Raw genomic sequence first — 72,089 nt, 5'->3', positions numbered from 1 at the left:
GAGTTGTCCGTGCAGATTATAGCGCTTGGGCTGAAGGAGCTCCTCCGGAGTCTGTACACACCCCCAGTGAGCGCAGGTACCTACTGAGTGCGAGTGCGGAGTGTTGAGTGACTAGGAGGCATGAGTGATTGTGAGGAATGCCCGAGTGGCAAGAGGGATTGTGAAGTATGCCCGAGTGGCAAGAGTGGTTGTGAGGTATGCCCGAGTGGCACGAGTGTCTGTAAGATTTTCCCGAGGGGCTGTATATGAGTGATGTTTTGCCCGAGGGGCTGTTTATGATTTCATCATTTTGCTCACCTTTGCATTTTTCCTCTATCTGACTGTTGAAAAATATATTTAAATGATTTTTACTGGAACTGGGTTAAACGAGATGTTTTGATTCAAATTCTGATTTTAAAAGCATGTGGTATTTTACTGAGATTTCCCGATATGAATGTTATATGCTTTATTGCTCGTCACTACTACTCAGTCTTTATTTATTGTTATTACTTACCGAGTTGGCGTACTCACATTACTCTCTGCACCTTGTGTGCAGATTCAGGTGTAGCTGGACACGGTAGAGGTTATTGAGTGTTCTGGTTGCAGATTTTCTTGGAGATAGCAAGGTTTGTTTGACGATCGCAACCCCTGCTCTTCTCCCTCTTATCTTTCTCTAGTTGTATTTAGCTATTTTCCAGGCTGATTTAGCCTTGATATTGTTAGTTAGATTGTAGTAGATGCTCATGACTAGTGACACCCCTATGTCGGGCTTTTCTTTCCTCACTTTTGTTTTCTTTGATTTGAACTCCTGAAATGAAGGTTTTTATGTTAAATAACATTGAAATTATCTATGAAATAAAAATATCGGTTTGTTTTGGAAATGAGTCGGCTTGCCTAGCTCCACGATAGGCGCCATCACGACATGGGTTAGTTTGGGTCGTGACAGATCGCAGTTTTGGAGGGCCGTGCAGCGAGAGTTGGGTACTCAGGTTGAGTTGAGCACAACTTTTCACCCTCATACGGACGGGCAGTCCGAGCACACTATTCAGATATTGGAGGACATGTTACGTGCTTGTGTCATTGACTTTGGGGATTCATGGGACCAGTTTCTGCCACTCGCGGAGTTTGCATATAACAACAGTTATCAGTCGAGTATTCAGATGGCTCCGTACGAGGCTTTATATGGGAGGAGGTGTAGATCTCCGGTTGGATGGTTTGAGCCGGGTGAGGCTAGGCTCTTAGGTACAGACTTGGTCTAGGACGCATTAGATAAAGTGAAATTGATTGAGGAGCGGCTTCTCACGGTGCAGTCTAGGCAGAAGAGCTACGCGGATAGGAAGGCTCGTGATGTGTCTTTTATGGTTGGGGAGAAGGTTTTGCCGAAGGTATCACCCATGAAGGGTGTTATGAGATTTGGGAAGAGGGGCAAGTTGAGTCCCCGGTTCATTGGGCCTTTTGAGGTGCTTCAGATAATAGATGAGGTGGCTTATAAGCTTGCCTTGCCACCCAGCTTGTCGAGTGTGCATCCATTGTTTCATGTTTCCATGCTCCGGAAGTATATTGGAGATCTGTCCCATGTTTTAGATTTCAGCACGGTTCAGTTGGAGGGTGATATGACTTATGATATGGAGCCGGTAGTTATTTTGGATTGTCAGGTTCGAAGGTTGAGGTCAAAGGATATAGCTTCAGTAAAGGTGCAATGGAGAGGTCAGCCTATGGAGGAGGCCACCTGGGAGACCGAGCGGGAGATGCGGAGCAGATATCCACGCATATTCGAGACTCCAGGTATGTTTCTAGACCCGTTCGAGGATGAACGGATGTTTAAGAGGGGGAGGATGTAACGACCCGGCCAGTCATTTCGATAGTTATAGCCCCGTTTTCCCCATTTCTACTTCTTTTTGTGTTATTCAGCTATATTATGTTATATCGAGTTAGTTGGTTCGGGATCGGAGTGGTTTCAGAGTGAATTGAGACACTTAGTCTCTTAACTAGAAACTTAAGTTGGAAAAATCAATTGGATATTGACCTATGTGTAAATGATCTCGTATTTGAATTCTGATGGTTCCGTTAACTCCGTTAGGTGATTTTGGACTTAGGGGTGAGTCCGGAATGTGATTTGGAGGTCCGTGGTAGAATTAGGCTTGAATTGGCAAAATTGGAAATTTGGCGATTTCGGTCGGCAGTGGAAAATTTGATATCAGGATGGGAATGAAATTCTAGAAGTTGGTGTAGGTTCGTAGAGTCAGTTGTGACGTGTGTGCAAAATTTGAGGCCATTCGGGCGTGGTTTGGTTGGTTTCGGCATCGGTTGCCAAATTTTAAAATTTAAAAGTTCTAACGCTTGAATCCGAGGGTAATTTGATGATTTTATGTGGTTTTGAGTGATTCGAAGGTTCGACTAAGTTGGTATGTTGATATATGACTTGTTGGTATTTTTGGTTGAGGTCCTGAGGGCCTCGGGGTGATTCCGGGTGGTTAATGGATTTTTCGTAGTTGGAATTTGCAGCTAGAGCTGCTGCTTCTGCTATTTCAGCACATGCAGAAGGGAGAGTCACAGGTGTGAGGCCGTTGGTGCGCGTGGGGAGTGCCCAGGTTCGGGCAACGCTGGGCTAAGCAGGATGCGCAGGCACGAGTTGGAGGTCGCATCTGCGAGCCCGCAGGTGCGAAACCTAGGGCGCATATGCGGAAAGGGGAAATGTTGGGAAGGCTTCACAGAAGCGGAGGAAACGTGCAGGTGCGCCTTCGCAGGTGCGACGAGTTTGCCGCAGATGCGGAGTCTAGGCAGATAAGTGAATTGCGCAGGTGCGGCTCCATGGACCGCAGGTGCGGTCGCGTGGGTGCGAGAAAAGGGGCCGCAGGTGCGAGATGCCTGGGCAGAAGGTATGTAGAAACACTTCGCGAATTTTTGGGCATTCTTCACCATTTCTTTTCGGGTTTGGAGCTTTTGGGAAATATTTGAAGAGGGAATCAAGGGGGTTTCGTTGAGGTAAGTTACTAGAGCCCTAATACTTGTATATATGGTGATTTTTCATTGTTTAATCATTGTAATTAGTGAAAATGAGGGGTTAGGGCTTGGAATATTTGGAGAGTAATTTAAGGATTTGAACTACCAAACGATGTCGGATTTTGATGAATTTGGTATGGTTAGACTCGTGAGTGAATGAGCTTTCTAGTTTTGTAAATTTTGTCAGATTTCGAGACGTGGTCTCGGGGGCCGGGTTTGAGCCAATTTCGGGTTTTGGTCTAATTTTATAGCTTTTCTTGTGGAATTCATTCCATTAGCATATATTGATGGTATTGTACTGATTGTGAATAGATTTGGAGCATTTGGAGGCCGAGTCCAAAGGCAAGAGCATTGCGGGGTAGAGATTTGACCGGTTTAAGGTAAGTAACGATTGTAAATATAGTCATGAGGGTATGAAACCCCAGATTTTCTATCATTCTACTATTTTTAATGGCGCACATGTTAGGTGACGGGCATGTGGGCGGGCACTATTGAGAATTGTGACTTGGTCCGTTCCGTAGCAACTGTAAAGTTGCATACTTTATTGAAAATATATGATACTTATATATTTTAGAAATAATTTCTGTAAATTGGGTTGAATGCCATGTTTGGGCCTTGTGCCTGTGTTGTTTGGATCCTTAGGGGCCTTTTTCTTACTATCTTCTCATTGTTTTCGATTGAAAACCTATACTCAGTCATGTTTATACTTGTTTACCGCATAACTCAGTTTTATGACTCTATTTTGATGCATATAAATATTTTGAGTCGAATGCCCTGTTTTACTGAAATGCCCGAGTGGCTTGAGAGGTTTATGACTGAGTGCGGCCGAGGGCCTGATTGTGAGGATGAGTGTGGATCGGGGTTGCCCGCCTGCAGCATATTTTATTATTATAGCACGTGAGTTGTCCGTGCAGCACGTGAATTGTCCGTGCAGATTATAGCGTTTAGGCTGAAGGAGCCCCTCTGGAGTCTGTACACACCCCCAGTGAGCGCATGTACCTACTGAATGTGAGTGTCGAGTGTTGAGTGACTGGGAGGTATGAGTGATTGTGAGGCATGCCCGAGTGGCAAGAGTGATTGTGAGGTATGCCCGAGTGGCAAGAGTGGTTGTAAGGTATGCCCGAGTAGCACGAGTGACTGTGAGGTTTGCCCGATGGGCTGTATATGAGTGATGTTTTGCCTGAGGGGCTGTTTATGATTTCATCATTTTGCTCACCTTTACATTTTTCCTCTGTCTGAAAACTGTTAAAAAATATCTTTACACGATTTTTACTGGAACTGGGTTAAACGAGATGTTTTGATTCAAATCTTGATTTTAAAAGCATGTGATATTTTACTGAGATTTCCCGATATGAATGTTATATGCTTTATTGCTCGTCACTACTACTGAGTCTTTATTTATTGTTGTTACTTACTGAGTTGGCGTACTCGCGTTACTCCATGCACCTTGTGTGCAGATTCAGGTGTAGCTGGACACGGTAGCAGTTATTGAGTGTTCTGGTTACAGATTTTCTTGGAGATAGCAAGGTAGCTGTTTGGCGATCGCATCCCCTGCTTTTCTCCCTCTCATCTTCCTCTAGTAATATTTAGCTATTTTTCAGGTTGAGTTAGCCTTGATATTGTTAGTTAAATTGTACTAGATGCTCATGACTAGTGACACCCCGATGTCGGAATTTTCTTTCCGCATATTTTTCTTTGATTTGAACTCCTTAAATGAAGGTTTTTATATTAAATAACATTAAAATTATCTATGAAATAAAAATATCGGTTTATTTTGGAAATGAGTCGGCTTGCCTAATTCCACGATAGGCGCCATCACGACATGGGTTAGTTTGGGTCGTGACATTTATTTAATCTCTTGCTATAATCGTGGATTTGTTTGCGTAGCGCGGTAGTGGCATTTAATAACTTCCTAAATTTATCTCCTCAAACACAAATATAGTAATTTCTCAAAGTACTACAAATAATAAATTGTCATGATTTCGGATTCGCTTGCGAGGCGATTATGATAAGTTATTTAAGTTTGTTTTCGATTACGCATTCGCTTGCGTAGCGTGGTTATGACAGCATAATCAAAGCAATAAAAAAGGACACATGTAAAACATGAAAATCATATAAATCACAGTTTGTCCAAAATTAATTCAAGCCAAGTTTAAGCCAATAAAGCGACCGTGCTAGAACCGCAGGACTCGGGTAATGCATTACACCTTCTCCCCGGTCAACATAATTCCTTACCCGAATTTTGTTTTCGCGGACCGATAAAATAGAGTCAAACCTTCCTTTGACTAGGGATTCAAATAAAAGATGACTTGGACCACCGAAAAATCAATTCCAAGTGGCGAATCTATAAATTAAATAATCTCTACTTCAAAAATGTCACTTTAATTGGAAAAACTCTTTAAGCCACAACAATCCATAACATACGTATCTTTTGGGGTAAAAAGGGATGTGATGTGTAGTTTTTTTTATATATTTATGATTTTTATTATTTGCATGGGATGATTTAAATTGAGTAACATGGTCAGTGAAGATTCAAATAGCCGAACCGAAGTTGTTTGGAAATGCAACAACTGCTCGTCAGGAAATGTCTCATTGATCACACCTCCCTCAGCCACATGTACTTCCCAATTTTTTTCCTATTAAGCTCTTAATGATGCTTTTTTTACATGGCCATCCAAGGAGGAGTATTGTAAATAATATGTAGACGATGTCCATGTATGAATAGTTTGTGGATGGATTTCCATATTTATGTCCATCCCTTACACTATTTTACTATAGTAGTTCACTTTTTATGCCTATAAAAGGCTATGTAAATGGCAGTGGAAAGATACACAAAAAAGAAGTGAAATACTCATTCTTTCTATCTCTATTTCTTATTTAAATTTTACTAAATTACTTTTATTTTATAATATGTCATCAGCACGAAGCTCTAACTTCATCCTGCTAAGTTGAGTCATATTATATTAAGGTATGTATCATTATATTCATTTTGTTTACGGAAAAGGCCTAAAAATACCACTCAACTAACAAAAATGGCCTATCTATGCCATCCATTAAAAGGTTGGTCTATTCATGCCACTAACATTATACTTTTGGCATATTCATGCCATTGCGTTATACTTTTGGCCTATTTATGCCATTGTCTACTAACAATTTCATTTTTTGATTTTTCCGTAATAAGAATTAATTTTTCGGCCCCACCTTTGCCACGCGTCTTTATATTACTGGTTCTTCTTTACTTGACCCTACATTTCTTTTAACCCTGATTATGTATAATTAACCATGCCCAACCCGATAAAATACAACCATCTTTTAACCCAACCTCTAATTCCTTGTCACGACCCAAAATACAACTAGTCATGATGGCACCTAACCCAACCCGCTAGGTAAGCCAATTAACAACTGTCCAATTTAATGAGATTTTTTAAGACAAATAAATAATAAAATAACTTATTAAATCTCTGTGGGAAATGTATTAAGGTTCAGTTATTTTATCATTTATTTGTCTTAAAAAAAAGTCTCATTAAATTGAATAGTTGTTAATTGGCTTACCTAGCGGGTTGGGTTAGGTGTCATCATGACTAGTTGGATTTTGGGTCGTGACAAGGAATTAGAGGTTGGGTTAAAAGATGGTTGGATTTTATCGGGTTGGGCATGGTTAATTATACATAATCAGGGTTAAAAGAAATGTAGGGTCAAGTAAAAAAGAACCGGTAATATAAAGACACGTGGCAAAGGTGCTGTCGAAAAAATAATTCTTATTACGAAAAAATCAGAAAATAGAACTGTTAGTAGACAATGGCATAAATAAGCCAAAAGTAGAACACCGGTGACATGAATAGGCTAAAAGTATAACGTTAGTGGCATGAAAATACCAACATTTTAACAGATATTATATTAGTTGAGTGACATTTTTAGGCCTTTTCCGTTTTGTTTATGATAGTACCTATCATGTGCTCACTGTTTGTAGATCATCTGTGCTCTTGGGCATCTCAAATAATTTAAGTACATTCAGTGAATAAAATAACTATTTTCTTTGCAGCTCAACTCGTAGATGACCTCAAAGTCATCAAACTAGCTACCCGCTAATGAAACTGCTTATAATATTCATGGACTTCCCAGATCAAAATATATCTTTAAGGCATTTTGAAAAACCGTGAGAAATGAAGTGACAAGTAATAATTTTATATTGGTTTACTTACTTTATAATTATTGGATTGGAACATATAAATGATGTTAGTCACGTTCAAGTCTATTAACACACATATATATATATATATATATATATATATATATATATATATATATATATATATATATATATATATATATATAGTGAAATGATTATGGTGAAATGATTAATTATGACCAAAATGAAATGAATAGTAAGTTGTTTACATGATACAGCTCTATTTCCGTTTCTTTTTTCCTTAATCGTTTTGTTTCATTAATTATTCATTAATATAATATTTCTCTAACTTATTTATCTTTTATGATAGTTTTCACTATATCAAATTTATCAAAATTTGAATTTTAGTCACTTGACATCACCGGGAAGAACTATTTATCATGGGTCTTTGATGCTGAAATTCACACTGACACTAAAGGTCTCGGGAATAATATTATACAAGCAAATGAAGCATCAAATCAGAATAAAGCGAAGGCCATGATTTTTCTTCGTCATCATATGCATGAAGAGATAAAAACTGAATATTTAACCGTAAAAGATTCACTTGAATTATGGAATAATTTGAAGGACCGATATGACCACTTAAAACTTACGGTATTACCAAAAGCTCAGTATGAATGGATACATTTAAGGTTGCAAGATTTTAAAATGTAAGTGAGTATAATTCTGCTATTTTCAAAGTAAATTCACTGTTAAAATTTTGTGTAGACACTATCACAGATGAGGACTTATTGGAAAAAATATTTTTGACTTTTCACGCTTCAAATGTAGTGCTACAACAACAATATCGTGAGAAGGGTTTTAAGATATATTCTGAGTTAATCACATACCTACCTGTGGCAGAGCAGGATAATACTCTATTAATGAAAAATCACGAAACTCGTCCTACTGAGTCAGCTTCATTCCCAAAAGTGAATGTTGTAGCAGCGTATGATAAGTTTGAAAGAAACTAAAATAATTACTGTGGTCGTGGACATGGTAGGGGACGAAACAATTATCGGCATCATGGTAGAAATAAACAGGAGAACAATACGGGTTCTCAAATTAATTCTTCAAAAGGTAAAATTAATATGTGCCACTGATGTAGTATAAAAGGTCATTGGGCACGTATTTGTCGTACGCCAGATCATTTTGTCAAACACTATCAAGCCTCCCTCAGAAAGAAAGAATACAATGTGGAGGCACACTTGACCTTTCAAAATAATAATTATGAAGCACACTCCTCAAACAAATATGATTCTGAGGCACATATTGTATATAAAGATGATGATTTTGGAGGCCTTGCAAATATTACCCATTTAGAAGCTGGAGACTTCTTTGATGATATTGATTGAAGAACTAGTCATATTAGTGGGGAGTGAAGCTATAACAAAAGTTATTATTTTTCATTTTATATTTGCAACTAGTTTATTTTTCTTGAGTGCATTTCATAATGCATCATGTATTGCTAGTTTCTACATTTCTAATGTATTTCTTAATGTTCTTTTTTTGTTAGTCTTTCATTTTTCTTATGATGTACTTTTTGCTTTTTTTTTTAATGAAGAATATGAAAATTTCGCAGTCTTCAGTTAGACTCAAGATTAATAAAGATGATATATGTCCTCTAGATAGTGCTACAACACACACTATTTTAAGAGATAAGAGATATTTCTCTTATTTCATAATGAAAGAAGCCAATGTTAATACACTATCTGGTAGTACAAGATTAATTGCAGGTTCTGGGGAAGCCAATTTATTACTACTAGGAGGAATAAATTTTGTGCGATATATGTTCCAATTGCTCCACCACAACGCACAAAGATGGGTCCTATAGAAGGTTGAGGATATATATTGGGTATGAATCTCCTTATATTATAAAATATCTCGAGCCTATGACTAGAGATTTATTTACGACAAGATTTTCTTATCGTCATTTTGCTGAATCAGTATACCCAACATTAGGGGGAGAAAATAAGCAGCTGAAAGAGAAGATGGATTGAAATGCATTATCACTATCTCATTTAGATCCTCGAACATATCAATGTGAACAAGAGGTTCAAAAGATAATTCATTTGCAAAATATTATAAATCAACTGCCAAATGCATTCATTGACCTACCAAGGGTGACTAAGTCACATATTTCAGTTGCTAATGCTCCAATTCAAGTTGATATCCCAGCAGGACAATCGATTAAAGCAAATGAGTCTAAGAGACTATTGAAACGTAGACCAATCGGTTCAAAAGATAAAAATTCTCAAATAAGAAAGTGAGCAAATGATCAAAGTGATTATAATACTGCGATAGTAGCTCAAGAAGAGCTTCAAGACATAACAAATGATAAGACCTAAAGGGAGGTCCAAGTACCTCAAAATAATGAGAATGAAGAGATCTCAATAAGTTATGTCTCAACGGAAAAAAAAATGGAACCGAAATAATATTGTTATCGATAATGTTTTTGCTTATAGTGTTGTTGTTGAAATAATGCAACAACATTAGGATCTTGAACCAAAATCTGTCGATGAATGTAGACAGAGAAATGATTGGCCAAAATAAAAAAATAATATCCAGAAAGAATTAACTTCACTTGAAAAACGTGAAGTCTTCGGACCTATAGTTCGAACACCTGAGGGTATAAATCAGTAGGGTACAAATGGATTTTTGTACGAAAATGAAGTGATAAAAATGAAGTTGTTAGATATAAAACGCGACTTGTGGCACATGAATTTTCGCAAAAACCTGGCATTGATTATATGGAGACATATTCTCCTATGGTAGATGGTATCATATTCAGATATCTTATAAATCTGGCACTGCATGAAAAACTTGATATGCGTCTAATGGATATTGTCACAGCCTATTTGTATGGCTCATTAGACAATGTAATATTTATGAAAATAGATAAAGGATTTAAAGTGCCCATAACATATAAAAGCTTTCGAGAAACTTGTTCAATAAAGTTTCATAAATTCTTATACAGATTGAAACAATCGGGGCGCATATGGTATATTCGCCTAAGTGAGTATCTGTTGAAAGAAGGGTACAAAAATGATTCAATTTGTCCTTGTGTCTTTATAAAAAGGTCTGGATCTGAATTTGTCATAATCGTTGTGTATGTTGATGATTTAAATATCATTGAAACTCCTGGGGAGCTTCAAATGCAGTAGATTATTTGAAGAAAGAATTTGAAATGAGAGATCTTGGAAAGACGAGATTTTGTCTTAGTCTGCAAATTGAGTATATAAAAGATGGAATAGTTGTCCATCAATCAACATACAGCGAAAAGATCGTAAAGCGATTCTATATGAATAAAGCACCTCCATTGAGTAGCCCGATGGTTGTACGATCACTTGATATAAATAAAGTTCCATTCCGACCTCATAAAAACGATGAAGAGTTTCTTGGTGCCGAAATACCATATCTTAGTGCAACTCGGGCATTAATGTATCTTGCTAACAATTCTCGACCAGATATAGCTTTATCAGTAAACTTGTTAGCAAGATTTAGTTTTTCCCCAACACAAAGACATTGGAATGGTATTACGCATATATTCAGATATTTGCGAGGGACCATTGCTATGGGTTTATTCTATTCAAATGAATCCAAGTCAGCATTAGTTGGTTATTGGGATGCAAGGTATTTATTTGATCTACATAAAACTCGATCTTAGACATGCTACTTATTTATATGTGGAGGTACAACCATATCATGGCGTTCAACGAAACAGACTATGGTTTCTACTTCTTCAAATCATGAAGAGATAATAGACATTCATGAAGCAAGTCGAGAGTGCATTTGATTGAGATCAATAACTCAACACATTCAGGAAATATGTGGTCTTTCTTTGAAAGAAAATATCCTAACAACATTGTATGAAAACAATGTTGTATGTATAGCTCAACTGAAAGAAGGATACATTAAAAGAGATAGAACAAAACATATTTTACCATATTCTTCTTTACTCATGATCTACAAAAGAATGGTAAAATTTAGTTCAACACTTAAGCTGCAATTATATAAAATTAGAACCCGTAATGATTTCTCCTTCTCAACTACCAAGGTCTCGCACCGTTAACCTGCCAGACTTCTCGAAGTCTTTTATTAAGCCTTTCATGAACATTCTGAATCTCCAGCCAAAATCATACACACGACCTCCTACTGGGTAGCAAGTAATATTTCTCGCAAAAGCTTCATCAACATCATGCCACCGCTAGCTGCACACAGGAGATAAACACATATGGAATTCCTTACCTACATCTTCCAATGACACTGCACTGAGTGCAAAGACCACTAAATCCGTAAGTTCTCCTGATTTCATGCTCGCCCACCATCTGTATAAGTCTGCACTTTCCCTATTGACATCAACTGTACGTCAACAATACCTTCCGAACTCAAGTCATATTGCACCTGACATGATAATCAGATATTCACGCCTCTATTCATTTCAAACACACTCCTTTCTGCCATATTCAATTTTCCTTTGTACACTAACCATCACTCCAAATAGAGTCTACATGCCGATTCACGTACTAACACGATTCCAAACCATTCTACACTTTCTCAAGGCACACGACTACCCTACTTGTGAATTCATATGCTAATCTGCCACTCTTACTTCGGTTAAATCATCTCCTTTAAGAAACTTCTCAACCTCTACTTCTCCTACTTTACCTGCTAGTACTTCAACCACCGCGAAACACTTCCCGTCATATCTTCCCTCATACTTTGCTACCCAACTACTGCATCAAATCGAAATGTATCTCTGTCGCACCTGAACCAATAAAATGTTACCGACTCTAACTCTCTTCGAAGATCATCTTTCTCGATCCATCAACATTAAAAATACCCATTCGCAACCACAATTACTACACAATCACTTACTCTTCTTGAGTCCAAGCTCATTGACAAGACATGAGAATTTAATTTGCCCCAAAATTTAACAACGTGAAAGATCCTTCAAAACATTTACACTCGAGACCGTACGACACATCAAAATAAAAATCAAGCGCCCAATGGCCTTCCTTTACATTTCAAGGAAACACTTCTCGTCACATTCAAATCGTCTTAACACATCCCGCAGTTACATCATACTCATCACAAAGCCATTCCACCGCTCATCAAGCCACGAATTCCACTCGTAGGGGCATTATCGGACATATAAGTCCAAATGTATAGGTTACAACTGAAGCTACCAAGCCAAAACTACGGTTTAAACATTGCCTCAAGTCCTCCAGACTAGCCCATCACCAAAACATATAATACACATCTCGAACCTCGTTCATAGAATCACAAGCCGTCGATGCACAACTGACACCGAGTGCTCATGTGCACATACGAATGCGTGGAAGGAATTCAAGGAGTTATGTTCCAAGCTGAATCAATTATGCACGATAGAATACAAGAAAGTAAAATTTTGTTTTTCCTAAGGGTTCTGCAGCCTCTCGAAGATAAGTACAGACGTCTTCGTACCGATCTGCAAGACTCTATTAAACCCGCTCATGACTCGTGAGACCTATGTAACCTAGGCTTTGATACCAATCTGTCACGACCCAAAACCTAACCTGTCGTGATGGCGCCTATCGTGGAACTAGCCACGCCGACTCATTTCAAAACAAACCGATATTTTTATTTCAAGGATAATTCCAAGGCTATTTAGCTTAAAAATCTTTGTAAAGGAGTTCAAATCAAAATAAAAATGCGAAAAAGAGAAACCCGACATCGGGGTATCACTAGTCATGAGCATCTACTATAATCTGTCTAATAATATTAAGGCTAACTCAGCCTGGGAAATAGCTAAATACAACTAAAGAAAGATAAGAGGGAGAAGGGCAGGGGCTGCGATCGCCAGGCAGCTGCCTTGCTATCCCCGAGAAAATCTGCAACCAGAATAATCAACAACCGCTACTGTGTCCAGCTACACCTGGATATGCACACAAGGTACATGGAGTAACGTGAGTACGCCAACTCAGTAAGTAACAACAATAAATAAAGACTGAGCAGTAGTGACGAGCAATAAAGCATATCAAGTTCACATCACAAAAATTTAGTAAAGTACAGCATGCTTTAAAAATCAGTGTTTGAATCAAATCATCTCGTTTAAACCCGGTTTCAGTAAAAACCATTTAAAGATATTTTCAACAGTTTTTCAAATAAAGGCTCAATGCAAAGGTGGCAAAAATGATGAAATCATAAACAGCCCCTCGGGCAAAACTCACAGTCACTCGTGCCACTCGGGCATACCTCACAATCACTCTTGCCACTCGGGCATACCTCACAATCACTCTTGCCTACCAATCACTCAGCACTCGGCACTCGTACTCAGTAGGTACCTGCGCTCACTGGGGGTGTGTACAAACTCCAGAGGGGCTCCTTCAGCCCAAGCGCTATATCAAGCCAAATCATGGCATAAATCACTCAGGCCCTCGGCCTATATCAAACATATTGCGGCGTGCAGCCCGATCCCATATATATGCAATATTTTATGGCGTGCAGCCCAATCCCATAAATATCCTCACAAATCAGGACCTCGGCCTCACTCAGTCATAAACCTCTCAAGCCACTCGGGCATTTCAGTAAAAACAGGGTGCTCAGCCCAAAGCAACATTTATATGCATCAAAATCGAGTAATAAAATTGAGTTATGCAGTAAACATGTATAACCATGACTGAGTATAGATTTTCAATCGAAAACAGTGAGAGGATAGTAAGAAAAGGCCCCTAAGGGTCCAAACAACACTGGCATAAGGCCCAAACATGGCATTCAGCCCAATTTACAGAAACTCTTTCTAAAACATATAAGTATCATATAGTTTCAACAAAGCATGCAACTTTACAGTTGCTACGGGACGAACCAATTCACAATCCCCAACAGTGCACGCCCACACGCCCGTCACCTAGCATGTGCGTCACTAAAAATAGTAGAATGATACAAAATCCGGGGTTTCGTACCCTCAGGACTAGATTTACAATCGTTACTTACCTCAAATCGGGCAAATCTCTACCCCGCAATGCTCTTGTCTCTGGACTCGACCTCCAAATACTCCAAATCTATTTACAATCAGTACAATACCATCAATATACGCTAATGGAATGAATTCCACAAGAAAAACTATCAAATTAGACCAAAAACTCAAAACTGGCTCAAACCCAGCCCCCGGGCCCACGTATCGAAATCCGACAAAATTTACAAAACTAGAAAGCTCATTCACTCACGAGTCTAACCATACCAAATTCATCAAAATCCGACATCGTTTGGTCCTTCAAATCCTTAAATTACTCTCTAAAAATTCTAAGCCCTAACCCCTCATTTTCACTAATTACAATGATTAAACAATAGAAAATCACCATGTATACAAGTATTAGGGCTCAAGCAACTTACCTCACAAATAGCCCTTGAATCACCTTTCGAAAATTACTCCAAAAGCTCCAAAAACCGACTTGAAAATTGTGGAAATGAACCAAAATTCGCGAAGTGCTATCTATATATTCTGCTCAGATTTTCGCACCTGCGGCCTATTCCACGCGCCTGCGGGACCGCACATGCAGTCAAAAATTCCCGCACCTGCGAGAATCACTTAAACTCTCAGCATCCGCACCTGCGCCTAGGTCTCGCACCTGCGGGCTCGCAGGTGCGTCCAAATCCTTCGCGCCTGCGCTCCAGCCTTGGCCTCCCATTTTTCGCATCTACGCTTCAAATTCTCGCGCCTGCGGTAGCGCACGTGCGCATTTCCTTCTGCTTCTGCGAAGCCTGCCCAACGCCCTCTTTTCCGCATCTGCGGACTCCCCTTGCGCACCAGCGACCTCGCACCTGCGACTCCTCCTTCCGCAGGTGCGGAAATAGCAGTAGCAGCAGCTTCAGCTGCATTTTCCAACTTCGACAAATTCGTTAACCACCCGGAATCACCCCGAGGCCCTCGGGACCTCAACCAAAAATACCAACAAGTCATATATCAATATACAAACTTAGTCGAACCTTCGAATCACTCAAAACAGCATCAAATAACCAAATTACCCTTGAATTCAAGCCTAAGAACTTCTAAATTTCCAAATTCGGCAACCGATGCGAAACCAACAAAAACCACGACCGAATGACCTCAAATTTTGCACACACGTCACAAATGACGCTACGAACCCATTCCAACTTCCGGAATTTCATTCCGACCCCGATATCAAATTTCTCACTGCCGACCAAGAATCGCCAAATTTCGCCAATTCAAGCCTAATTCTACCACGGACCTCCAAATCACATTCCGGACGTACTACTATGTCCAAAATCACCTAACAAAGCTAACGGAACCATCAGAATTTAAATTCGAGATCGTTTACACATAGATCAACATCCGGTTTACTTTTCCAACTTAAGGTTCTAAATAAGAGACTAAGTGTCTCATTCCACTCCGAAACCACTTCGGGCCCGAACCAACTAACCCGGTATATCATAATATAGCTTAAGAGCATAAAGGAAACAGAAATGGAGAAAACTGGGCTATAACTCCCGAAACGACCGTTCGAGTCGTTACACATACTTTATGTTCATCTCTTACACTATTTTACTATAGTAGTCTTCACTTTTTTGCATATAAAAGACTGTGTAAATGTCAGTGGAAAGACACACAAAAAAAAAGTGAAATACTCCTTCTTTCTATCTTTGTTTCTTATTTATATTTTACTAAATTACTTTTATTTTATAACACAAATATAAAAGAAAGACAAAACAAAACAATAAAAAAAACACAAAATGGAACCAAAAACAAAGAACGAAAAGAAAGATAGGTAACTGAAAAAGAAAAGACAAAATGTAAAGGGAAACAAAAAGGGGGATAAAATTACACGACAGGGGATTCAAACCCATAGTCTAGACAATCAAGGGGACACACAACAACAAACGGACCAAAGTGGTGTCTTGGCATTGGTTCGCTCAGGTATATTTAAGAATTTTATCACAAGAATTATAGTGCTATACACAATCTAGGGACGGGAGCATTTACACCTCCATGTAAATCCGCCCGTCCGTAATATTATATTTGTTTGTCTTTGTCGTACGTGTAATCAAATCTCGTGAAAAGAAAAGGATTGCAATTAATTAATAACTAACTAGCTTAAAACTTGCTAATTCATGAAAAATCCTCACAATATAAATAATGTTAGGACATGCAGTGACGCAAAATACGCTATGGGTTCCATCACATTGCACCTGGAAGTGAGAGAGCATGAGCTGGGGTTCCCACATCATGGACGGATGTGAGAAAAGTATAATCAATCCCAACTTAAGACATAATTGTTATGAAGCAGCGGAATATACTATATTTGCGGCTATATAGTCTAAAGAGGCAAAATCAAATGGAAACAAAAAGAAATAGTTTTTCCATACGAGGCACCTATCACTTCATTGAAACAAGAAACACAGACTAGAAATATTAGGGGCTCGAGTCATTTGCTTGTCCTACTATGTACATGAAAGTGGTAGCAGATAGACTGACTACTTTCAAAACAGTTGCAAAGTTAATAGTAACACATTAGTGCTACTACTACTAGATTTCACTAAGTTTCATTTTTCGGTTAACTAAGCTCGAAATGCTCTGTGAAACTTCAGGTCCTGAAGAAGCAATCCCCTGCTCTGCAAACCCTTTTAGATTAGCTACTATCATGCTATCTAGAACAGAAATATCGGTACTTTTGCTCACCGCATCATCTTGATTAGTAGTCAGCTCGGAGTTAACTAAACTTCCATCAAAAGTTATCAAATCCTCCAAAATGTTAGCTACCACCGGTGATTTTGCTGATTCTTTGCTTTCAGAGTCATCAAAATTTAAGAGAGGAGCCAGTTGTCTACGAGAAGTCTGGCATACTACTACTTTAGGACTAAACATTAGGCGCAGATGGGAGAAAGTAAGCAACACGAGCTTCCTTAAAAGTAAATAGATCTTTGAGTCAACAACTACGCTTCTGATGCCGAAGCAGAACATCAGAACTTGTCTCTCCAGACTGATTAGGAAGTGCTTCCATGTCATGTTGCGCTGAAGACGACTGCTGTGTTCCTGTCTAGAAAGTTCCATTAGAGAATATGTGAGCATTTGTAGCTGGGAACCCGAGAATCAAGCAGATACTTACATTTGGGATAACATAAGGACGAATGACCAACCCGAGAATCAAGCAGACCAAGCAGGGAAGCCCCACGGTTAAGAACCATGTAGAAACTGCTCTTAGAGCTGGAAAATGTTACAAATGTTAAAGTATCTTATTTCAGGTAAAAGGAAAAATTGGCATTCAAAATCACAATGTAGAAAGTGAGGAACATCTAAGAAATGACACTAACAAAAGGTTTATGGAACACTCATAGTCATGTTGTGCACTAACCAATCCACAAGCTTTTAGACTGCAGAAACTGATGAGCAATTCCAACCTCAAAATCACAATAAGGGGACAAACACAATTCAAAAATGAGCAATGTATGCTTAGTTGAATGTATTACCAGAATGAGAATTTCTTGAGCAATCCTCGGCCTTAAGCTGTATTTCGCGGACTAACTTAGTGCCACGGTCAGAGATCATTAAAGTGCATCTCTCAGGAACAAAAGAAAGTTCAAAATCATCTGAAAATGAGGCATTTAATCCAGGTCCATCAGCACGGCCTGGTATTAGTGAATAACCTCCTGCTATTGTAGTAACACCTGATATCATCATTGATTAAGGAGTTTCATTCAGAATCCAACATGATGATAATAATAAAACAAATATTACTGAAGCAGCTTAACTTATAGTTACCGTGTAATATCACCACCATTTGACAGTTACGCAAGTAAACAAGCAAAATAATACACAATTGATCACCTTCCCTGAGGAAAACTCTCTCTGTACTATAACTCCCCCTTAATAGAAAAAGATTGTTGAAGAAGAGAAACACCAGAGAGTCATAGTAAGAAGTTGCTAAATAGGACCCTTAAAGGCATGCTTATAAACCATAGTGTACAGCATATTTTCAACCAACATGAGAAGCATAAATTGGGGTTGATTACACATTACACCACTGGCAGCTAACATGGATTAAAATTATAGTCAACAACTAGTGGCTGCATGCCCAACTTCTTTGTCCAAACAGTTATATTTACCCAGCACCCAGTTGCTGTCCTGGGGGGCATCATCTCTTGTCGCTTGAAATCAGCAATTCCAAGTGTATGCCTAGAAAGCTGTGTTAGAGGGCGAATAGCCAGCTTTCCAAGTAGTCTTCGAACAAGAAAGTCTGCATTTCCTCTTACTCATCCATGAAGTTTGTTGTTTCCTTTCCGAAGCAGTACTATTCTTGACCTTCAACAAACATGAACCAACACCATCTGACAGCCACACCAATTTCTAAAGACATACAGAAAATGTTCTAATGTTGTTTTTATCAACCTCATCGTTTTTCATAAGCCTAGCATATGGGTTCCCCTCAAGTCTCTCCACCTTATCCTGTCACTTGCGAATAGCCTGCTTTCCAAGTAGTCTTCGAACAAGAAAGTCTGCATTTCCTCTTACTCATCCATGAAGTTTGCTGTTCCCTTTCCGAAGCAGTACTATTCTTGACCTTCAACAAACATGAACCAACACCATCTGACAGCCACACCAATTTCTAAAGACATACAGAAAATGTTCTAATGCTGTTTTTATCAACATCATCTTTTTTCATAAGCCTAGCATATGGGTTCCCCTCATGTCTCCCCACCTTATCCTGTCACTTGTTACCCAAAATACGAAGATCCTATTTAGTATGACAAAATGTTTCCTGGCAGAAATGTTGCCATTGATGAAATCATATGTTGGGTTGAAGAACTCATTGAAGATGTTATCGCCATGTAAAAAAACTTACACTGACCAGGAATGGATAGCTTAGTGGTAGAGACCTCCACATTCAACCATAAGGTCGAGGGTTTAGCGGCCATCAAGGAAGCAGAGGAAGAAAGAGTCCCAGCAATAGGCTCTCGGATATAGGGGCTTTAGTGGTGGAGTTTAACATATCCCCCAAGAAATAATCTTCAATCAAATGGGGAAAACAACTTAGAGCGTTAGGTCATTTTTCACTTGCCCCTCTAAGAGCCTATTTTGGATAGGTTTAAAAGCTGGTCAAACTTAGTGTTTGTAGCTTATTGGGGTGTTTGGCAACCTTATAGCCCATTTGGCTTAGCTGAATTAAAGTAGCTTTTAAGTATCAAGTACTGAAAACACTTTTTAAGTGATGGTATTGGTTCTGTAAACAAACAGTTGCATGTTGGGATAGTATTGGTTCTGTAAACAAACATATGTACTTATTTGCTTATGCATGTAATGACCATTCTAGGAGACAATTGATATCAAATTAGTTTACATAAAAAAGGTGCACCTAAAATATATTACTAAATTGATTTTTTTTGATAAGGTAAATTGTATTAATCAAAAGGGAGAAAAAACTCCCGCATACAAGAAGTATACAAAAAGTAGAGAATTTACATCAGAACATGATTCCCTACAAATGACGCCCAATCTTCTACACAAGTAAGGGCTACATGTGCGCACCAAAAAGCGATCAGAGATAAAAGACTATTCTTAAGATGTGAAAACGAAGACTCAATCCCCTCAAAACCTCTCCTATTTCTCTCTCCCCAGACTAACCACATGAGAGCTAACGGGGCGAACTTCCACGCCTTTTGCTTGCTTCTTCTACGAGAATCGGCCCAGCTATATAGCATTTCCTTTACAGTGTTTGGCATCACTCATTGAACACCAAAGAGATTCAGGATTGCCCTCCATAGACCCCAGGACACAGGGCAATGCAGCATAAGATGATCAACTTCTTCCCCTGAGCTTTTACACATGTAGCACCAACTAACATGTGTAATTCTTCTCTTTCGCAGATTTTCAGATGTCAAGATCACTCCCCTCGCTGCTAGCCACGCGAAGAAGCACACCTTCGTGGGCGCCTTAGGAATCCAGATCGATGAGTATGGGAAAGTAGCCTCCTGTCTCACCAACATACTCTGGTAGAAGGACTTTACGGTGAACAAGCCATCATCACGCAACCCCCATCTCCAAGAATCATAAGATGGATGGGGCATATCTTGCCCGTATAGCAGTGCCAATAAATTTTGGAGCTCCGCAATCTCCCAATCTTGCATGTTCCTTCTAAAAGAGAGGTCCCATACTATCCCCCTTCATGCTCCTTGCGTATTTGTTGGACCATCAATTCCTTCTGGTTTGAAGCTCTGTAGACGTGTGGGAAAGAGACCCTCAGAGTAGCCTCTCCACACCACTTGTGATTCCAAAAGCTGATTCTCCTTCCATCTCCCACCTTGTAAGTGATGCTGCCATAGAAAGCTTCCCAGTTCTTCATGATGTTCCTCCACATGCCACACCCGAACGGTGTTGTGATTGCCTTGGTCCTCCAACCCCCTCCCGTGGAATCATACTTTTCTGCTATGACCTCCCTCCATAGAGCATGCTCTTCTACCCCGAATCTCCACAGCCACTTCCCCAGCAAAGCTCTGTTGAATACCCTGAGATCTTTTACTCCAAGTCCACCCCACTTCTTTGGGGAAGTGACTGTCTGCCAATTCACTAGATGAAACTTTCTAGTTCCATCTGCCGCATCCCAGAGAAAATTCCTTTGAAGTCGCTCCAGTTTTTCTGTGATGCTCACAGGTGCTTGCAACAGAGATAAGTAATAGGTAGGGATACTTGACAAAGTGCTTTTAATAAGCACTTCCTTACCGCCTTTTGACAAATACCGTTTCTGCCAGCCTGCTAATCGTTTTTCAACCCTTTCAATGACTGGATTCCAAACAGTAGTATCCTTTTTCAAAGCACCCAACGGTAGACCCAGGTAAGTAGTGGGGAGAGAGCCCATCTTGCATCCGAGAACATGCGACAAAGCATCAATGTTAGCAACCTCACCCACCGGGAAAATCTCACACTTGCCGAGGTTGATTTTGAGTCCTGATATTATCTGAAACCACTGCAGTACCTGCTTCAGGCAGGTCAACTGATCCATATCGGCATCACAGAAAACTAGGGTGTCATCCGCAAAAAGCAAATGAGAGACCCTTCGGGCACTGAGCACCCCGATCGGAGCTGAGAAACCTCTCAAGAAGCCTCCACTCGCCGCACGATCCATCATTTTACTCAGAGCATCCATCACTAAAATGAATAGCATGGGGATAGGGGGTCACCTTGCCTGAGCCCCCTGGAGCTGCCAAAGAAACCACACGGGCTACCATTAACCAGGACAGAGAATCTGACTGTTGAAATGCAAAACTTGATCCATCCCCTCCATCTTTCCCCAAAACCCATCCGTTTCATAATGAAGTCCAGGAACTCCCAATTGACATGATCGAAAGCCTTCTCAAGGTCCAACTTGCACAGCAATCCGGATTCTCTATTTTTCCTTCTGGAGTCTACAAGTTCATTTGCCACAAGAGCAGCATCCAGGATCTGTCTACCTTCCACAAACGCATTCTGGGAGGACGAAACGGACACGTCAAGAACCTTCTTTAGTCTGTTGGAAAGCATTTTAGAAATAATCTTGTAAATGCTCCCCACTAGACTGATAGGCCTATAGTCTCTGATACAAGATGCGCCTTCTTTCTTAGGCACAATGGTAATAAAAGAAGCATTGATGCTTCTCTCGAAAGCACCATTCACGTGGAAGTATTCGATGGCTTCCATCAACTCCCCCTTGACAGTGTCCCAACAGAGCTGGAAGAAAGCCAGGGAGAAACCATCAGGCCCAGGGGCCTTATCACCAGCACAACTCGATACAGCATCGTGCACCTCCTCCTCCTCGAAAGCTCTTTCTAGCCACTCATTGTCTCCCTCCCCTATGTGGTTGAACTCTATTCCCCCAAAGTAGGCCTCCAGCTAACTTCCTCTTTGTATAAGTTCTCATAAAACCCCACTATCGCCCCGTTTACCTCTTCCTCTCCCTCGATCCTTACCCCATCTACAACTAAGGACTCTATGAAGTTTCTCCTTCGATTTGCAATCGCAACCCTGTGGAAAAACTTAGTATTCGAATCCCCCTCCTTTAACCAGAGCGCCCTTGATTTTTGTCACCAACTAGTCTCCTGAGCTATTGCTAGCTCGACTATTTCACTTTCAACCTCCTCCAATCTCACTTTCTCAGTTTCATCTAGCTCCCTCGCTTTGAACTTGGGAGAAGAAGACTTATGAGTTGGATAGCATTTATGTCCAATCTATGATCTCTTAACCTTGTAGTAATTTAGCTTTCATATGTGCGCCATCAAATTCTACCCTGCAATCCTGTAAACATATACAAATTTAACTTAAGTATGTAGAAGTGAATGACAAAATTGTACAAACATAATAAAGTATGTTTAATTCAAAATCGTTGCTTATTTTAAAGAAAGTGAGATGTAATTACATGGCTTACGATCTCCACAATCATTATAATTTATGTATATTCTAATAATATCTCTTGCAAGATTGCCAATAACCTTTAAAAAACTATGAAAGCGTCTATGAATCATCTCTCCTGAGGTATGTCATCCTATTCTAAACTTGTCACTCCTTTCTCAACGGCTTAAAAAGAGTTCATTCGGGTTTCATGTAATCCGAATGGTAAAAAGGGATTATATGAAAGCCAAATGGATTCTTTTTAAGCAACTGGCGAAAAGGAAACAAGTTTAGGATGGGATGACATCAACAGAGAAACAATTCATAGACACTTTCATAGTGTTTTAAAAGACGTTACTAAGCTTGCAAGAGTTATTATTAGAACATATAAATTATAATGATGTATAGAAGATCACAAGTCATGTAACCGACGATATCTCCATTTCTATAAAGTAAATAACGTTTTTTAAATAACTATACTTTATTATGTTTTCATAATTTTCACACTGCTACAAACTTAAGCTAAATTTGTACATATAAATTTATAGGATTACAATGGAGTACTTGATTACACACATGTGAAAGCTACAATAACTTAAGGTCGAGAAATACCATATATTGGACATAAAGGCTACCTAACTCAAAGTATTCTTGTTGTTGTTGTAGACTTTAATATGTGCTTTATATTTGCGTGGGCTGGGTAAAAGTAGCTCACAATAGTCGCATATTTAGTGAGGCCCTTCATAGACCAGAGCTCAACTTTTTATATTCATTGGGAACAAATATTATCTAGTTGATGCAGGATATCCGCACATGAGCGGATATATGACTCCATACAAAAGAGATAAGATACCACATAGCAGAATTTTGTTATGTTGCCACACAACAATTGCGAACACCAATAGAATGTAAAAAGAATTTAATTATTTTCATTCTTCCTGTAGAAATATTGTAAAAATATTTTAGAGCAGACACTTGGGTTCGGAAAGCAAGATAGTCTATCTTAGGACACACGCTTTACTATCACATTGACACTCAAAACATTCAAAGGGATATCGCACTTGCTACTATGAATTTTCACAATTATACGAGAAAGAAATATGATGTGAATATGCATTCCGAGCAGCTGAGGATGAAAGATATATTCGCGATGTTGGTACATCTACAGTAACTAAGAATATAAATGTGAAAAATTTGGAAGAACAAAGCGATAACTGTTAGATGACTTTTCATGGTATGATTATTAATAAAATTTGCAATGCTTGATGATTGTAATCATATGAATATTTTTCGTTCTTTGTATTCGAATCAATTTAGAAATATAGGTGCACCTTTTACGAAAACAAATTTGATATTCAAATATCTTAAGGTATCTGAATAGTCACCCCAAAATGATCATTATCACCCCATTAGCATTACAAGCACTAGCAAATATGTAATTGAACTAGACACTCGTTTATAAAATCAACTACAGCACTTAAAAAGTATTTTTTAGCTTGCTGCTTAAAATCTACATAAATTCAGCTAAGCCAAACGGGATATAAATGTGTCAAAGTTATTTTCACCGTTTGTTACAAATAAGCATCAGTAAACACCGGTCTAATGGCTCCCCACCCTCAACCCCCATCACTATCACAGTCTTACAACTGTTTACCCTAACCAAACACCAGATATGAATCTCTAGTATAACATTCTTACAATGGAAAACACTTTAAGCCAGATCAAACATGACCAATAAGACTAGACAAAATACCCCAAATAAGAAATTATCACGAGTATATCTAGATACCTGATTTGCTAATCTTTCTAATTGCATGTTTGTTCCTAATATCAGCAACATAAATATTCCCTTTTGAATCAACAGTAATGCTTTTCGGTTTGTTGAACTTAGCCTTATCCAGAGAACCATCCACATAGCCCGCAGTCTCAGTACCGGTTAACTTCGAAATAGAAAATTCTGCAAAATACCCAAATATTTTATCTAGATGAAATAACACAATTCTGCAACAATCCCACTTCTTAAAAATCAACCCTTCCCCCAAATAGAAAAAAAAAGTTACAAACTTACAATCTTTATCACGTTTGCATGAGTCTTTGTTACATGAAGTATACCCAAAAACTGTCCCAATAAACCAAACTAACCCCAAAAATTGTTCCAATAAACTGAACTAACCCAACTCAGCAACAATCCCGCTTCATAAAAATCAACTTTTTCTCCAAAATAATTTAATCAAAATCTAATCTTTATCACATTTACTATTTTTGGTACATGAAACATAGCCATAAATTACCCCAATAAACTGAACTAACCCAATTCTGCAACAACCCCCACTTCATAAAATCAAGCCTTTCTCCAAATAGTTCAATTAAAACCCAATTTTTATCACATTTACTATTTGTGATATATGAAACATACCCATAAATTATCCCAAGACACTGAACAATCCCACTTCAGAAAAATTACCCCTTTTCACCAAATAGAGGGGAAAAAATTTAATCTTTATAAAATTTACCAGAGTTTTTGTTGTATGATAATGTGTAAAATGTACTGGCAGCAGAATCAAGAATGATGAAATTGCCAGCACCCAGTACAGGAATTATGGAGTGAGGGTTAATTTTGATCTTGTTGCCATCAATCACTGTCTTAACTGAGTAACCATCTTCAAAGATCACTTGAGCATGAACTGTAAAAAAGCAGTCAAAGTTTAGCTTTTCTTATTTTTTTTATTTTTTGTCTGAAATGTAAAGAGTAAAAAAAGTAAACAAAACTTACCTGGGTTAAGAATTATATTGAAGAAGAAGAAGAAGAGGATACAGAGGGTTGAAACCAGTGAAGCCATGAGATCACAGAGGTTGATGAGGAAATGGATTTTTTCTTTCTTTTTTTGGCTTAAGGGTTAAGGTAAATTTCAAATAGGTATTGGTTCAAGTGTTCAACGGAGGAATCCAAGGAAAGTTTATCATAGCGCGGAATACCCTGAAACCCCCTAAACCTTGGCATGAATTATTACTCAAGTCCCTAAATTATTGGTCTTAATTATCCCTTAATTTGGCCTTTTGAGAGTTATTAACCCGGACTTAATTATCCCTTAATTTGGCCTTTTGAGAGTTATTAACCCGGACGTTGATGTGGCAAAGAGTGCCTCTTTTAAACGCGTGGGAGTGAAAAAAAATTGAAAAATAAGTTTCCAAGTAAGTTATTTTTTAACTTTTAATTGTCATATAATCATATATATAATGATTTATTTTGCTACAACTATGTATTTTTTCTTGCTTCATCTTAACATACAATATGGAATTTTCTCTAACTTTTATTCTTTTTAATTTCTTCTATAAATATAATGTCTATTTGTTCCAACTGTATTTTTTTTTTGGGTCAAATGTAAAAATTTTGATTGGAACTCCATCATTTTAGCCGGATGAAAAACTTTTAGCAAAAATAATGAAGTACTAGTTATGTATTTTCTGTTTTTTCTTTAGATATAATGTCTATTTATTTTAATTATATATTTTTATTTTCGAGTCAAATCACTAAAAAAAATTTGGCTACAACTCCATTATTTCTTACAAAATAAAAAGGTATAGCCAGAATAGTGATGTTGTAATTGTACTCTCTTTTTATTTCTTCTTTTGATATAATAGCTATTTATTTTAACTGTGTATTTTTACTTTGTCAGGTAAAATCTATCCCCAAAAAAAAATATAGTTTTAGAGCTCCATATAATTTAGAACTATATAAAAAATTATAGCCAAAATAATAAAGTTCAATATATGTATTTTTTATATATGTTTAAATGCCTTGACTATTTATTTCAACTGTATAAATCTTTATTTTCAGGTCAAATTCAATAAAGAATAACTAAAACTTTATTATTTTTAGCCAAATAAAAAAAAATTGCCTAAATAATGTAGTTTTAGCCAAGTTTTACTATAAATATTATCCGAAAAGGGATTATCTAAAAAGGAACACGCTTACAAAGGTAAAAAATATATTTTAATTTTCAAAAGTTTTCAAAAAAATGCCACATGGACAGGAAAATTCACGCGGCAGACGAGCTCTTGCCACTTTCCTGGGATGAGATAGTCTAAGGGGTAACAACTATCGAATAACTAAGTATAGGGGTAATTAAGATTACAGATAGTTCAAGTATGTAACCGATAATGCATACCAAATTTAGGGGGTTTAAGGTATTTTGCCTTTATCATAATGTCCGACTAGTAAAATTTATTCTTTTGTCCCTCGAAGTCACGTTGTTGAAATATTAACCCTATGATCTATTTTGTTTGACACGTTAGGACCACTTTGGATTTGGTTTAGAAGTTGATATACGATGTTCAACGGGTGTTAAAGAGAAGGTAAAATTCTTTTTGGCAAAATTTAACGGGAGAAGTGCACAGTTAACCACTAATTAGAGATATCTTTACTCTTTAGCCACTGTTTAAAATGTATTTACTCTTTAGCCAGTGCTTAATATATTTTTACCAGCCCGGGCAAAAATACGCTTAACTTTATGAGTATTGTGTAAATATTAAGGACATATCGTCCTTAACTTCATGAATGTTGTGTAAATATTAAGGACAAAGTGTCATGTATTTGCACCTTCCGTTGTTAAACTTTAGGACATCATGTCCTTAACTTCATATGTCCAGTGTAAATGTTAAGGAAATGGCGTCCTTGACTTCATATGTGCAGTGTAAATGTTAAGGACATAATGTCCTTAACCTGTATTTGCACCTTCTGTTGTTAAACTTTAGGACCTCGTGTCCTTAACTTCATATGTGTTGTGTAAATATTAAGGACATAGTGTCTTTAACTTCATGTGTGCAGTGTAAATGCTAAGGACATAGTATCCTTAACTTTATGAGTGTTGTGTAACTATTAAGGACGTGGTGTCCTTAACTTCACGAATGTTGTGTAAATATTAAGGACAAAGTGTCCTGTATTTACACATTCCGTTGTTAAACTTTAGGACATCATGTCCTTAACTTCATATGTGCAGTGTAAATATTAAGGACATGGCGTCCTTAACTTCATGTGTGCAGTGTAAATATTAAGGATACCATGTCCTTAATATTTACACAGCACTCATAAAGAAAGGATAAAACGTCTTTTCTTATTAATTTTAATACAGTAGTGGTTATTTTTGCTCAGCATTAAAAATACTGGATAAAAATTAAATACTGTATTAAAAATGGCTATCCCATGCCATTTCTACAAATTTAGCTTTGGACAATAAGAAATTGTTCTTTTGAGCAACATTAGCACATGCAAAACTTATAAGTTAATTAAACATAAACAATTAAGTTACTAGTGGTCAATAATAATAAAAAATGTAAGATTTCAAAGAAGAAGACAACCCAAATTTTATACTGGTTCTATTCACCAATATAGTGCTTAATCTAATGTCTTTTCAACTTGAAGGGATTGTACTGTGATCAACTTTTTGTTTTATTGAGCACAAATAACATCTGATTTGATACACTTTAAAAAAAATATCAAAAATATATTTGTCCATGATAGTTTATAAGTTTTTTGAATATTTTCGAATTGAGTTTTTTCATACCACTTTTTAAAAATCTTCAGAAAAACTTTTTTCCGTACTCACAAAATTGCAATATTTTTCCAAATGAAACACATGTCCAAATATAATGTCAAATTTTAAATACTATTTTTCAATTTAACTTCAAATTAGTGTTAGAACCCGCGCGATGCGCGGATAGTTTGACAGAATATTAATCTTATAAAATTATGATCTAATATATAATATTAATTTAATAAGTTTTAGTTGTTATTTTATTATTTAATATAGTGTCCATAAATATAATAAAATTTATACAAAATCTAAAGATACATCATATAATAATCAAATAAATTATTTGTTCCTTATTTATTCTTTATTAAATTAGCAAGTACTTAGTATTATACATTTACTAGTGTAACTTTTTATTAACTTGTCAGTTGGCTTAATATCTTGATACTACTTCTCTTTTAATATAACATAAATATATATATTTTTACTCTAAAAATATTTTTATTTTTTAAAAACTTATGTTATACTGTTCAAAATTCTTCAATGGTCTAAATTTATCAATAATTATTTTGAATTTTATTTATTTAATTTTTAATTAATTCAAAATATAAATATCATAAAATTATCGTAATCTCCCTTTTTCGTACATTCTTTTCTAGTGTAATATTTGATTAGTTTCTCATTTGTAGTTTATTGAAAATTTAAATAACGTAATATTTTTTTACTAAATTATGATTTTGAATTCATCAAAAATATAAAGAGACAAGCCTTTAATTATTTTTATAAAAAACCTACCAATATTTTTAATAATTATTAGTTTGTGTTATATACATAATATGCATATCTTATGTATAATATTCTAATAGTATCTTTATATTTTTTATATTTTTCATTATGAAATTATGAGTTCTATTTATTACCAGTATCTTATGATTATCTTATGTATCATATCTTGAATTTATCTTGTATGACTTTCTCGTAATTATTTCAATATTTAAATTTATCAATAATATTTTCGAATATTATTTATTTACTAATTAATTTTATCAAATAAATTTAAAGTGACGTTAGAGTCATATTATATCTATTCTCCTCTATATACATTAGTTTTTATTCTACAATATTTTAATATTCCATCTAGTGTTTATCTATAGTACGAATATTATTATATTATTTTTCTAAATGAATGGTGTTAAATTAGTTCAAATGTTAAATAGAGAAGTTCTTTTAATATGTCTTAAATCTTCTAATAATTGTAATTATTATTATTTTTGTATTATTTTAATTAAGAAATAAATTGAATTCTTCTTCCCATCTGTACTTAATATGAAAGTTTAATTTTTTTTACTACATAAGAAGTTAAATTATATCTTTATATATTTTGTTTATTTATTAAAATTATTTTTTAGTTTTGTCTTTAGTTTTATCTCATCCATATAGCATACAACATGACCACATGAATTATTATTAAAAAACTTTCTCATCTCAAAGAATAAATTAGTCTTATTATTTTATATATCTCTACATTGAAGTTATATATATATATATATATATATATATATATATATATATATATATATATATATATATATTCTTTTTTATAATAGTTTCCTTAAAATTATATAGATATTTATATTTTAAATTCAAATTCAAAAAGAGTAACTAATTATTAACTAAACTAATTAATTTTGTCCTAAATTTTGACACATGGCATCGTCACATTGATTTGCTTCTCCATTTGTACTTGATATGGAGGTTTAATTTTTTATTAAGATTACTACATAAGAAGTTAAATTATATCTTTATAACTTCTATTTATTTCTTTAAAATATTATTTATGTTTTGTCTTTAGTTTTATATTATCCATATAGCATGACCATATGAATTGTTGTTCAAAACTTTCTAGTCTTATCAATTATATATCTCTACATTGAAGTTTTATATATATATATATATATATATATATATATATATATATATATATATATATATATATATATATATATATATATATATATATATATATATATATATTATAATAGAATGTCTTAAAAGTATATAGATATTTAATTATTTTAAATTCAAATGCAAAAAGAGTAACTAGTTATTAACTAACTTACTAATTTTGTCCTAAAATTTGATACTTATTGAATTTTAAATTGTGCCATTTGGAATCATCACATTGATTTGCTTCTCCAATTCTATATAGATATAGATTTTAAAACTCTAATGTGAAACTACTCCCAATTTGAATTGATAATTTATTTTATTTTTTTAGTTTCGTGTTTTTAAAAATAATTTTAAAACTCTAATTTTGTTGGAGTTTTGTCCTAAAAATATACACTTGTCGTCTTATGGTTACGCCACTTGGCATCATATAATTATTTTACAACTACTGCCCATTCAATTTGAATTTTTATTTTTTTATTTTAAAATTATTTTAAAATTTCAACTTGAAACTACTCCATAATTTGAATGGGTATTTTTTTTATATATATTTTTGTTTTTTATTACAAATAACTATAAGATATTTATATTTATTAATTCAAATAGAGTAACTAATTAATTCAAAATTTAAAATTCAAAAAGGTTTTTAGTTAAAAATGTAGTTTATTTTGTCTTAACAATGCCACTTGACTTTTTTTGGTTATGCCACTTGGCTTAATGAGATTTTGTTTTCTTCTACATTTAATTATAGATAGATTTTTTCTTATTTTTTATTTTTAAAAATTATTTTAAAACTTCAACTAGAAACTATTCCATAATTTGAATGGGTAGTTTTTTAAAAATATTTATGTTTATTATTATAGATAATTAAAAGATGTTTATATTTATTAATTCAAATATAGTAACTAGTTAATTCATAATTTAAAATTCAAAAGTTTTTTTTAGTTAGAAAGTTAGTTTATTTTATTTTAACAATGCCACTTGACTTTTTGTGGTTATGCCACTTAGCTTAATGAGATTGCTTTTCTTCTACTTTTAATTATAGATAGATAGATACTACTTTTTCCAAAAATTATAATTTTTATTTCCAAACGCCTACTTAGTTTCTTGATCACCGCGAATGAATATGCATCAAGTGTGGTTTTATATTTGCTTTACCACCAACAAACTCTTGCCTAACTCTTCTCAACGGTAGAGAGACTATAACTTCACATTTTTCTAATTACAATGAAGGGGTTTTACTATTCTAACAGATGAGATAGTTTTCTAAAGCACAGTGCTGAGAAGTGAATGCAATAGTGATAGAGTTGTGAGCTTTGGAATGAAAAGTATTTTAGAATTTTTATGCCCCAATGCTTCAATTGTTGCTTTCTTTATTCTCTAGTATCTCCTTTTATAGTTGAGTCTTCGAGCTTTAATCCATCTTTTAGCAGTTGAATTTTTCATGTTTATGTTAATTTCATAACAACAAAGAGAGAAAGTAAGGAAAAAGAGATATAAGCATCAAACAGACTGGGGCAAATTTAGGGTAGCGGAAGGGGTCGCCGGAAAATTATGTTGGGCTTTTAAGCTTGGTTTAGCTTAATTTTAAGCTTGGTGTAGCTTAAATAGGGTGAATGGAAAATGGAGTGAAAATAAAATATTTGAGTTTCCCTCCTTGACAAAGGGACATTGTCCCATATTGGAGGAAGAAAAGGCTTTTGATGGGTATATATATACAAATTGCTCTTCTTCTAGCTCTTAAAGAGTTAAGAAGAAGGCAAGCCCCGCGTCGTCGTCGTCGCTCGCTCGGCTTCGGTCAAAGATCAATTAATCTTTTTGGACAAAATTCCTTTCAATTATTTATTTAATTAATTAAATTAATTAACGAAAATTCAATCCGGAATAATCCATGACCCGCGACGATTCAGATTCGGATTCAGATTTGGATTTGGATTTAGTCAAAGATCGATTAATCTTTTTGGACAAAATTCCTTTCAATTAATTAATTAAATTAATTAACAAAAATTCAATCCAGACAACCCATGACCCGCGACCCGGTCCGGTCATGCCCGTTTTCTTTCCCGGATTATTTTAAATTTGTTTTTCCGCAATATTTCAAACAGTCTGTTCCAGCATCCATGGTTGTTTTCTGAAAGGTTGCAAACCTTTTCAGAAACAGTGCAAGAAAGTCTATAAATATGCTTTGAATCCCATAATCTTTCCTTACGAAATTTTCTATTCTTCTTCTTCTGCACAGAATCTTCAGTGTGTTTTATAACCTTCGAGTGGTTCGCTGTTACATCATCGTTTTTGGTACTAACACTCCGGTGAGTTAAATCGTTATATCCTGAGAGTATAATATTCCAGCACATCGGACACTTTAGGGGAATAATTTCCTTAAGGACACACTATGCATTTAGTGGGATAGATTTATTCCGAAATTATTTTTTCAGAAATTATTTCGACATTCTTTTCTTGCTAATTTTCTGTTTTTGTTTTCCTGTTTCAAAAAGTTTATTGTTTCATTATTTACAGAAAATACATATTGAAAAACAAATTACACTATACGTATAAGGCAAAATCCGATTTGTACCTCTATATTTTATATTTTAAATCCTGACTCAGCCCAAAAGCATAGTTCAATGGTCAAGGAGCTTCAAAACCTTTGTAAGGTTGTTGGTTCAATTCCCAGTGGCCACAGTGTCTTTTAATTGAAAACCTGTCTCCACCACCGCACACAAAATATCAAAGATCAAACATATATAACAATATTAAAGAGATAACAATATTATGATAAGAAGAAAACAAATGATAAAGTTAACAGATGCATTAAACAAAGAAATAAGAAGAAGAGAAAAGGGATAAGTAGCTACGCACTCAAAATGTTTTTTGACAATATTTGTACACATAGCTTCAAACTGGTTTGTTTTTAAGTTATGTTATTAACTCAACACTTATTATGATAAACAAAGTTGATAAATTCTTTTCTAGCATAATAATCATAGCTAGTTAAGTATGATAGTAATAAAAATCCTATTCATTCAAAAGAAACATAAAATGGTCAACAAAGAACATGCATATACAATGTAAAAACTAAAACATTCAAGCTTGAAGCTTCTATAGTCGCTTTTTTTTTTTTCTTTTTCTTGTGAGGTTCGATATTCGTTTGGTGATTCGACTAATTCAAGTATAAAGCTTATTAAAAGACTTTAGGATCCGATCAATTTGAATTTAATTTACATAAAACTAATCATGTCTAATTAAGAATGTATGAATCATGCCCGCCCCTCCCTGATTTTGTGGTCACTTATCATATTTCTTTGTCATCAGTTCAGAGGTTTCTTAACCCTTTTAAAGGTTGAGGGGAAAAAAACCTTTTGGAAAATATATCCGTAAAAGAAAATTGTTTGAATAGTTATTACTTAAAAAAAGATTCCTGCTTCAAAACATAAAAAAGTGCCTCAAAACTGACCCAAATTTCCTTTTTTCCTAAAAAGAAAAACATAGTGCTATACTAAACTTAATTAATTCGCACATATATATATTTTTCCACTCTGTAATACGTTCTCTCTCTCTCTCTCTCCCCCTGTTCTTGTTCTTATTTTCCATTTCCAGATCCAAAACTCTGCCAAGAACCCCACTGAATTCATTCTCAGATCCTTCAATTTTCATCTCCAATCCGAAAAATTTCCTTTCATCTCACAGAAACTTTTTCAATTTTATTGAGCCGTAATGGCGGGAGCCTAAAAACTCCATTTATTATTGTGGGGTTGATCAAGTTGGAGAGAAAACAAAACAGTTAAAAGAATCTATACACTTTCTGGATCTGATCGATAGATTTCTCTGCAATTTCACCAATCATGAATCCCTTTTCCTCCGGCACGCGTCTTAGGTACCAACACCCCCCCACCCCACCCCACATTAGAACTCCCTTTTCTCGTATTTGTTATTCGATCAAGTTTGCACATTTCTATCTGGCTCATTGTTATTTTGATGAATTGAAATGATTTATATGGAGTAACATGGTCAGTGAGGATTCATATAGCTGCCCCCAACTTGTTTCAGACTAAGATTTTTTTGATGTTGTTGTTATTATAGTAGTGTTGATATTTGTCTGTTTTCATTTTTGTTTTTGAGTTTCGTCGAAAGTTGCTATTGAGTATTGGAATGAAAGGGGTTCAAATGGAGGGAAATGGGTATTGAGGATTCATATTGTAGAATTCTAGTTAGTGTGGGATTGCAGGATGGTTGTTGTGTGAAAGTATTGGATTGTTAGTAATGGCTGGAAGATATTTTTGGGTTTGATGGTCCCACTTAGCTATAGATATTAGTGAGAATATGTTTTAGACTTAGCACTTTTACGGTCTTATGCTTTCTAGGAGTGCTTTAACCTTTTCCGAGATATTTATGTTTAGAAAATATATATAACTTCGAGTACTTATTATTTATATTTGCTTATTATTGGCATGAATGATTTAAATGGAGTAACATGGTCAGTGGGGATTTAAATAGCCGAACCGAATTTGTTTGGGACTGCAACAACTGCTCATAAGGAAAGGTCTCATTGATCACACCTCCCTCAACCACATGATTCCGAGTTTCCAACCTGGACATGTGATCGACCACTTGATTCTCTGTTCCTTTATGGTCTCGGATCTCCAAGTCAAATTCCTGCAAGAGTAAAACCCACCGAATTAGCCTCGGTTTAGCATCTTTTTTTCAAACAAATACCTAATGGCGGAATGGTATGTGTAGACGATGACTTTGGTGCCAGCCAAGTAAGCTCGAAATTTATCAAATGCCTTAACTACAACAAGCAACTCCTTTTCGGTCATAATATAATTTATTTGAGCAGGAGTAAGAGTCGTGCTTGCGTAGTAAATGGAGTGAAACACTTTGTTCCTCATTTGGCCCAACACGACCCTAATTGCACCACCGCTGGCATCACACATTAGCTCAAATGGCTCATTCCAGGCCGGAGCCACTCTAATTGGTGCACTCACTAGCTTCTATTTTAGCTCCTCGAATGCCTTCAGACAAGCATCGTCGAACTTGAACGACACATCCTTTTCTAACAACCTGCAGAATGGAGATGAAATTTTTGAGAAATCCTTAATGAATCAGCGATATATACCTGCATGTCCTAGAAAACTTCGGACTCCTTTCATGGAAATTGGTGGTGTAACTTTTCGATTGCTTCCACCTTAGCCTTGTCAACTTCCAGCCCGTCTTTGTACACCTTGTGCCTCAACACTATGCTTTCGCACCATAAAATGACACTTCTCCCAGTTCAACACAAGATTAGTCTCCTCACACCTAGCAAGTACTTTAACGGGATTGGTTAAACATTCATAAAAAAAGGACCAAACATAGAAATATCATCCATAAAGACCTCAACAAATCGTTCCACCATATCGGTGAAAATTGCCATCATACACCTTTGAAAAGTCGCAGGTGCATTACATAACGCGAATGACATTCTCTTAAATGCACAAGTGCCATAAGGGCATGTAAAAGTGGTCTTCTCTTTATCCTCCGGGGCAATAACAATTTGATTATACCCCGAGTAGCCATCGAGGAAATAGTAGTATTCTTATCAGGCTAACCCGTCAAGCATTTGATCTATAAAGGGAAGGGGGAAGTGATCTTTACGTGTAGCATTATTCAACTTCCTGTAGTCTATGCATATTTGCCAACCAATTACCGTCCTAGTTGGGATTAATTCATTTTGTTCATTCACTACAGCAGTCATACCTCTCTTTTTAAGTACACATTGGACAAGTCTTACCCACTTATTGTTGGAGATAGGAAATACAACATATGCGTCGAGCCACTAATCACTTCTTTTCTTACCACCTCTTTCATGATCGAATTCAGGCGGTGCTGATGTTCCACGCTAGGCTTATGTACTTCTTCCCTGAGTATTTTGTGCATGCAGAATGCGGGCTAATACCATATATGTCAGACATTGTCCATCCAATGGGGCGCTTGTGCTCCCTTAGCACCCTCAACAACTTCTCTTCCTGGAAGTTAGACAAATGAGAAGAAACAATCACAGGTAAAGTGTTAGAACTTCCCAAATATGCATAATGAAGATGAGAGGGTAAGGGTTTAAGATCCAATTTCGGAGCCTCCTCAACGGAAGGCTTGGGCGGGGCACCACTTGACCTATCTAGAGGCTCAAATTTTGGTTCATCTCTAATGTATTCACATAATGCATCCAGAATGTGCATCATCTCCTCAACCTCTTCTTCAAGTTTCATGTGATTGAACAATATCAGTATTTTTTCTAGTGCATCATCTTTAAATGCACTCATCCTCAGGGCTGGTTCGTCTACTTTCACTACAGAAATCATAGCAAGATCCTCGTAATGACGAGGCAACTGAATGGCTCGGTACACATTAAGGACTACTTCATTGTCAGCCCTCATGATTATCTTACCTTCTCGAACTTTGATAATTGCATCTCCACTGGCCAAAAGAGATCGTCCCAAGATGATAGGAACTCGCTCATCAGCCTAATAGTCAAAGATGATGAAGTCTACTGGGAAGATAAACTTTCCAAATTTGTAGCAATACATCCTCAATTACTCCTTCGGGGTATGCATAAGATCTATCAGCCAATTGTAGCATTACCATGGTAGGTCGTTGAGCTCCTAAGCCTAATTGCTTGAACACTGATAACGACATCAGATTTATACTTGCACCTAAATCACATAACGCTCTGCCCATATTAACCTCTCCAATCCTCACACGGATGGTAAAGCTGCTCTGACCCTTAAGCTTTTGTGGAAGCTTATGTTGGATCCTAGAAGTGCACTCCTCCATGAGTGCGACGACCTCAAACTCAGTTAACCTTCTTTTCTTCTTAGGTGCCTCTACCAGTTCTCTCCCATTTCTCAAAGTAACTGCATTGACTTGAGGATTTTTTTTTCTGTATTGCTTGGGAGAGCTCCCGCAGATTTAGTGTTTGATTATTCGCCATCTGCCCGATTGCCTCTCTAGATTTCTGAACTTTGTTCGCAACTGTTGATTATTAGACATTATCTTCTGGTTATCGAGCAAGAGCCTTTTCATCATATCTGTCATACTTTCCTTTGCTTGTTGTGGTGGTTTCACCTTGAGGCCTGTTGTTGCACTGATTTCCACCCATGAGAAGTTAGGATGGTTCCTCCAATTCGGATTGTATGTGTTACCATACTGAGCGTTTTGATTCATCGAACATCTAGTTTGTTGTCCCACATATTAGATGGATTTGGGGTTTATAGGACATTGGTCACCCGTGTGGCCTACAAAACTCATAATAAACTATTATTTGTTGCACATGCGGCACCAGTTGCACTTGTGCTTGAGAGAGCTTTCCAACATGATTAGCTATCTTGGCTACATCGGCTCTCAAAGCTGTGAAGGCATCTATGCCGATCATACCATCCGTCTTAGTCCTGATTGCTCTACTTGGTTCTCCCTCTCCTTGCCAGTTCCGGTCATTTGCAGTGAAATTGTTCAGCAAGGCCTAGATTTCCCCGTATGGTTTCTCCATGCACATACCTCTGCAGGCCGATTCTATGTACATTTTGGAAGCTTCATCTAACCCTTCTACGAAAGTATGGCCCAAAACCTCATCTGTCTGACCGTGGTGTGGGCAGTCTCTGAGTAACTTCTTAAATCGCTCCCAAGCTTGGCGAAGAGTTTCGCCTTCTTTTTGTTAGAATCCACAAATCTGGCTCCTTAGCGATTTTGTCTTCTGAGAGGGGAAGATTTTAATAAGTATTTCCGTGCCAAATCATCCTAGGTTCTGATTGAATTCACAGGCTCCTTTTGTAACCATTCCTTTGCTTCCCCCAACAGTGAAAAGGGAAATAATGCCGAAGAGACATTTGGAAAATTGTAGGTATCTGTTATTTCCAAAGAGTTCTGAATATGCCTCTGCGGATCCTCATTTGTCAATCCCACATATTGACCTTGGGATTATATCAGTTGCACCATGTATTGTTTTAGCTCAAAATGGCCGGTGATGGCCGGCTTAACGATGACTTGTGTCATATTTGCAAGGCTAGGCCTTGCAGCTGCGATCACTAGTAGTTCTTGATTTTCTGCCATTTTTACTGGTTGTGGAAGTTCAACAAGTGCTTGTTGGTTCTCGCTTTCCTTACCCTGTGCTGCCACCCTTGTTGCTTCTTTAGCCTCCTTCTTTTGTTGCGTTCTTATTTTTGTGGAAGAATCGTTCAAGTTCGTGCTCAAAGGGTTCAAGTTTACCTTTACCTTCGTCCTTCTTCCCTGATATTCACTCCACAAGCACCTGAGGTAGATCAGGTAAATCAAAAGATGACTTGTGTCATATTTGCAAGGCTAGGCCTTGCACTGCGATTACTGGTAGTTCTTGATTTTCTGCCATTTTTACTGGTTGTGGAAGTTCAACAAGTGCTTGTTGGTTCTCACTTTCCTTACCGTGTGCTGCCGCCCTTGTTGCTTCTTTAGCCACCTTGGCTTCTTTTGTTGCTTTCTTATTTTTGTGGAAGAATCGTTCAGGTTCGTGCTCAAAGGGTTCAAGTTTATCTTTACCTTGGTCCTTCTTCCCTGATATTCACTCCACAAGATCACTCCACAAGCACCTGAGACAGATCAGGTAAATCAAAAGGTCAAAACTTGAACAGAAAACTTGTAAAAATTAACTCAATTAAACAATCAATTGTTAAGTCCTCGGCAACACCGCCAAAAACTTGTTGATTCCCTAAGTACACGCAAGTATACGTAGCCGTCAAGTAATAAAGTGACTTGAAAGTCGGATGTCGAACGCACAAAGACTAAGAGTAATTGTTAACTAGGCTTAACTAATTCAATTGACTGCCCAAGGTAATCAAAAGTAATGATTTTTTTTACTAATCTACTTTTGCGAAATTAAACAAGTAATAAACTAAACTAACACGAAGCAAGGGATTGTGATTTGGACTTTAATCAGAGGAGATGAAGATTCCAGGGTTGTGGTTGATTTATCAATCCTATTGAGTTCGTAACTACACCTGTTAATCCGAATTATCTATGGTTACTAGTTGACCAGATCGTTTATATAAATAGCATATTCCCAAGTACTATCCGTCTATCCGCAATATATCAACCCTATATTCCTATAGTATTGAATCGGTCATGAACCAATATAATACGACATTCAACTGAGCAAGACTATTAGGTATATTCCTATCCTAACCGCGAAATCATTTCCCGAGCCACGAGTTCATAAACAAGCTCTCTCTAATTCTACTCTAATCTAAACATAGCTTTTCCAAGCATAGCAAAGATAGTGGGCAAATTGGTGGCCACACAATTCACAAATTGAAACTAGAATTAGAGAAACAACCAAAGATGATAATTCGTATTAACTAAGATGTAATTATAAAACTTCAATATTCATGACAACCACAACCCTAGAAAATAGAGTGCTTAGCCATTTCATAGTCATAACAAAAATCACACAAGTGTTTTGCATAAATAAATTACTAAGAAAGGATGAAGGAACGAAGAACTCGATGTTTTTTGCCTCCAAAGTTGCTCCACACGGTGTTCTTGCCTCCAAATAATGTCCAACCTCCAAATATTAGGTTTAGAAATCTTTTTATACTTATTAGGGACGTGTATGACCGAAATAACCTTCTCCAAGTAGAAATAGAAGAAGTCCCGCGGTTGGGTGCCACAGCTGGCGCGAGGCGCCAAGCTGGACTGTGAAATTTTTTGCCTGCTGCCTTTGCCGTTTTGAGGGGCGCCAGGCTCCCACCTGGACACCCACTTTTCTGCATTTTGGTACTTGGATGCCATCATTTTAGTTGGTGCCTTGCACCCTTCTGGACACCAAACACTTAATACCTCAAAATTCTTCCGTTTTGACTTCAAATCGCACACATTCTTTCCAAATCATTTCCGATTGACTCCTACACATATAAGCACCACAATTAAGCTCGAGTCATCCCATAACACGTTAGAATTAACAAGAATAGGGCGAAATGTAAGGCACTTCACATATAAAAACATGGATTTTTAGCCAAACATCAGGCATTGTTGTTGTTGTTATTATTGTCTCACTTTGCTTAGGGATATTATTAGGTGATGGTTTACTTGGATTTAAGCTTAAAACCTCAGAAAAGATTGATGGTTGTGCTGTTTGTTATTGGATTAATTTTGAAAGGTTCAACTTGGCTGTTGATATTTTGGAATGAAAAAGTGGACTTTGAGGATTCATATAGCTTACCTCAACTAGGGATTGAGGCTTACTAGTAGTAGCAACAGTAGATTTTTGTTTTTACTATTTTCTTAATTGAGATTAAGGCTAAGTTGTGTTGGTACACTGCATGAAATTTGGTTTTAGCCAGGAGTTATTTTAGTTTGTTTAAATATTTATCTCAGTAGAGAGCCTAGAGTACCGCTAGGTTTAGAGAACTTCTAGAATAGCTTAAGTTAACAAGTTTTGGATTGAAGCATAGTTGTCATTTGCGTGAGTTCTTGTTGAGTTTCAGTACTGACTTGCTTTGAAGATAGTCTGTTGGAAGACATTTCTGGTTTTGATGGTGTCTCTCAGTTGAGGGTCATGTTACGGAAATATTTTGGTCACGATGGATTTAAGATTAGAACATGTTTTCTAGTGACATGTAAAACGTGTTGATTTTGTTCAGCTTACTTGGAAAATATACTTTTTTTTACAATTCTGTCCTCGATTCTTTTTGTTTATATATATATGTATATATATATATATATATATATATATATATATATACTGAATTTGAATTAAAAGATAATTTTGAGTTCATATTGGCTCCCGTACACGGTAAATTTTAAAGCCTAGAATCACTTAAAGAGGTCTGCAAATTAATACAGTGATGGAGGATAGAAGAAAAATAGAAATTATTGTTGTTTCTTAGCTCGTATTGCTTTCTCATAAAAATATGTTAGCTCGCACTGTGCTTATTTTATATGCCAAATCTTGAAATCCATGATTACTATTTTAAGAAAAGAATTCCTCGAGTAAATGACATTTTCACGTCTAACTGCTCCACTTCAAGATCTAGGCTAGCTGCCAACCTTAAGATTGTTCGAATAAAAGTCATTTTGATAACATTTGAGAAAATTTCGTCAAAATCAATACCTTTCTTCTGTTCGAAACCTTTTTGTTAATTTACAGCATGTATATAGTATAGTATTGTCCCACATTGGTAGAGGAGTAGTATGTCCTTGTATAGTATAGCTATAAATAAGGACCTCTTGTATTGTATTGTTCATCCAATATCAATAACATATTTTCTCCCGTGCCTTCTCACATGGTATCAGAGCAATTGTGAGAGACTTATCGCTGTGCATAAATTCCAGCGATTCCGGGAAAGAGAAATCGCTGTGCATAAATTCCAGCGATTCCGGGAAAGAGAAATCAGTACTTTTTTAAGGCTGTTTTCTATCTGCTTCATTTCTGTTAGTGTTGTGCAAAATCCAACACTACCACAAGAGTCGTAACTGTCCGGCGACCAAACCCCAGTGAAAAACTCCGGCAGCAGCTCCTCACGCACCTCCACGCGCCACCAGAAGCTCACGCGCCGGCGCGTACGACCACTTCCGGCCGTTTTTTTTGAAAATTCCTTCAGAACAGTTGGGTCGCCTGGTAATTCCGATCCTACCCCTACTGTTTTCATTTCATTCCGACAACTTTGAGTTTTTTCCGGCAGCTACAGTACTATTCCGACAGCTACAGTAGATTCCGGCAGCTACAGTATTTCAGTATTCTATTTTTGTGTTTCCGTACACTGTTTCAGTGGATTACAGTTGATTCTTTCTCCTTTTTGGTAATAATTTACAACAATGTCTTTGGGATTTGATGCTTTTGGGTCTAGAAACATGAGTTCTGGAAGCTCTAGTGCTATTATTACCTCGGAACCTTTAATGGGAGGTTCAAACTACTTAGCTTGGGCTTCATCTGTCGAGTTATGGTGTAGAGGTCAAGGTGTTCAAGATCATCTAATCAAACAGTCTAGCGATGGAGATGAAAAGGCAATAGCACTTTGGGCAAAAATCGATGCTCAGTTATGTAGCATCTTGTGGCGATCTATTGATTCCAAGTTGATGCCCTTGTTTCGTCCATTCCAGACATGTTATTTGGTTTGGGCAAAGGCACGCACCTTATACACTAATGACATATCTCGCTTCTATGATGTGATATCACGGATGACAAACTTAAAGAAGCAGGAATTGGATATGTCTACTTACTTGGGTCAAGTACAGGCAGTCATGGAGGAATTTGAGAAGTTGATGCCAGTTTCTGCTAGTGTGGAAAAACAACAAGAGCAGCGACAAAAGATGTTTCTCGTTCTTACTCTCGCTGGACTTCCTAATGATCTTGATTCAGTACGCGACCAGATTTTGGCTAGTCCGTCTGTCCCGACAGTTGATGAATTATTCTCTCGATTACTCCGCCTTGCTGCAGCACCAAGTCCACTAGTGATCTCATCACAGATACTTGATTCCTCTGTTCTTGCATCCCAGACAATGGATGCTCGGGCATCTCAAACTATGGAGCATAGACGAGTAGGAGGTCGTTTTGGAAGATCTAGACCCAAGTGTTCTTATTGTCACAAACTTGGACACACTCGTGAAATGTGCTATTCCTTACATGGTCGTCCACCCAAAAATGCTTACATTGCTCAGACCGAGACTCCAGGTAACCAAGGATTTTCTTTATCTAAAGAAGAATATAATGAGCTCCTTCAGTATCGAGCAAGTAAGCAGACATCTCCACAAGTAGCCTCAGTTGCTCAGACTGATACTTCTGTTACTGGTAATTCTTTTGCTTGTGTTTCCTAGTCTAGCACTCTTGGCCCATGGGTCATGGACTCAGGCGCTTCTGATCACATCTCTGGTAATATATCACTTTTGTCATATATTCACAGTCTCTTCCCACTGTTACTTTAGCCAATGGATGTCAAACTAAGGCAAAAGGAGTTGGACAAGCTAATCTCTTGTCTTCTATCACCCTAGATTCCGTTCTTTATGTCCCTGACTGTCCTTTTAGTCTTGCATCTGTTAGTTGTTTGACTTGTGCCCTCCATTGTGGTATATATTTTATTGACGATTCTTTTATTATGCAGGACCGCAGTACGGGACAGACAATTGGTACAGGGCATGAATCAGAAGGCCTTTACTACCTTAACTCACTCAGTCCTTCCACAACATGTCTAGTTACAGATCCTCCAGATCTAATCCACAGACGTTTAGGACATCCGAGTTTATCCAAACTTCAGAAGATAGTGCCTAGTTTATCTAGTTTGTCTACATTAGATTGTGAGTCGTGTCAACTTAGGAAACATACCCGAGCCTCCTTTTCGCGTAGTGTTGAGAGTCATGCAGAGTCTGTCTTCTCCTTAGTTCATTCTGATATATGGGGTCCTAGTAGAGTCAGTTCATCCTTGGGATTTCGTTATTTTGTCAGTTTCATTGATGATTATTCAATATGTACTTGGCTTTTCTTAATGAAAGATCGTTCTGAGTTATTTTCTATATTCCAGAGTTTCTGTGCTGAAATCAAAAACCAATTTGGTGTTTCTATTCGCATTTTTCGCAGTGATAATGCCTTAGAATATTTATCTTCTCAATTTCAGCAGTTTATGACTTCTCAAGGAATTATTCGTCAGACATCTTGTCCTTATACCCCTCAGCAAAATGGGGTTGCTGAGAGAAAGAATAGGCACCTTATTGAGACTGCTCGCACACTTCTAATTGAATCTCGTGTTCCGTTGCGTTTTTGGGGCGATGCAGTTCTCACAGCTTGTTATTTGATTAATCGGATGCCTTCATCTCCCATCAAGAATCAGATTCCGCATTCAGTATTGTTTCCCCAGTCACCCTTATACTCTCTTCCACCTCGTGTTTTTGGGAGCACGTGTTTTGTTCATAACTTAGCCCCTGGGAAAGATAAGTTAGCTCCTCGTGCTCTCAAGTGTGTCTTCCTTGGTTATTCTCGTGTTCAGAAGGGATATCGTTGTTATTCTCCAGATCTTCGTAGGTACCTTATGTCAGCTGACGTCACATTTTTTGAGTCTAAACCTTTCTTTACCTATGCTGACCACCATGATATATCTGAGGTCTTACCTATACCGATCTTTGAGGAGTTTACTATAGCTCCTCCTCCACCTTCGACCACAGAGGTTTCATCCGTACCAACCGTTGAGGAGTCTAGTGTTGTTCCCCCTAGTTCCCCAGCCACATGAACACCACTCTTGACTTATCATCGTCGTTTGCGTCTTCCATCAGGCCCAACTGGTTCTCGTCCTGCACCTGACCCTGCTCCTGCTGCGGACCCTGCTCCTAGTACACCGATTGCACTTCGGAAAGGTATACGGACCACACTTAACCCTAATCCTCATTATGTCGGTTTGAGCTATCATCGTCTGTCATCTCCCCATTATGCTTTTATATCTTCTTTGTCCTCGGTTTCCATCCCTAAGTCTACAGGTGAAGCGTTGTCTCATCCAGGATGGCGACAAGCTATGAGTGACGAGATGTCTGCTTTACATACAAGTGGTACTTGGGAGCTTGTTCCTCTTCCCTCAGGTAAATCTACTGTTGGTTGTCGTTGGGTTTATGCAGTCAAAGTTGGTCCCGATGGACAGATTGATCGACTTAAGGCCCATCTTGTTGCCAAAGGATATACTCAGATATTTTGGCTCGATTACAGTGATACCTTCTCTCCCGTGGCTTCAGTCCGCCTTTTTCTATCCATGGTTGCGGTTCGTCATTGGCCCCTCTATCAGCTGGACATTAAAAATGCCTTTCTTCACGGTGATCTTGAGGATGAGGTTTATATGGAGCAACCACCTGGTTTTGTTGCTCAGGGGGAGTCTCGTGGCCTTGTATGTCGCTTGCGTCGGTCACTTTATGGTCTAAAGCAGTCTCCTCGAGCCTGGTTTGGTAAGTTCAGCACGGTTATCCAGGAGTTTGGCATGATTCGTAGTGAAGCTGATCACTCTGTGTTTTATCGGCACTCTGCTTCAAGTCTCTGTATTTATCTGGTAGTCTATGTTGATGATATTGTTATTACTGGCAATGATCAGGATGGTATTACCAATCTGAAGCAGCATCTCTTCCAGCACTTCCAAACTAAGGATCTAGGCAGATTGAAGTACTTTCTAGGTATTGAGGTTGCCCAGTCTAGCTCAGGTATTGTTATTTCTCAAAGAAAATATGCTTTAGACATTCTTGAGGAGACGGGGATGATAGGTTGCAGACCTGTTGACACTCCGATGGATCCGAATTCTAAACTTATGCCAGGACAGGGGGAGCCGCTTAGCGATCCTGCAAGCTATAGGCGGCTGGTTGGAAAATTAAATTATCTCACAGTGACTAGACCCGACATTTCTTATCCTGTGAGTGTTGTAAGTCAGTTTATGAATTCTCCATGTGATAGTCATTGGGATGCAGTTGTCCGCGTTATTCGATATATAAAATCGGCTCCAGGCAAAGGGTTGGTCTTTGAGGATCGAGGTCATGAGCAGATCATTGGATACTCAGATGCTGATTGGGCAGGATCACCTTCTGATAGACGTTCTACGTCTGGATATTGTGTTTTAGTAGGAGGAAATTTGGTGTCCTGGAAGAGCAAGAAACAGAATGTAGTTGCTCGGTCTAGTGCAGAAGCAGAATATCGAGCAATGGCTATGGCAACATGTGAGCTAGTCTGGACCAAACAATTGCTCAAGGAGTTGAAATTTGGTGAAATCAGTCGAATGGAACTTGTGTGCGATAATCAAGCTGCCAATCATATTGCATCAAATCCGGTGTTCCATGAGAGAACTAAACACATTGAGATTGATTGTCACTTCCTCAGAGAAAATACTTTCAGGAGAGATTGCTACAAAGTTTGTGAGGTCGAATGATCAACTTGCAGATATTTTCACCAAGTCTCTCACTGGTCCTCGTATTGGTTATATATGTAACAAGCTCGGTACATATGATTTGTATGCACCTGCTTGAGGGGGAGTGTTAGTTTACAGCATGTATATAGTGTAGTATTGTCCCACATTGGTAGAAGAATAATATGTCCTTGTATAGTATAGCTATAAATAAGGACCTCTTGTATTGTATTGTTCATCCAATATCAATAACATATTTTCTCCCGTGCCTTCTCACAGCCTTTAATTCTCTTTGCGAGATAGAGTCTTAGTTATTGCAATTTGGACCGATAGACAACAAACAAGACTAGCCACTTTTCTCCGAATTTCGACAAGAGGCATTGTGAAACTTTGTCAAGTATTTTGTTCTAGCACAAGAAGCTTCTTAGTAATCCTTACTTTGCTGCCAAAGTGATATTCATAATATATTCCCCCGGTTCCACATTAGCCTATAAAGTCAGTAAGAGTGGTATAGATCTATGGTTTGGTTTTGGTGATTTGACTTGATATCTGTAAGTTGAACCAAAGTTTGGATGAAATTCTGACACAATATCAAACCATTACACACAACCGAAAGCAGAACCCTTAAGGTTTGGTTTTGCATGTCATGTTTCCTTTGTCATATGCTGTGCATTTTTTATTTTCCAATTTTCTTTGGAACCTTAGAGAGAATTACTAAGTTCAAATTTTGATACTGCATTGTTTGTTTGGTACTTATAAACTTATGATTTTGTTTAGCTGAGTTGTCAGTTTTGCTGTTTTCATGAACTCCCTTTAAAATTGGAGTTTTTGCCAGGGACTGGCAGACTGCAGTTCTGCATATTTTCGAAGCCAACCCAAACCGATGCCATTTTAGACATTATCAGCGACCTGATGATCAATCTATAACTATGTATTCTGATCTAGCTTAGTGCTGTTTTGTCATAAATAAAGATTATTATCACTTGTCCAAAAAAAAACAAAAAAAAAACACCAAACCAAACAGTCAAGCCAAACAAAACTGATCTTTTCACTCTATAATTAAACCTTTATCTTTGATACACCCTTGATCTACAAAATCATCTTTAGGATCACAAAGATGAGAAGCATGAACGCCTTAACTCATCATACTAATAATAGTAGTAGCAGTAGTTACTAAAAGCTGATATAAGCTAATGCATATGCGTACAATTCCCAAACTCACCACCATGACTATGAAATTCAGTTTGTTCGATAAGTTTAGCCAACTTCAATTGCTTGCTACTCCAAGCCTCCATTAACTTTACCTCTTTAGCATATGCATCTCTCTCTGTAAGGCATTGAGTTGATCTCTGTGTTCCCTCTCCATCCTTTGAAGAAAAGCCATTTCCTTTTCACATAAACACCTCATCGTTTCTTCTATTTCCTTCATTTCCCTCCTTTTTCTACCCTTCCCTGACTCTAGTTGTTACTCCAGCCGGTTCAGCCTCCATGTTGTGCCTCCTTCTTATGCTGTACCCAGTTCTGTCTTCCTTCTTACATCTCTTTGCAATACTGGATTAAGGTACCCCGTTGCTGAATCGAATAGAATCAATCCTGTCAAACCCAAATTCGAGTGAACCACCTCATCCAAATGTAACACAGATTCAGTGTGTAAGGGCGAGAGTAACAGAAGGGGATATATCAGAAGATGATGAAGTATGATATCCACATCGGAGAACAGATGAAGGTGGTGGAGTAGTGGTGGAATTCACCGGTTCATTCACAGCCACTGGACTTGAAGATAGAGCTGGTGGCAGTTCAAGATTTGGCATGATATATGGCTGGCAAAAGCAAGGGGGGTTGAAATTTGAAAAGCAAAGATCTCTGGCTGCACGTATTTCTCTGCAAAAGTCTCCAATATGTGATCATACTTCCCTCAGATTCCTCCTTGCGGTGACCCACCACCAAAGACGGCAGGAACAGAAGGCGGGTCATGTATTCTTGACGTTGCTGGGATTTCTGAAGCTGCTTAAGCTATTTTTCTTTGAGAACTTCAATCCCTTGCCTAAGTTTTAGCAGTATGAGAAGGGACTTCAGTGGGAATTTTCTTACTTGTTGTCGTGCTTTGCTTGAAGGCAGATGACAAGATTTTGTTCTTCAGGATTTGAAGATCCCTTCTTGATCCCAGGTTTCAAGTAGTTTTTCCAGTGTTCAAGGCAAGATTTTGGCTCCCTGTCAGGAGTTTTTTCCATGCGTTTAGAAATGATATTCCATTCTTTGGGTTAATATTGCTTCATGTAGGCACGAAGTAGTGCAGCTTCTTCTGGCCGCCACCTTTGACTCTCCTTCATCTCCAAGCCGTAACCATGTCTGCTATGTGCCACAGTCTTCCACAAAATTTGTTGTTTATGCATTTACTTCTAAAGCTAAGGTTCATGTATAGTCTCAGTTAAAGAGTGGCACTTGTGACACCTTTATACCCCTGAAGCAGCATTGGTGCTTTGCAAATTATCTGTACCAGAACAAAATTTTATTTTTTATTTTTTTTCTTTTGCATAAGATAAAATATTGTAAAGGGCGAGGTGGTTCAGCCATATAAATCTTCTTAAGCTCTTCCAGAGGGAGTATTCACAGGTTGTGAACTGCCTCGATTACTCTATTTGTCTGCTTAGAGAAGTTTGATATTTTTCGTTTCTGACAATCCCATTTGAATTTCTGCTCCCTTTTAAACTCACTACCACAGAAAAAAATGTGGGGTGGTTCCCAAGTTTCCCTGTCAGAATTTTATTATGTCAACTGATGATGTCATGAGATAATAAGAGCTTATAATAGAAGATTCCTGAAAAAAGCCTACAATAGAAAATTATATGCGCTTATTGGTCTAATGCAGGGACATGATTCGGGCTATCCGTGCTTGCAAAACTGCAGCAGAGGAGCGTGGTGTAGTAAGAAAAGAGTGTGCTGCTATTAGAGCTGCAATCAGTGAAAATGATCAAGATTATAGACATCGTAATATTGCGAAGCTAATGTTCATTCACATGCTGGGTTACCCCACACACTTTGGTCAAATGGAATGCTTGAAGCTGATTGCTTCTCCAGGATTTCCAGAGAAAAGAATAGGATATCTTGGCCTAATGTTGTTGCTTGACGAAAGACAAGAAGTTTTAATGTTGGTTACCAATTCTATAAAGCAGTATCCTTTTCTTGTGTTTCACTATTTCCTCTTCAAAAGATGTCTCTTTATATGTACTCGAACCAGATTAAAGGGCATATATGAAGAAAGAAATACTGGTGAAGGTCTTTTTCTTTTACCTTTTCTTTTTCTTTTTTCCCCAAAGCACTTTCAGTTGATTAGGCTATTGCTCTTTGATCTGTACAACTTTTAAAGGTAATAGCTATTGTCGCTCAGTTTATTTCAAATTCACAATTACATTCAGATACCTTAACTTTTGAATAGAGATCTTAACCATACCAACCAATATATTGTTGGACTTGCTCTTTGTGCCCTGGGGAATATTGGTTCTGCAGAAATGGCTCGTGACCTTGCACCTGAAGTTGAAAGGTTGCTAAAGTTTAGAGATCCTAATATCCGAAAGAAGGTAAGTCTCTTAAGAAAAGGAGCTGCTATTAACATTTCTTCTCCTTATATCATTGTGCATTTATGTATTTCTTTCCACAATCAGCTCATTTAAAGTTTTCATGTGAACTCTATACTTGGCCCTCATTGTTGTTGTTGGCTCTGCCATTTTCTCTATGGGTATTCACTTAATCATGCATTTGTTGTTTACACCAAACTAACTTCCAAACACTCTTTTTCAACTTTAACTTCCGATACTCTTTCAGTCTTTCTTTTCTACTTCAACCAACCAAATATTGCCCAAATGCCTACAAGTCTTTTAATTTTTCTCATGCCATGAGTATTTGACTCAGTAGAAATCTGATGTTTCTTTTGTGCTCACTGGCAAATGGTTGCTTTTTATCAGTGTATTCACTCTACTTTGGTCTACTGTAGGCAGCGCTTTGCTCTATAAGAATTATAAGGAAGGTCCCCGATCTCGCTGAAAATTTTATAAACCCTGCAGCAGCCTTGTTAAGTGAGAAACACCATGGGGTTCTCATTACAGGCGTCCAGCTTTGTATAGATCTATGTAAAATTAGTACAGAGGCTCTTGAATATTTCAGAAAGGTAAGTCGACCACTCATTTAAAGGATGTAATCAAAGAGCTTCATTCCCAATGTACTTGTTCCAGCCTCCTTTTAACTAAAACAGCATTAGTGTAAGCTGCACCTACACATGCTGGAGTAGATATTTGAAATTTGATAAAATCAAGAATCAAAAACTTTATCTTCTATTTGATGTGGCATTCATATTATTTTTAATTTTCTTTTTTTCCATGTGTGGTTCTAGAAATGCACAGATGGTTTAGTCAAAATTCTGAAGGATCTCACGAACAGTCCATATGCGCCTGAGTATGACGTTTCTGGCATTACAGATCCTTTCCTCCATATAAGATTGCTTAGGCTCTTGTGTGCTTTGGGACAAGATGATGCCGATGCCAGTGATGCTATGAATGATATTCTTGCTCAGGTTTGTTGTGCCTCTTTGTGTCTTGATGTGTATCATATCATGGAGTTGTTAGATCTTGCAGTTTTTTAAATGCCTTCCTGCTAGTGATTTTTGTCAATGCTTTAGCAGTGCATCACTCAACTCTTGTCCTTAGCATAGATGAAATTTAGTTAACAGTTTACTCTATGAATACAGAAGCAAGAGTATGGTTAGTTTGTGCACTGTGTAGTTTAGGTTTGGAATTGTCTTTTTTGGTAAATAAATCTAGACTTTTTTGTTTTTCTTTTCGTATTCTTCTGCGTGCAATATTGACTGGCAGAATTATACTCCTCTCAGTTTGGGCTTAGCCTCACTTCTTTTGAAACTTTGCCACGGCAAAGGCTTCATGTGGTCCTTGGCCCGAAAATATCTGAATACATTTAGGTGCCGTTTGCTCCCCCCCCCCCCAAACTTTTTGTTAAAACTGTGTTCAACCAAACACCAAGAAGGAAAAAAATTGTAATTTATGCAAAAACTGAAAAACTTTTCTTTTTGGTCTTTGGTTGAAAAATAACTTTTGCCAAAAACTGTTTTGGTTGAAACTCTTCTTCAAGTTTTTGAAGCAAACGCTTACTTGCTTTGTTGTGGAGATCTAATGAAGTTTTCTCAAAGAGGCTTGTACTATTTAAAACATGCAACAAAGTGAGAAATTCTCTTTGATAGGTATGCAACAAAGTGAGAATATTCACAACAATAATAGTGTGCCTGAATGGGTCTATAAGCTTATGCAACACAATAAGGAGAATCTTTTTTTTTCCACTTCAAGTGCTTGTTCTCTGCTTACTATCACGGTACAATCATATCAGATGTATTTTATGAGTAAGTAGCAGTTTCTCTGGCCGTATTTCAACCCTTAAGAAGGTTATACTGTATGATGAAATATAGATTTCCCTAACAAGTCTGAAATCTTCTCTAGGTGGCAACAAAAACTGAATCAAACAAAAATGCAGGCAATGCTATTCTTTATGAATGTGTTGCAACTATCATGAGCGTTGAAGATAATGGCGGCTTGAGGGTACTTGCTATTAATATTTTGGGAAGATTTTTGTCCAACCGTGATAACAATATCAGGTTATTCTCAATCTTCTATTTTTGCATATTTCACCCGCAATATGCTGGGGTTATCTTATTTGGTGACTTTTTCTTGTGGGTCCTGGTGTGATGACCAGTGGTGTCATACACTTGAGAAATTGCTTAACCAAAGCAAAATTCAGTTGTTATAAACAGCCTCTACATTCAATATGCACTTCTGTGTCCAAACCCTATTGATCTCGTATGTATTTAGCAATTAAGTGGTTTATACTATGCTTCTACTTGTTGTGTGCCTTCAATCTATAGGGTATTCTTGTACTATAGTTTTCCAGGTGTTAATGGTGATTAGAAATTCTATTGTCTCTTTGAACCCCTTGTTTAGTGTGATTGTGATATACAGGTTTTTCTTTTGGATGAGAAAATACACGTGGCTGTTCACTGCTTATATTTGCAGAATTTGGTGCTGTGACAGATCTTTGGCATGCCCCTAAGTCTGCACCACATGCTAAATACAGTCGCCTGTTTATTTCTTTGTTTTTGCCTTTTTCTTTTGAGGCGATAGAAAGGAGGGGTTTCTTTCCTAGTCACTTCTCTATATGATTCTTGTACTGTTAGATATATCTGTGTGATAGTCTGTTGCTATTTGTCTTGCTAGCATGGGTTCTTTTTTAAACTTAGTGAGTGAGGTCCAATTATTTCAGATATGTTGCACTGAACATGTTGATGAAAGCTCTGGCTGTAGATAGTCAAGCAGTGCAGAGGCATCGGGCAACAATTTTGGAATGTGTGAAGGTATTTGACCTTTGCAGTCTATTCTTTCTAATAGTTTTTCCACTTCTTCGTACTCTGTGTTCTTTCCCTTTGACATGTGAACTACCTCTGTTCAAATATTTCTAGAGCATAAATTGTAAATGATACCCCGACTAGCCGGATCATGTATAGCATGTGCTTCCACAGATTGATAATGGCATTTCTACTTGTCAGATTATGTGGCTTTTAAACTAGCATATTAGGAAATACTATTTGCTGATGTTCCGCTTATATCAAACATACAGCAACTTGTGGCTTGTTCAATTTTCAGGATACCGATCCATCGATTCGTAAAAGAGCCGTTGAACTTGTGTATCTCTTAGTAAACGAAAGCAATGTGAAGCCTATGACGAAGGAGTTAATTGAATATCTAGAAGCAAGTGATCCGGAGTTTAGGGGAGATCTCACTGCCAAAATATGTTCGATTGTGGAAAAGTAAGTGAACACTGAAAATGTTTGTGGGAACTATGATTTTGATTCTGAGAATTCACAGAATGCTTCTGCTTTTACTATTAGTGAGGGACGATAGACATGTTTTTTTGTTCCTTCTCTTCCAAGACATCTTCAAATGCATTTCCAACTTACAACTGCTTATGGTACTCCAGGTTCTCACCAGAGAAAATTTGGTACATTGATCAGATGCTCAAAGTTCTCCCTAAGGTATGCATACGCTGATAGATTTCATTGTATTATGATCTTTCTGTTTGAGTTTAAGACTATTTGTAGGCCATATGGTCTTTCTGTTAATTAGGCAACATAAGTTTTATTTAAAACTCTACAACTCCCACTCACATGAGGGCCTAATCTTTTCTTGGGGCAAGCACTGGAAATACCTTTTGCATGGGTAGCAGCAACTAGACTTGAATTGAGATATATACTTACTTGAATCACATGTTGAATAGTGACTGCCTCGTCTAAAAGCTTGAGTTGTTATTGGGGGGGAACATTTTTTGGGTTCAATTTAGGTCTGCAACATCCTCTAGATCATGATTCTCTATACTCAAATATCATGTAATGTTACTTGAAATGCTTATCAGCTGTATCCTCACACCAAGATCCAACATTTTATGTTTATCCCTATACCCTAACTTTAAAGGCTTTGAGAAATACAACAACAACAACAAACTCAGTATAATCCCACATAGTGGGATATGGGAAATCTGACTAACAATTCAAAGAAGAAGAAAAAAAGGAAGAAGTTTTCAGAAAATATGACTAACCATTCAATTCAATTTAAGAAGCTTCGGACAATCTGACTGACCATCCCAAGAAAAAGGCTTTGGAAAATCTGACCTTAGACGCACCCATGTCTTGCACTATGTCCTGGTAGTGTAGGAGAAGCTTACACTTCTAGAAATGTTTATAGTTGTACTAGTATTCATCCCAAGTGTAGACGATTATGTGCAAGGTGATCTATTCTTTTCCTTTTTATTTATGAAATTCAATCTTTTCTGCACAAATCTGCAATCTTTGCACAAAGGTATGACAAAATTATGTTACTGTAAAGTGAAAAGGTTGCGTGTTGTCTTGGTGCTTGGTAGTTATCCAGCTAATCTGTTTGGTTGGTAGACTGTCTTCGTTTAAAATGTGCGAGTATTCTTTTTGGTTGGTAAACCGTATTCACATAAAATGCATCAGTATCCTTTTGGTTGGTAGACTGCCTTCACATAAAATGCCTCAGCATGTAGGAATAGTAATTCATCAGTATATAGGTTATGTTGCATTACAGTTAGGATATTTCGCATGGAAGGGTAATGTTTAAGATACTCTTTATAAATGCATATCTTTATTGCGGTGAAACCATAGTAGTTACAATTTTTAATCAGTTACAGCCTACTTTCAAATACCCACATATGGCCAAGGTGTATCTTTCACTTAAATTATGAGAAATATCATCTTGGTCCTAATGGCTATAATCATTCTGCATTAAGCTTTTATAGAACCAAACTCAAAATCAAAGGGATGTAAATACAATTGCTCATTAATGTGTTTATACTCCTGACTGTAGTTTGGTCACAACATGTTTGGAGGTTCTCATTGTAAAAGTTTGTGATGTATCAGACTTATGCGTGTCAAAGAGCCACATTTGATCCCTGTTCCGATTTTGATGGATGTACTCTTTCTTTTGTTTTTTCTTAAAGAGTCCTAATATGTCTTCTATCCAATAGGCTGGAAATTATGTTAAGGATGAGGTGTGGCATTCTCTGATTGTGGTGATAACAAATGCTTCTAACCTCCATGGTTATGCAGTACGGTTGTTATACAGAGCAGTGCAAGCAGCAGGGGAACAGGTACTTCAACAATTGCCTAGATCTCCTATTTCCTTTTTTTCCCTTTTGTTCCTTATTGTTTCTTACAAATTGATGATCTTTTCTTGTTAGGAAACTCTCGTTCGAGTTGCAGTTTGGTGCATTGGAGAATATGGTGACATTTTAGTAAATAACGCTGGAAGGCTTGATATAGAAGAACCACTGACAGTGAGTTCATGCTTTCGAACAATTACTCTTTTAAGTACTAATTTTGATCTCTGTATTTCCATTACATTTTTGTCCTTGATAATTCTGCATCATATTCCTTGGGCTGCAAGCCTCTGATTTATTTTCCTGCATGATCTAAATGAAGTGTCTCACATTATGAGATGTGTGGTAGGCACGCGTGACGAGTTCGATTCTTGACGGATGAACCAAGTTTGGTTTTTCTACCAAGTACTGAAGTCGGAACAACAAACTTCTTGGTTATGGAAAGAAAAAAAGTATTATATGAAGCTTCCTTCTCCTACAAACCCCTCACTCAAAAATAACACCCCCTCAAAAGAAAGGACAAGCTCTCAAACCTAACATTTTTTTCATTTGCTTAAGGTGTTTCTTCGGGATTCTACAACTTCCACAAATTCCAGTATTGTTTCATTCTCTTAATGAACTATAACACATAAATTCTAATCGTATATCTACATAATGTGGTGCTATTAATGCAATTATAAACCTTGGAAAAACTCGACTCCATGCATGTTGACGCGAAGCTAAGGTTGATTAACTATGAAGAATATTTTTTGCTGTGTGGAGATTCAGATGCACTCAACAAAGTAAAGACGTGATTCCGAAAATGAAATGATAGATGCTACTAAACAAGTTAGCTAGTTTATAGTTTGATTTGAGCTGTAAACAACAATATTATCACCTCAATCCCATAGCAGTTGGGGTCAGCTACATGAATCCTCACGGTCCATTTTGCTCCTGACTTGAACTATGTTTCATTAAAAGAAAACCATGAAGATTATTGGAGTTTGCCACATGCCATCATCAGTTTTAATCATTTCTGCATAGAAATTGTTTACTTGGTTCTCTGATATAGTTCTTTGGAGCAGGTAACAGAATCTGATGCTGTGGATGTTGTGGAGACTTCCATTAAGAGCCATTCATTTGATCTCACTACTCGGGCGATGTGTTTGATTGCTTTGTTAAAGCTGTCGAGTCGCTTTCCATCTTGTTCACAGTATGTGTTCTTAGGCGCTTGGTTACTCCGTCCCATGCATTCACAGTTACTTATACGTAGCTGACAAACTACTGTCGAAATTTAACTACATATATTCAGTTGAATATCTTTTTGCAGGTTGACTGTACTGTATTTTCTGTCATGTTACATTTTATGAAATTCTCGTTCCATTATGGACATAACACCAAGTTTGACACACTTCTATAAATAGAAAAAACCGCTAACGTAGCTAAAGGAAAAGGCTATGGTGAGAGATCCCGAAGAAGATACCCTTGCTCACACCTTAGCTGAATTCAAAACGAAAAGTCATTGCGCCTTTAGCCGTCTGGAAGGACTCCCTAGTTATTTCTTGTTTAGAGAAAGCTGTACAATCAATGAAAACATCGGAAAATACGATTACTAAGAGTGAGCAGTCTCACATACGCACAGTCCACAAGACCACAACTTGCTCTACCATTATCCCACATGTCTCCATTTTTACTTGTTTTGTTTTCAAGATGATGCATTAAGCCTCCCAAAGAGTAAGAAACTGATTAAATGAGTTCTTCAGAATAAGTGAGTAATCTGTAAATATCTGATTTGGTGTAGGCGGATAAATGACATCATTGTTCAGTACAAAGGCAGCTTTGTGCTTGAACTGCAGCAGAGAGCTATTGAATTTAACTCGGTAATTGAGAGGCATCAGAATATCAGGTTTGTTTGATTTCATTTAAAAGGTTGTTCGATGCCTCTACTTTTGTTATAGCTCACTCATAGGAGTTTCTGGATCATGGATGCATGTTTTCAGGCCTTCACTTGTCGAAAGAATGCCAGTTCTTGATGAAGCAACCTACAGTGGAAGGAAGGCTGGCTCTTTGCCAGCAGCTGGATCAACATCTCAAGGAGTATCAGTTAATCTTCCAAATGGAGTTGCCAAGCCTAGTGCTGCCCCTCTTGTTGACTTACTTGATCTTAGTTCAGATGATGTCCCTGCACCTAGTTCTTCTGGTGGAGACTTTCTTCAGGATCTTCTTGGTGTTGATCTGGCTCCAGTGTCTTCACAATCAGGTTAGTGTTGCTATGTTCCATTGCATGAATATGTTTGCCTGATTTGTTATTCTGATTTTCCTCATGTTCTCATCTTTCCCCTGTATAGCATTTAAATGTGTATCGTTTGACCATTCTTACCACAAAAAGAACCATTGTTTAAGGAAGCTGTTCGGACACCACCGTCATTTAAAAAAAAAAAAAGAAAAGAAGAAGAACCTTTGTTTAGCCACTTGAATCAGCATGTCTATGAAGAGAAATTGAAAATAAAATTATTTAATATTTTTTATTTGAGCAGGCGGAGATCTTGGATTCAATTCGCATCACCATCCATTGTTAAAAAGAATTTCCACATGCTTGGTCCTATAAAAAGAGTTGGGTCTACACGTGAGGGGGCGTGTTGAAGACCTAGTATAAATAAATAGAAGTTTTCCCACTCACACAATTTAAGCTTTCAGATGAGGTGGTCAAACAATTCAAAAGAAGGAACATGTGAGGGTTACAAATCGGCTTTTTTGGAGAACAGAATAAAAAAAAAGTTGGGTGAAGAAAAAGAGGGCCTAAGCTGAATATTTACTTGTTATAATTAACATAAAATTTACTAAAAGTTGCTCTCAAGGGAAGTGGACAATATTTGGATTGACCGAAAAGGAAAGTAGGAGTTCTTTCGGGAACAAGGGACTAACTAGCTTTTCTCAGATAGATTCTGTTGTTATCATTTAGTTGACTCAAGTTCTAGCAAGTCAAGCCCGCTAGTTTTATGTGTGAAATTTGCATTGGCATGAACTTATCCCTTTTACTTTCCCTTTTTCATTTACTTTGTTGTGCTTCGGTAAGCGGCTGCCAACCGCTAGCTTTTTGGTCCACTTGGGCTGGCTTAGTAGTGGTTTAACATACAAATGCTTTCTCTCCTTGGCGTCTTTTGCAAATACTTGGTGCCTCATTAAGTAGGCAAGTTAGAGTTGGAAACTGCACATGATTCGTGATAGATTCAACATTTACTTAGGGTTGTTGGTTGACATGTTAGTTATGTGGGAATTATATAGGCATTGTTTATGTGTGAATAATGAAGGAATTATTATTATCTTTTTTTTTAATGACCGAGAAATTGCTTTGGGTTGTTGGCTTCACATGTTAGTTATGCGGGGATTATAGTGGAGGCATTGTTTATGCGTGAATAATGAAGGAATTATTATTATCTTTTTTTAATGATCGAGAAATCCGCAGCCTTCAAAACTCGGGGATGATGGGCATGCACCTCTATCTTTCTCCACTTAAATACCTTAAGTTAGTTCACTTGGAGCTAGGGGTGAGCGTTCTAGCGGTTCAGATTGGATATGAAAATTTCTGTTTGGATTTAAAGTTTTCCGGTTCAAGAAATTACAATCCAAGTTCTATCCAAATAAGTTCAGATTGAATCGGGTTTTTTATGTTCGATTTCGGATTAATCGGTTTAGTTATTTCATATTTTCGATTTTAAGCCTATAAGTTGAGCTTCTTCTTCTTCTTCTTACAATAATGAACATCCAAATAAAGTACTCATGTTAAATTGCCTTAATAATTCCTCATTTCCGCCACAATCATACAAATAAAATATTTATGCAAGCAATAATACAATTATCAAGGAAATTCCTGGCAATAGAAGCATTAAGGCTTGAGAATTAGTAGGATATTGGACTTAGCATTGGGTAGGGGCTAAATGTTCGGATTTTCGGATCCCAAATCTAAAATCCGAAGGTTTCAAAAATTAAATCCGAATTCCAATCGTAATCCGAAAATCCAAAAAATTTGGATTTCAGTTATGCCCAAACTTCCTACCCCTACTTGGCACAGGGCTCAAACATATGACCGAAGACACAAGTCCCTCAATCTTTGCCAATTGATTTAACCCCCGGGGGCTATAATGAAGGGATTATTGTGCGGTGATTAATATTATGGGGGTTGTTATTTGGTAATTAATAATGAAGGGATTATTATGCAAGGATTACTTACTTTAAGGACAGTTTTGTCTTTAATGAATTTAATCCCCATATTGCTAATAAACATATTCTATTCCATATTAAATTATACATAGATTTGCACCCGCATAACTTAATGCAATATTATTTAATACAAAATAATACACTCAACCAAAAACTGCATATAAATTATGCAGGAACTATTTTTCCTTATACAACCAACCAAACTCTGCATAAGTTATGTGGAGATTGTTCTTATCCTTTTAACCAAACCTAATATTATCTTATGGAGGATTTTATGTTGGTATTATTTTTTATATCCTTCCAACCAAGCAACCCCTTAATGTTTCTTATAAATTGATTGCTTGGGCTTGTGGGAACTAGAAAAATATTTTTGTCCTTGGGAACTAGAAAAAGTAGTTTTGGTCCTTCCTCATGTACTAGTGATTTTCATGTAATATCCTAAGGGCATAGATGATTTTGGAAGACCGCAGACAGTGAAGGATTAGAGTGGCTTACTAGGTTGTTCAATGTCATTTTTAAGACGACCAAGATGCCTGATGAATGGAGGTGGAGTACGATGATTCCGGTGTACAAGAATAAGGAGGATATCCAAAATTGCAACAACTATAGGGGCATCAAGCTGCTAAGTCACACCATGAAAGTTTGGGATAGGGTGGTGGAAGTTAGGGTGAGGGGTAGTGTGTCTATTTTTGAGAATCAATTTGGGTTTATGCTAGGGAGATCGACTACTGAAGCCATTCACCTTATTAGGAGATTGGTGGAGCAGTATAGGGATAGGAAGCTTATGACAAAGTCCCAAGGGAGGTTCTTTGGAGGTGTTTGGAGGTTAGAGGTGTGCCCGTAGCTTATACTAGGGTGATCCGGGATATGTATGATGGCGTTAAGACCCGGGTTAGGACGGTGGGAGGCGACTCGGAACACTTCCCTGTCGGGATGGGCTTACGTCATGGATCCGTGCTTAGCCCATTTTTATTTGCCTTGGTGATGGATGTTCTGACGCGGCACATTCAAGAGTAGGTGCCATGGTGCATGTTATTTGCGTATGATATAGTACTAATTGGCGAGATGCGAGGTGGTGTTAACGCGAGGCTGGAGGTTTGGAGACAAATCCTGGAGTCAAAAGGTTTCAAGATGAGCAGGACTAAAACAAAGTACTTGGAATGCAAGTTCAGCGACGCGACCCATGATGCGGACGTGGAAGTGAGGCTGGATTCACAAGTCATCCTTAAGAAGGGGAGTTTCAAGTACCTCGGATCTATTATTCAAGATAATGGTGAGATAGACGAAGATGTCACACATCGTATTGGAGCAGGATGGATGAGATGCAGGTTCGCTTCGGGGTTTTTGTGTGATAAGAAGGTGCCACCGAGAATTAAGGGTAAGTTCTACAGAGTGGTGGTTAGACCTACTATGTTAGGGCGGAGTGTTGGCCTGTCAAGAACACCCATGTCCAGAAGATGAAAGTAGCGGAAATGAAGATGCTGAGATGGGTGTATGAGCATACCCGGTTGGATAAGATAAGAAATGTTGATATTCAGGAAAAGGTGGAGTGGCACCTGTAGAGGACAAGATGAGGGAAGCTAGATTGAGATGGTACGGACATGCGAAGAGGAGGTGCATAGATGCCCCAGTGAGGAGATGTGAGAGGTTGGCAATGGGGGGGGGCTGAGAAGAGGTAGAGGGAGGCCTAAGAAGTATTGGGGAGAGGTGATTAGGCATGACATGGTGCAAAATCATATGGATACGATTCTCATTTTGTATCTTGATTAATTGGATCGCGCTACTTCAACTTACTGCGGACATGGCCCTTGATAGAAAGATATGGAGGTTGAGAATTAGGGTAGAAGGGTAGTGGTTAAGCGGGCATGTCTTATTTTTATGTCTTATTAGTGTTACTCTCATACTTTCATTTTTTCGTATCCGTATATTTCTTTTACTATATGTCGTTTCTTTCGCTCCGGCTATTTTATCACCTTTGCTTGCTATGGTTACTAGTTATTTCTGCTTCCTTTTAGTTTTTTCTTCTTGAGCCGGGGTCTATCGAAAATAGTCTCTCTACCTTCGTAAGGTAGGGGTAAGGTCTGCGTACATTTTACCCTCCCCAAACCCTACTTTGTGGGATTTCACTGGATTTGTTGTTGTTGTTGTTATCCTAAGGGCATAGATGCAAATGTTTAATGAACATATAACAGTAACATGCACTTGGAATTACTGTTTACGAAGTCAAATTATGTCGTGGAAAAGCTTTGCTAGTAAATTGTAGAACAAAAGCACAATAATTTGGATCACTGAATGTTAATGTTTAGTAAGTCGATTTGTGTGAGTTTTTGCTAGTAAATTGTGGAACAGGAGCACAATTCTTGAGTTTAGATTCCAGATTTGGGATGCTTTGTGTTTCAGACTGTACTTCCTACACGATATCTTTGATCAAAAGTTAGGGTAGTATTAAAGTTCTACTTTAAGATTTTTATTCTACCCTAAAACTAGATTTAGGCAACCCCACCAACTTGTTTTGCCCAAGAACATCACCAGTAAAAAAGGAAAGAAAAGGGGAGAACGGAAAGGTGAATGGATTTGCACGAGCTTGAAATTATTCTCATTTTGCTCTTTGAATTTCAGGTACAAATCAGGCTCAAAAGAGTGGCACCGATGTTTTACTGGATCTTCTGTCAATTGGAACACCACCTGCTAATAGCAGCCCATCTACAACTCAGGTGTCGCCCTCCAATGTTGACGTTAGAAGTCCGGTGGATCTATTAGATAGATTGTCTTCACCTTCGGCTCCTTCAGTTCAAGTCTCGTCTACAGCTGGAAGTTCTCCTATGTTGGATTTATTGAATGGGTTCCCTTCCAGTCCATCAATTCCTGGTATGGTCTCTGTTCTATGCTTTAAACTTGGGTACAGTCTAATGCTTCTTCTAAGTTGACTCTTTTTTACTTTTCTCAGTTACAGAAGGCAATTGTCCAGCATATCCATCAATAGTTGCATTTGATAGCAGCTCTTTAAAATTAATGTTCAACTTCTCAAAGCAGCCTGGAAACCCTCAGACAATACTTATTGAAGCTAGTTTTACAAACAAGTCACAAGAAGTTCTCACAAACTTTATTTTCCAAGCTGCAGTACCAAAGGTAATTGTATTTTTTTAAAATAAAAAATTCTTTCTTTCACTTGGGAGCGGGAGTTGGCATAGAAGGATTGGTTTATGATTAACCAATAATTTCCCCTCCTGAGCTTGCATCTTCTGTGATGATTCTAAATCATTTGTTTGGCAAAAATCATTTTAAAAGCCGGTTTGGCCAAGCTTCTTTTTGGGCAAGTGCTTTTACTTTTTCAAAGTTAAGGTATTTGGCCAAGCTTTTAAAAAGTGCTTTTGAGTAGAAGCAGAAGCAATTTTTTAGAAGCAGAAAAAAGCAACTTCTTCCCAAAAGCACTTTTGAGAAAAATACATTTAGAAGCACTTTTTGAAAGCTTGACCAAACATTAACTGCTGCTCAAAAGTATTTTTTGGATTAATTAGTCAAACACAAACTGCTTCTCACAAAAAATACTTTTTGGGAAAAGTGCTTTTCAAAATAAGCTGATTTTAGAAGCTTGTCCAAACAGGCTTTGTCATTCATAGAGTAATTTTCTGAGTTTTACTTACCTATTACTTCATCTATTGCAACTGTCACATATAATTATTTACTTGTTAAAACTTTATTCGGTCTAATTTTAAATCATGTACCATGTTCATCATCTGTCAACTATGCTTATTTCGTCATTTTGCTGTAGTTTCTTCAACTGCACTTGGATCCAGCAAGTGGTAATACGCTACCTGCAAATGGTAATGGATCAATCACGCAAAAGTTGAAAATCACAAACAGCCAACGTGGCAAGGTATGTGATATCTGATTCCTTTTAATGGATATCTTCCATGCATTCGATGACTGATCACCTTCTAGCAATTTGCATGATCATTCTTTTCCAAAACCTGACTATAAAATAAGCACTTTTTCCACATGCTCTTATTATTATTGCAATATGTATGCACATCCATCGTCCACAGCTTTTTGGAGCACTGTAAGACATTTTTCAAGTGCAGGTTTATAGCCGACCTTACTATTTATAGCCTGTGAACATTGTCAACCTTATTGCAGTTTTAGCTTTTCTAATATTTTCCTCTTTCCCCAGAAATCCCTTGTCATGCGCATACGGATAGCTTATAAGGTGAATAATAAAGACGTATTAGAGGAAGGCCAAATCAACAATTTTCCTCGTGATTTGTGAGGTCGAATGGCCTTATAAGAGGATGATTTGCGAGATCTTACATTGTTAATCAGTACGCGGAAGCTTCAGCTCATTGTTTGTATTGTTGTGGGAGATGTAGCATGTGCTAGTCGGATTCAAGTGGCTTCACTCCTCAAGTCATCCTTCTCTCCTTCCTTCAAAGATAGCCAGTGTACATTATTGATCTGAGAAACCCAAGTATGCCATTGTGTAAGTCAAATTTTGCCTTTGTTGAGGCACATACACAGGAGACCTTGTTGGACTCCTTGTTAAAAGTTTTGATATATGTAAGTCTCATTTTTTTCTAGATTTTTGAGTAATCACATTCAAGAATTGTAATATAGGTTGAGTTGGGACCTTGGCTATATTTTAGACATTTCTTTTTTGAGTTATATAAAATGCGCTGTTTTTACTTTATCCACCATCAAAGATCTGCTGCTCACATGTAATTGGGATACAACGTAAACAACAAAGTTTACCTATGATTTTCATGGCAAATTATGTTGCTTGGATCTGCCAAAAATATTATTGCACCTGTGTAGGATGCTCCAAACATTATAACAATTTTGAAGATCCGTGGAAAATGGGAGTAGGAAAGATTAGAGTGAAAGTCTATCAAGTTATTATGTTGGAGAAATTTCAATTGATTCTCAGAAAAGAAAAGCATATCAATTATTGATTCCACTATCTGGTGGGTACGATAACATATAAGTCTTCTAATAATTCAACGGTAAAACTTACAGAAAGAAATTAAATGAAGGAGCTAGTGGTTAGGATTCGAACTCATGCAAAACGGTTAGATTTGTAATATCTTGGTCTGGCACTCTTTTGACATTTATAATGTCATTTTATGCTAAATAACTTTTTTCATTATTTCGATCTGTTAAATGAAGTTTTTCATTTGGTTTCTTTCTTTATTTAAACAAGCCTTGAATGAACTGTTCATTTGGTAGTTCCATTCGTTATTTGTAGTTTATGATCTGTCCTACCTACAATTATTTATAAGTTCAAAACACTGTTAAGTTGTCAACTTTGAACTTATATATGTCTTAAAATACAACCCTGTCCTATTACAAAATATGCATTAAAAAGTAAAAACAGTGGAGTGGGTAGCTTAGTCGACAAAATAATTAGAAGTGTGTTCATATTTTTCAATAGGTCAGCACCCCACATAGTTTCTTGTAATTTAGTGCAACAGCAATATAAGCTAAGAGTATAAGGAAGACTTCAATGTCCCCACAGCTTGGAAACCATCCAATTCATAACTAAAGTCTCCCACATCACTTTTCACCATTATCAGACTGAAGAATATATTTTGTGGGGCTACTACCATTTTCTATAAATTTAATCAATTGGGAGAGGGAAATTGTCATTTACTAGAGCATTAGTAGGTCCTACTACTGCTTTTGTATTCCTCCTTTTTTTTGGGAGGCAAGATTTATAAGTTAAAGGATAATATCACAAGATTTATAAGTTAAAAGATTATATCACACAATACGAGTGAGACTTACTCAAACGTAAAATACCTCGCTCATCAGTAACTTTGCTGATAATAAGTGAGAATATTACTGACCTCTGGATGTAGGGTAATAAATTAATTAAAAAAGAAAACAAGAGGTAAGTGTACACCAATCTTGATTACTAGTGGGTGTACAAATTGATCATAGATCAAGAATCCTACACTTCAATCATGTTTAAGTGGAAGGAGCTTGACATTAATAGAGTTTATGCTCTTCACTTTTTCAGCCATAGGTTAATGAAGTAGAATTTAGTAGCCTAAGGGTCAGATTTAATCAGCAATTTGTTGTCCTTGTGGCATTGTTCAAACACCATAGAGCTTCAAAAGAGACAAAACAGGATAATAGGGGCAATTGGATTTGAAACTGTGGAGAATATTTTGGGAGACACAAACAGGATTATTAAAATAGGAAGGAAGAGTCCCAAGAGTTGATCTAGGTTTATTTTTTCTTGAGATTGCAGCATTTAAATGAGTTTGAAAAATGTCACTGCAGGAATTATATTAATCAAATATTTAAACTTTTCAGCAACCCCAAGTGGTCCCTTGAAGCATAAGAAGTCTTAGAGGTAATATTTTCAAACCATAAGTTAGCAGGAAAAAGAACTTTCTCAAATCTTGGGTGAATTTTATGGGATTCTAATAGAAAAAAGATAAAAGTGGAACATGTTATCCTTCTTCCACAAAAGTGGAAATTGGAAAGAAGCATCATTCAAAGCAGAAAAGTGAAAAAAGAGAAAAGCAAAAGCACCAAAAGAACTTATGACAACTGAATAATCAAATAAATTTAATTAACCAAACTACAAGGCAATTGAAGAAAGGAAAAAGAAAAAGATTGTATACTAGTTGCCTCAGGTTGACCAGGATGAGGTCACGAGTTCATGATGCGGAAAGAGTCTCTTGTAAGAATTTGGGGCGTACATCATGCACAATGTAGTCCGGCCTTTCCCCGAACCCGGCATAAGCTTAGTCTCTGGCTACCCTCTTATACTATCTTCAAACAGGTGGAGCTCTATGATGATCCGTCCATGGCAAACTTACATTGTCAGCAGAATTATGAAATTTATCCTTCTTGGACCAGAGCCAGATCTTGGAAACAGAAAAACTCTCCCCTCTATTTCCAAGATTTATCCTTTTCCCATAATTATCCCCATCATTTGCGGAATTTCCATTTTGTCCACTTTTCCCTTTCACATTTCCCCTCAATTGATGACCACCACCATCTACACCATTACTTTTAGCACTATTGGGACACAATGCCACTTGCAATTCTGAATCAGCCACCACATATTGGAAAGACCCCATTGAAAAACACCTTCTTGAATCCAAATTACTATTACTAGTCTCTCCCATTTCCCTTTTCTCAATTTCAAGAATACCATTGTTTGTGTTCTTGAATTTGCCAAGTCTAACAGAAAACACCCTTCTTGAACTGATCTTACTATCAATATCCTCATGTAATTTTGGACCAACAATAACACTTCCATTTTCTGAAACCCCACCACCACAACATTCATCTCTTGTTGTATCATCAAAGTAAAAGATTGGATTTTCAATACAAAAACCAGGTGTAAAAAGGCTCCCTCTACAAAGTGGGCAAGTAGAATTTGACAAAAGCCATGTGTCTATACAACTTATATGAAAAGCATGACTACATAAAGGGAGCAGCCTTAACTTGTCTTGTTCTGAGAATTCACAAAGACAAACAGCACAATCAAATGGTTCTTTTAAACCCATTATATCTTTGTAAAGAAACACAGGGAGTGCATCAATAAAGGACTGATCTAAACCTGAATCATGTAGATTAAAAAGTTGTTGTAATTGCCTTTGATAGGAACCAGAATCAGACATTTCAGGGTCTCTAGCAGATTGTGAAGAGAACCTATGTTTCATTAAATACCTAACTAACAAATGGAGAATACCAGAAATAAAGAATATGATAGCTAATATTACTATGATAAAAAGAACAGCTGGGCTAATTTTATTTCCAGATGAAGATGATGACATCTTTTTTTTGGCACTTGAACATAGGTGTACTAAAAAGACAGTATTTTGCTCATACCTTATTTTCTTGAATCAGACAGTATTTTCATTTGTTGAAGAAAAGCATATAGTACTACTTACTTGTGCTGCCGATGGCACAAAGACAAAGCCAGCTAATATATTTGAGGAGTACAAGAAATAGACCCACCCCCCATTTCTTTACATTTACAAGAAACCCAATACCCAAAAGTGCTCAAGAAAGAGAGAAAATCATAAATTCTTGAGCTGGGTTTGTTAGAAAATACACCTCTTTGCAGAAATTGAATTGAAGAGGATTTGATTTTTTTTTTACGTTACCTTATTCTAGTAGCAGAAGCTAATTTGTTAATTTTGTCAGATGGCCAGATGCTGCAAAAAGGAAAAAGAAACTGGAGTAATTAAATGGGATGATGGTACTTTGAGAGTACTAAGTAGCTTCCAAAAATAGGTCAAAAGCTTCAAAGAACACCCTAGACTAGACCCCTTAGGGGATTTATTTAATTTTGAACAAATTAAATAAAACAGAGAAGCAAAAGATTTAGAGTATCCTTTTCTGAAAATACGCTTTTACCCTCCCTATTAGGTTTTTGGGCTAGGGGGGAATCTGTTGTATTTCTTCTTCTCAATGAATGTTGTTTGGCAATTAAGCTTAAAAAAATATATATGTTTTGAATTTTTTTTGTATATATATACATTCTATATGTTATTTATAAAGATTATACATATTTTATATATTTTTTTAACTACCAAATATAAATAATTTCTAAAGCGCATTAAAAGCGATTTTTTTTCTTCTCGATGAATGTTGTTTGGTAATTAAGCTTGAAAACTGGATTAGTTATGCAATACTTGGTGGGTGCTGCATGGGCCCAATAAGGAATTGTAGAATTAAACTTCATCGCGGGGAAAGAATCAAGACTTTGGAATTACGTATACACACGCGCATGCACCCCTCATCACAAATGACAATGTTAGAGCTGTACATCGACCTACTAATGCTAAAATAAGCTCAGGTACATATAATTTAACTATTAAATTATTTGCAATAACATTGTGACGATCAGAAAGTATTATAGTCGTTGAGGGCCAGTGGTTTGAGGTAGTTGAGACATGATTTTCATTAAGGTGTGTCAAAATTTAAAGAAGTAAATACAAGAAAAGACAATGAGATGTAGTACATAGAATATATACATAAAAGAATAATTTTTACCTACCTAAATAGTGTATTTTTGAGAGCGAAGGAGTGTCAGTTGACATCCCTTGGAGTTACGTAGCTCCGCCACTCCGGCGGAGGTAAAATGGTGACCTGGGAAAGTAGTTGAGGTTCCATAGCCATTTGCATCGATTTGTGTGTTCATTTTGTAAGTATAATGAGAACGAGAAATTGTGGTAGAGTAAAGGTGGCTTTCAAGTGGTAGTTTTTAGAGTGAAAAATCAATTGTCATGGTGGTGATGATCGATTTAAAGACATGGGGATGATGATTGAGTAAAATGGTTGTAAATCTGGATTAGTTCGCAAAATTAATGACAAATCTAGTCCATTTCACACAGTTAAAGGAAAATTTTAATTATTTTTACCGGTGAAGAGATGTTCGTGTTGAAAAGCTTGTACTCTTTAGTCAAAAAGAGTAAATTTAGCTCACTTTTATAGCAATAACACTAGATATGACTCCAACCATTAACCGAGTACAATGTGAACCATATTGCAAAGTTTAGGGACACACAAAATTCATCTTATTTTGAGACCGGTGACTCTTATCCTGCTAATTAATCATAGTTTAAAAGTATTAAATGTTCACATTCGTCGATCATTGAGCTTATTCCAATGTGTTTTGCCAGGGTTGATACTATAGTAAATAGAAATAAAAACTTTTGGATATATATATATATATATATATATATATATATATATATATATATATATATATATATATATATATATATATATGTGTGTGTGTGTGTGTGGACCCAAAATCCAACTAGCCGTAATGGCACCTAACTTCACCCGCTAGGTAAGCCAAATAAAAAAAAATAATTCGATTAAATTAATATTTAACTGACTCTAATACACTCCCCAAGGACTGGTAGTACAAATCACGAGCTTCTAAGATTAGAATTTACAAAACTGGTGTGGAATAAAAATACGGCATATGTCTGAAATATACATGAACAGATTAAAAATTCTAAAGCTACCATGAACAAGAGCCAGCAATGACTGGAACGCATGTACATCTTCAGATCCAACTCCTGCTGTACGCAGTTACATCAGCATCAGAAATCTGCACACAAGGTGCAGAATTGTAGTATGAGTACAACCGACCCCATGTACTCAATAAGTAACAAACCTAACCTTAGGCTGAAAGTAGTGACGAGTTGGGATAAGAGTCAGAGTCCAACTTCAATAACCAGCAACAGTTCATAATAATATAATTTAAAGCAGCACAAGTAATAACTCAATAATAAAATGCTCAGCTCGTATAAAATTCTTGAAAATAAATATTTTCTTTTCAATATAACAGTAAAACTCAAATCCTTTGCCGAAAGTCACCGAAAATATGAGTAAGTCTGAAACCTGTAATTTTTCTCAAAACTTTAATGACAGATAAGAAATCTCATTATCAGATGGCATGCGGAAAAATACTTCTCTATGCATACATATCAAGTATGCAAGTCTAATGCAATGCAGCACAATGATGAACTCATGTACTCTCAATTTCACAGTACTGTATATGGCCAATCCAGCCTAGGGAAGATCCATCTCAAATATATATACATAATAACTATCATTCAGTCATTCAGTACTGTACATGGCCAATCTAGCACAGGGAACTCCATCCCAAATATAAATAAATAAGGCAACTCCATGCCTAGGGAACTCCATCCCAAATGTAAATAAATGAGGTAACTCCATGCCCAGGGAACTCCATCCCAAATATAAATAAATGAGGCAACTCCATACCCAGGGAACTCCATCCCAAATATAAATAAATGAGGCAACTCCATGCCCAGGGAACTCCATCTTAAATATAAATAAATAAGGCAACTCCATGCCCAGGGAACTCCATCCCAGAAGTGAATATATATGACAACTCCATGCCCAGGGAACTCCATCCCAAATATAATATCCATTGCGCTCACTGTGGGGGGTGCAGACTCCAGAGGGGATCCTTCAGTCCAAGCATTATAGTAAGACAGGTCCATGGCCTGCTGCGGTGTGCAGCCCGATCCCCATAATAATAAAGTATATAAAGTCAATATGGCCTGCTGCGGCGAGCAGCCCGATCCCATAAATATCCTCACAATCAGGCCCTCGGCCTCACTAAGTCATCAATCTCTCCAGTCTCTCGGGCTCAAAATATCATAAAAATTAGCCCAAAAATAATAATATGATGTATCAATAATTAGCAACAGAGACTGAGATATGATATGAAATGAATAAACATGACTGAGTATGAAATTACAATTTAAACAAATAATTCAACAATAATATGACCTCTGTTGGTCTCAATAATAACGGCATATAGCCTCAGCATGATATTTAACATGATTCTCAGCTCAATTATTTTAACACATGAAAGTACATGGATAGCGCCAAGATTATTTGATTACAAAATTCTACGGAATCAATTACGTCACAAATTTTTACGGTGCACACCCACACGCCCGTCACCTAGCATGTGCGTCACCTCCAAACAATTCATATAACACGTAATTCAGGGATTCATACCCTCAGATCCAAGTTTAGAAATATTACTTACCTCGAACAAGCTGAATCCAATGACGAGCAAGATAAGCAATACTCCGAAAATTCCATTCCGCACGTATCAACCTCCGAACGTCTTTATATCTCCTCAATTCCAAGTTAAACGATTCGAAACTAGTCAAACAACGTACAAATTAATCAAAATATACTCCAATGCTTACAATTTAACAATTTACAAAACTTTTCAACTCCGCTCGAAAGGTCGGCAGTGTGGCCCACGTCTCGAAATCCGACGAAACTCACTAAATCCGACAACCCGTTCAATTACGAGTCTAACCATACTAGTTTCACTCAAATCTGACTCTGAATCAACATTCAAATCCCAAAAATTCATTTTATGAATTTTCTATAATTTTTCCCAAATTTTTATCTCAAAATACTGATTAAATGATCAAAACAATGATATATTCATGTTTATTAACCAAATCCGAGTTAGAATCACTTACCCCGATGAAATTTCTTGAAAATCCCACGAAAAATCGCCACAAACCGAGCTCCCAAGGACCAAATATGAAATATGAGATGAAACCCTCATTTATATGATACCAATCTGATCTCCCCATGTGCTGACCGCACATTTTTTTGTGCGGTCCGCACATTTTAAGTTCTGCGGCCGCAATCCAAATTGTGCGGTCGCACCTCAGCGGTGACTGCACCACCAGGCTTCAGTAAATTGGCCATAACTTTCTGTACAAATATTCAAATGATAAATGGTTTAATTTTCTGAAAACTAAATTCAAAGAGCTACAACTTTCGTTTTTGGATCATCTTCAAATATCTTGTAGATTAAAAGATATAAGCTTCCGAAATCGGACCATCAAATCTGCATAATCTTCTTTCTGCGGTCCGCACATTTCCTCTACGGTCCGCACTTTTCCTCTGCGGTCCGCACCTGAAACTTTGCCTCATCACTCCAAAATGTGCCCCCCGCACTTCAAAAGCTTCAGAACAACATTAGAGTGCCGAAATGCCCAGACTCGCTCAAAACTCACCCCAAAACACACCCGAGCCACTCGGGACCCCGTACGAATGTACCAACAAGTCTCAAAATATATTACGGACTTATTCGAGACCTCAAATCACATATAAAAACATTGAAGCGACGAATCGTACCATAATTCAAACTTAGAAATTTTTAAACCTTTCGATTTCCAAAACTCGTGTCGAACCATATCAATTCAACTCGGAATGAACTCAAATTTTGCGTACAAGTCATAAATGACGTAACAAAGCTACTGAGATTTTTAGAACTACAATCCAAACCCGATATCATCAAAGTCAACTTGCGGTCAAACTTATGAACATTCCAAACCTTCAAGTTTTCAACTTTCACCAATTGGTATCGAAACCTTCTAGAAATATCCAAATGAAATTTCGGGCATACGCCCAAGTACAAAATCACCATACAGACCTAACGGAATCATCAAAACTCCGATCTAAGGTCAAATACTAAAAAGTCAAACTTGGTCAACTCTTCCTAAAGCTTCAAACATGAGATTCATTCTTCCGAACTAATTCCGAAATACCTGAAACCCAAAACTGACAATTCACACACGTCATAATACAAGATATGAAGCTATTCAAGCCTTCAAATAGTTAAAAGGAGTGTAAATATTTAAAATGACAAGTCGGGTCGTTACAATATATATTTATTATCGTCTTCTACTAGTAGTACTTTAGACTCTTCTTCTATTTTGCAACACGTATCTTTATTTTTACATTCTTCACAACATTCTTTTTGTTCTTTTTGC

General features: G+C 37.0%; 3 protein-coding genes and 1 non-coding gene across 5 annotated transcripts; 2 read left to right on the top strand and 2 right to left on the bottom strand.

Moving 5' to 3' along the window:
* Positions 1-16,505: 16,505 nt before the first annotated feature.
* LOC107820985 (uncharacterized) lies at positions 16,506-25,478 on the bottom strand. 2 transcript variants are annotated; one of them, XM_016647358.2, is made up of 6 exons: positions 25,279-25,478; positions 25,019-25,189; positions 24,295-24,462; positions 17,618-17,815; positions 17,257-17,354; positions 16,506-17,183 (listed from the first exon to the last, which is right to left on the bottom strand). In XM_016647358.2, the coding sequence occupies exons 1-6, from the start codon at positions 25,343-25,345 to the stop codon at positions 16,677-16,679; spliced, it is 1,209 nt and encodes a 402-aa protein (XP_016502844.2). In that variant the 5' UTR covers positions 25,346-25,478; the 3' UTR covers positions 16,506-16,676. The 2 variants fall into 2 exon arrangements, with proteins under 2 accessions (XP_016502844.2, XP_016502845.1); XM_016647359.2 differs by having other exon boundaries at positions 16,506-17,187; positions 25,279-25,477.
* An 8,011-nt stretch (positions 25,479-33,489) lies between these two features.
* Positions 33,490-63,458, top strand: LOC107773525 (AP-1 complex subunit gamma-2). The gene is made up of 18 exons (XM_075247119.1): positions 33,490-33,857; positions 48,713-49,015; positions 49,280-49,421; positions 49,835-50,008; positions 50,231-50,410; positions 51,345-51,499; positions 52,162-52,252; positions 52,542-52,705; positions 52,876-52,930; positions 54,439-54,561; positions 54,652-54,747; positions 55,635-55,762; positions 56,351-56,455; positions 56,550-56,809; positions 61,390-61,638; positions 61,718-61,899; positions 62,543-62,647; positions 62,942-63,458. Exons 1-18 carry the CDS (start codon positions 33,826-33,828, stop codon positions 63,035-63,037), a joined length of 2,640 nt encoding a protein of 879 aa, XP_075103220.1. The 5' UTR covers positions 33,490-33,825; the 3' UTR covers positions 63,038-63,458.
* Positions 37,594-37,700, top strand: LOC142178627 (small nucleolar RNA R71). The gene has a single exon (XR_012706898.1). It is a non-coding gene; the product is annotated as a small nucleolar RNA R71 (small nucleolar RNA).
* A 1,841-nt stretch (positions 63,459-65,299) lies between the features above and the next one.
* On the bottom strand, positions 65,300-67,140 carry LOC107773524 (RING-H2 finger protein ATL46-like). Its single transcript, XM_016592934.2, has one exon. It carries the CDS (start codon positions 66,558-66,560, stop codon positions 65,550-65,552), a length of 1,011 nt encoding a protein of 336 aa, XP_016448420.1. The 5' UTR covers positions 66,561-67,140; the 3' UTR covers positions 65,300-65,549.
* Between the last annotated feature and the right edge of the window lie 4,949 nt (positions 67,141-72,089).

This window comes from Nicotiana tabacum, chromosome 24 (genome assembly GCF_000715075.1).
Source record: "Nicotiana tabacum cultivar K326 chromosome 24, ASM71507v2, whole genome shotgun sequence".
Lineage (NCBI taxonomy): Eukaryota > Viridiplantae > Streptophyta > Magnoliopsida > Solanales > Solanaceae > Nicotiana > Nicotiana tabacum.
The sequence above is the reverse complement of the archived record's forward strand: the minus strand, read 5'-3'. Positions and strand labels throughout refer to the sequence as shown.

What these genes read in the sequence shown, in the direction of transcription:
- LOC107773525 (XM_075247119.1), top strand. Translation starts at nt 33,826, where the DNA reads ATGAATCCCTTTTCCTCCGGCACGCGTCTTAG. An exon ending in CTCTTGAATATTTCAGAAAG is followed by an intron (nt 50,009 to 50,230) that starts GTAAGTCGACCA and finishes GTGTGGTTCTAG; the next exon opens with AAATGCACAGATGGTTTAGT. An exon ending in ATATAGAAGAACCACTGACA is followed by an intron (nt 54,748 to 55,634) that starts GTGAGTTCATGC and finishes TCTTTGGAGCAG; the next exon opens with GTAACAGAATCTGATGCTGT.
- LOC107820985 (XM_016647358.2), bottom strand. Translation starts at nt 25,345, where the DNA reads ATGGCTTCACTGGTTTCAACCCTCTGTATCCTCTTCTTCTTCTTCTTC. An exon ending in CTCAAGAAATTCTCATTCTG is followed by an intron (nt 17,355 to 17,617) that starts GTAATACATTCA and finishes AACATTTTCCAG; the next exon opens with CTCTAAGAGCAGTTTCTACA. An exon ending in GTCCTTATGTTATCCCAAAT is followed by an intron (nt 17,184 to 17,256) that starts GTAAGTATCTGC and finishes CTTTCTAGACAG; the next exon opens with GAACACAGCAGTCGTCTTCA.
- LOC107773524 (XM_016592934.2), bottom strand. Translation starts at nt 66,560, where the DNA reads ATGTCATCATCTTCATCTGGAAATAAAATTAGCCCAGCTGTTCTTTTT.